Source organism: Rattus rattus, chromosome 4, assembly GCF_011064425.1.
Source record: "Rattus rattus isolate New Zealand chromosome 4, Rrattus_CSIRO_v1, whole genome shotgun sequence".
NCBI lineage: Eukaryota > Metazoa > Chordata > Mammalia > Rodentia > Muridae > Rattus > Rattus rattus.
This window is the reverse complement of record NC_046157.1, coordinates 11,015,154-11,087,242: the sequence shown is the minus strand read 5'-3', so window position 1 is coordinate 11,087,242 and position 72,089 is coordinate 11,015,154. Positions and strand designations below refer to the sequence as shown.

The 72,089-nt window shown below is 40.9% G+C and overlaps 1 pseudogene; it reads left to right on the top strand.

The window, feature by feature from the left end:
* Positions 1–46,841: 46,841 nt before the first annotated feature.
* LOC116897823 lies at positions 46,842–47,701 on the top strand (annotated as a pseudogene).
* Positions 47,702–72,089: the final 24,388 nt, after the last annotated feature.

Sequence of the window (72,089 nt, the reverse complement as noted above, 5' to 3'; positions counted from 1 at the left end):
TTCTGAAATGGGAATATCCCTTGTAGTTGGTGACATTTTGTTTTATTAAAGTATGATGATAATCTCACAGTGGATTGATGAAACAATATACTAAGTATATTATCTCTGTTCATGAGACAAATTAGAATTACATAAAACAACAAATGTAAATTGCAAAGAACAAACCATCCTGTTCATGAATTGTGGCTTTGTTGTCATTCAGTGTCTTTGAGATTTGTGAATGAGTATGAATGAATTACTGAACTACACTTACTTTGGAGATAACAAAAGGCACAATAGATAGGTTGACCTTACTCAGGTACAGTCCTGCCTCCCATATATGCTCAACCATTCAACATTCCACACCTCACTGGTCCCAGTGTCCTTCTCCAGAGATGAGTCAGTGGAGGAAGAGGAAGACTAAGGAAACTGAAGCCTGCCCAAGGTCAGCCGGCAAGGACAGAGAATGAGAGTAAGAAACACTCCCGCCCACAGTTGACTCCCCCATGTGGTCAAAAATAGTTTTAAGCTTCTCTAGATGGAACCTCCCCACCTTTCATGGTAGCCTATATGTATACCCGACAATCAATTGTTAAAATGGTCTATCAATTTGAACTTTCTGTCTTTCAAGTTTATCCAATTACTAAATAAACTAATGTGCCCTCTGGACACAAATAAACCAAGTCTATTTTCTTTAAGTATGACCGCCCTTCAAATATTTCTTGGCAGTAAAAGGAAGCCCATGAAGCCTACAGAAGTCTAAAACATTCATTGTTGGTGGACTTATTTGATGAGAAAAAAATATAAATAAGGTCTTTGTTGCCCTGGAATTTGGTTTGCTTTTGCTTAGTGACTTTTTTTTTTTTTTGTATTTAAGACAGTGCTTCATGTATAACCTAGTGGACCTCAAACTCACAATGATCCCCATATATCTGTCTCCTGAGTTCTTAAGTTCTTACATATTAAAAGAATTTCTCTCTGAACAGGACTAATGTGTGGAACTTGTATTTTGTGTATCACTCAATTCTGTAACCCTTAAATTATTCTTGCTGTTAGGCCCATTATCATTTCAAGATCTCATTTCCATTTTTTATGTTCCTTGTGAGATCTCCGTGTTGGCACCACTAGAATCCTTTGCAGAATCTTTGTAGTTTAGTGACCTGCTTTTTGAGTCATCTTTCTTGAAACTCTCTTCGTCATGAAATAATTACTAGTTTTGGAAAAGTTATTTGAGATCTTTTCATCTACTCAGCATGAGAACGTAAATACAATTATGCAGAAAGTAAATGGGATTTATAAAAGTACTGATCCTTTTAAGTTTCAGTTTTACATCACATGTGACACAAATACTGATTTCTTATAGATTTTTTTTTAAAGCCCTGAAGTCTCCTGCACTTATCTCTGCTGTAGTCAAGCAAGGCATTGGGTTTTAGGTTGAGAGATGACATATGGGACTTCTTGTGAAATGAGGAGCTGTCTTCATGAAGGCTGGAGAACAAGTCCTACCAGTTTGTCTACAGCCCTGGGCAGCAGGAGCAACCTCAAAGGACCACAGTGTTCGAGGGTATAATCAGGTCTTACCCACTCACTGAACACAAGAGCAAGACCTGGCATTGCCCAATGTGTGAGGGAAATCTCTGTTCCAACCGTGAGTTATTACTGCACCCACGTTTCAGGGTGAGCAAATCATTAGTATTACCAGAGCATGCAAACTCATACAAACAACTAAATCATAATCTACCAAACTAGATGCATAAAAGCCCAATAAGAGGAGCCGAAGATGATACAATAGACAAAGCAGGCAGAACACTTAAACGCTGTAGGGCAGACACAGATCGTGAGCTGTGGTTATTATATTGTACTTACCAGGGAAGAGTCCGGAAATGAATTATGGGAAATGACACCCGGGATTCAGAAGGGCAACACTGATAAAGGCTATTTCGGAATGGAAGTATTCTAGAAGCATGGATGCAAGGGCACATGTAGATGGATGAGGCAATACTGCAGATGTTCCACATCAGCATATGCTGGGAGGCGGCTGGGGATCTATCAGTGGACAGAAAAGCTCTGTGGGGAACAGAAAGCCATTCCTTATTGTCCTTTTTTCCCTGAACATCCACTTCTCTATTTGTTCTCATTTTTGGGGGAACTCCGAGTACAGCTTCTTGCTGAAGTTCATGCAGGTTTCTGACTGTACAGCACTTAGGACTTGTTTTTCTCTGTGCCACCATGAAGGGCCTGATGAAAGATAAGAAAGACTGTAGGGCAGGTGTCTCCACCTAGATCTCTGAGTGAGCTCACTTACGATGATTTCATGGACTTAAAGAAAGCCAGGAGGCAGCAGATACAGAAGTACTGTTTTCAGCATTGCCCGGACTTTTTAAAGCTGCTTTTTTTAATCTCACCATATACATATTTTACACATATATTTTTACCTACATGTATATTTTTACATATATGTATTTTACATACATGTATATTTTACATATATGTATTTTACATGTGTGTATTTTTACATATGTGTGTTTTACACATGTGCATATTTTACATATGTGTATTTTAGACATATAGTGGATCTCACAGAGGAGGCTCAATGTTGAGAACCCATTCCAGACGCAGCCTATTAATGCTGTCTCAAGCACCTTTTCTCTGACGAGCTTGGGAATAGTGAAGAGGAATGCTGGGGAACTTCTACCTACAGCTTTCAACCACTTCTAGTAAGCAAGTGATTCAGGCCCTCACTTGATGATGCATGCGGTCACCTGAGGCACCTTAGGGAAGGCCAGTCAGCCACCAAGGTTGGGCAATTTGAGGAGTGGCAGCCTATAATAGTAGCATTCTGGTGATGGGATCAGCCAGAAGTGAATTCCCAGAAGGCTGATGTCATTTAAAACGTCAACTGTCCACGTACAAAAGAAATGAAAAAGAAAGAAGAGAGCACTGCTTTGCTCTTCTTTTTGGCACAGAACCAGGGTCTGTATGTTCGACAAAAGGAAGTGGTGTTTCCTCAGCTCCTGAGAAGCTCCCCGTCTCAGGAGGCAGGGTTGTTGGAATAGGATGCCTTTGTCCCTGGCATTAAAGTTAACAAACGTCTTCCAGGTCTAGTTTCAATGTAGGTTCCCATATGTGATAGACAAGAGACCTGGATGGACCAGAAGAAGGCTCTCACACAGGAATTAGACAGCCTGCATCCAATCCCTCAGCCACTATTTCAGGCTGGCTTAATTTCTAACCTCTTTACATTTCTCTGGAGAAAGAGGTTTTGTAACTAAGATATGATAAGTGATACTGTTTACAATGAAACAGAATTTTTTTCTACGAATCAAATAGAATTATGTACCTGAAAATATCTCATAGACTAGTCTCCAGAACTCTCGTATAGCTAACAAGGAGCCTTGTCACAGTGCAGGTCCTGGCTTGGTTCACTTGAGGTAAAGCTTGGGACTCCACACTTCCATTAGGTCCCCCAGACATCGTCTATGAGACTGGCCAGTGGGACTCAGTCTGAAGAGTTAGGTGTTAGAGATTAAAGTGCCACATATTAACTATTTATTGCTTTTATGTAAGCTTCACCTTCTTTATAATTCTAATTCCAACTCTGCACATTAATTAACACATTTATTAATAGCACAAAGGTGCACCCAGCATAGTGAATCCCACTGATAACTATGCCAGCCATTCCATTGCATAAAAGCCGAAGGGGGGGAATTATTTCTTCATTATAGGTTTTGCATAAAATATTTACACAATTGTCTCTGGGTAAAGAACTAAAGGACTGCAATGAAACGAAAAGTACTTGAAACAGTAGCTTGCAAAACTGTAAGAGATGGTGGAGTAGTTTATAAAACCCGCACCTTAGAGGCTATCCTACATTATTTATATGCTTCTCATTTTATTACTTTACACATGTGCACACATATGTATAGTATTTCACATCTATGTTTATTTTTTCAAAGCCACTTTCACACATGAAAACGAATCTATTCTTTAGACAACTTCGGACTGAGTATTATTTGTCCTGTTACCTAAGTGACAGCATTGGGACCTGACTGCTTGAAGGAGCTGCTGAAGGTCACACTGATGCAGCACCAGGACGAAATGTTCTGAAGCCCGAACCAGTGATCTCTCCTCTCTCCCATCCACTGTGCTTACACCACAGAAGGTGCACTTAGCTCTGCTGAGCCCTAGTGGTGAATAAAGAGCCCCTGGGACAGAGTGGAAAAGGCTACCACAGACCCAGCTGCTGCCAGGGAAATGGAGAGACACGGCCCTTGGATGTCTGTTCTTCAAATCAGATTAAAAGCTACTCCAGCCGGGATGACTCATTGCTTGTTTCTCCTCCAGCCGAGAATACAATGTTCTAGTTCTTCTGGAATGTTTGTAGATGAGAGCACCTGGGGAGTGGAGGACAACTCGACTGCTAAATTCGTCCAACATGGGTGCCTGATTTTCTGCTTGCATCCCATTCCTACCTACTCTGTGCTGGTCATATGCACTCCCACTCAAGAGCACAATCTCGCTCCGCTCCGTGTTCCTACGCCACTCAACTGTGAGCACACTCTACGATGATTAAAATATGAGGTGCTTGCTTCCCTGTCAGTCAGTCTGCTTTGGTAGCTCTGCAAACGGAAAGCGTCTCTTTTTACATTCTAGGCAAGTTCCCTGCCACCACGCTACATGTCCAGCCCTGGGTTTTTTTGACCTCTTTACATAACTCAGGCTCGCTTTAAATCTACTGTAGATCCTTTCTCTAATTCTCACTGCTTGGTATTACTTAACTAGAACTGAAATGAGGGATTGCCTCTGGACAGACCCAAAACTGCTTCATTTGTTTGAAATGGCTAGGAAGAGGTACAATGAACATAGAATGAACACAATAATCAAATTGGTGTGCTGTGACCATCCAATCAAATTTCACTTTAGCCATGTGACCCTGAAACTTCACTAGACTTTTACTCTTTCACCTAAAAAAGCAAATATTTTGCCCAATTCATGAGAAGTGAATGAATTAGTACAGTAAAAATGCATTCAGGCTCATAAGAATGGTGCCAGTGTCTTTATCCTTGCTACGCAAATAAACTTTAAGCTGGAAACGGCTACTGGAAATCCAAGGCATTGCTTATGATTACTTTGCATTCACTGACTTACTAACATTAAATAGGGACTTGGCAACAGCATGATTAAAAAACCTTCATGGAAAAGTGGGAAAAATGAAAGATTTATGATGCCATCCAAGTTGACATAATCCAAATGAGAAAAGTATTCGCTAAAAGCTGTCAACGCCATAACTTCATGAATTCCAGACGCCAAGACCTAGGTTTCAGCATGGGAAATTCCCCTGTGCACGGTGAGTGTTTCTGCAGCAGTATTAAATGAAGTATCTCAACTATCCAAACCTCTAAGAGGAAGAAAATGATTCATTCTCTAGAATGAGGATCTGGACACAGACATCCCTACCAGGGCCCCTGGAAGCAAGTCTAAAACCCCAACCTGCCCTTCCCTTCCTGCTAATCGCATTCTGTTGGCCTGAGCACAGAGAATGCTTCCTGGTTCTTGCCTTGAGCCCATTCTGCAGTGTTCTGCTTTGTTACCCTAACTCCTGCCACATGGGCAACTGCAACAGCCTAGTGGTTAGGAATACCATGTGAGGATCCATGGTCAGCTCCATTATCTGCATTGTCTACTTATATCTTCTAAGAATGTGATGCTTATACCCATGTTCTAGAAGCAAAGGCTCCCCTATGTAAATATATTATTTAATTAAGGCTCCTTGGAGGATCAGAGAGGCCCAGACTCCAGATATTTCCGGTAGAGTACCCCAATCCCTATCAGACAATCTCATTTCTTTCTTGAAGTCTCACCCACATTTTTCATTATTATAGTTTAATTTAAAAATATCTTCAACCATTTAGATCTATCCTCATAGCTGGATAATAAAAATACTGTAGTCCAGAATTATAATGAAATGAAAAGATTGTACACGGGTAGCTGTGACTACATATGTATGTTTGTATGACTAAGTGCACATAATGAGATGACATGTTTTACGTGATTTTATGTTCACTTGTTTTTGAGGCAGGGTCTTGCTATGTACACCAAGCTGGATTGGACCTGATGGTGATCCTCCCGAGTGCTGGGATTAAAGACAAGTGCCATCACTGGGATTGAAGGCAAGTGCGTCAAGCTCGAATGATATCTAACAATATTTCTTCCACATTTTCTAATTTTCTTTTAACTAAGACAATCCATGAATTTACAATAATGGAAGACATTTTTTTCTAAAACTCACGAATCCTAATGGAGACAATTTAAAAATATTTATTCATGCACATTTAATGTGTATACTGTGATTAGACTCTGGGAAAGCCAATCACCATAAACTATTTAGACTCTACAAAGAAGTCACCTTCATAAGACAAAACAAAGAGGAAGAGTGAGAGAAATTCCTCAAGAAGGGAACCAACCATCTTAGCTGCTGTCATTTTTTTCCTTTGGTGCTCATGCCCTTCTCTGCCTTGCCTGTCTTTGAAGTGTTTCTACACTACACAGCCCTGGCTGTCTGAGCCTTGGTCCACAGAAAACTATATGTAGTCATGGTTGTTTCACTAAGTTGGTCCCTATTGGAAAACCAATGGACAACACAAACCAAATATCCAACTGTGTACTCACGGGTTATTGTAAAAGCAGTACAGAGTTTTCAATCTGTTCTAGGGACCCCTTTCCTCAGAGAAGAAAGAACTTTCATATCTCTATTACACTGTCATGTTCTGAAAACCAGAATAGCCCATTTCATCATCCTGCAGAAGTCATACTGGCTGAGGGTGACCCTGGGAAGGACAATATGAGCAAATTGTTTTTGTTTGTTTGTTTGTTAGTTTGTTTTTTAATTGCTCCGTCATTGGAAACGTAAATGAACTTGAGAATTAGACTAAACTGCAGTGTAGTCCTAGACCTGCCACTTATCATCCATGTACCAGGAATAAGGGAGTTAATAGTTCTCTGCTTCAAAGATGTGTGTAAGAGGGGAAGCCATGACTTCCTTCAGTAGTGCTCACGAGATAAGTGAAATAACAGAGGTGAGCTATACATTGTTCACTCTGGCAGAGACACTGCCAAGGCTTAGATGCATGGGAGTATCTGAAATGCAGTTATTAAGCAGTAGTTATTTCTGGGAGTATTATCTTATTTAGCTTAAATTAAACTGCATTCGTCTCTGTGTGCTAAGTGAAGGACTTCCTATCCTGTGTTTCCTGACGGGTTGGCTCCTTTGGCATAATACTTGAATAGGAAATTGAATCCCTATTCTGTTCCTTTTGCTTGTCTGTGAGGAGTCAGTGGTGTGAAAGCAGAACTAGACTCTGTTTAGTCTGCCATGACTAAAAAATACACCTTTCCAGTGACTGCTCTCCGGCACATGTGCAAGCCTACTTTACCACCAACAGACACTGGGACTTTTCAGCTCAGGGCATTAAAGTCCCTTCAAATTATGTGACAATGTTTTTCACAACATAAGTAACAGTGAAATGTAGATTCATTTGACCCTTTTTAATGATTTAAATTTAAATGTATCCACAGACAAATTTAAATTTTATTTTACATATTTTTAAAATAATCCCTCAACTATTGCAATACTGCAATGGTTTCTGCTAAGTTCCTTTACTATTTTCCTTTGGACTTTGTTTGGGTGGGTTTTTTTTTGTTTTGGACTACTTATATTGAAAATAGATTTTTTCTCATGTAATGAATATATCATGATTATGGATTCTTCTCCCTCTGAAGCTCCGGTTCTTCCCCATCTTCCTTCCCATTCAGATCCACCATCTCTGGGCTCTCATTAGAGAATAAACAGACTACTAAGAGACAATAATAAAATAAGATGAGATAGAACAACAGTTAACACATCAAAACAGGACAAAAAAAGAAGGAAACGGGGTCAAGAAAAGACACACACAGTGAAACACAACAATGACATATATCCCACTTGTTTGCACACTCAGAAATCCCATATAAAACAAAACAATAAAAAAAACAATAATATAAGCTATGATATATATGTGAAGGACTTATAAAGTAAAAAGAGAAAACATTGTATACATATTATAAAAGAGAGAATATACTATTTGTCATATATATGTATATATATATGAATTTCTTTTAAAAAGAGAGACTCATTACAAGATAAGGAACTTCCAGTTGACATTGAATTCATTTTCCATTGGCCAATTACTGCTGGGCCTACACCTTACCCTTATGAGTAGTTGGTTTCCCCAGTGAGACTCCCTTGAGTTAAAGTAACTTTTCATTTGCAGGTGGTTATCAATTGCCAGTTGTTTCTGAGTCAGAGATGGGGGCCGTTGCAAACAGGACAGCATTTTAGATCAAAGGTTTGATTGCTAGGTTGGCGTTCACTTTTTACTTTGGTAGCTTGCAAAGTACCATCCTGTACCTCAGATGCTAGCGTACAGAAATGAAGGTTCTATATAGGCAACCAGCTCAGCTTCTCTGTCCTTCAGTGAGTTGTGTAGGTGTTGGCTTCAGCAGTAAGGGTTTGCCATCAGTTTGTGGAGAGCAAGATACAGTCTTGGCAACAGCTGAGGTCATTTGGAGGTTCGCAGGGGACCACGTATCCAGCAATTCCTTCAGATGTAACTCATTCCCAGTACTGAAAGACAAGAGATGTGCAGCTGGGGCTCTTCCCCCATTTCTGTGATTTTTAGATCACATTCATCAATTTTAGGAAGCTTCTACTGTACTAAAACTACCTCTTAATTTTGGCTGCTTCTCCTTATATTTTCTCCCTCATCACCCACTTCCCTCCCCTCCCCATTTGTTCCTCTAATTCCAGTTCATTCTGTCCATCCACAGTTATCTATTCTCTTTCTCTTTCCTAAGGAGATTTATCTAACTCCCTTAGTTGCTTCCTTTATACATAACCTTGTGACTCCACAGATTGTAGCTTGATCATCATTGACTTAACAGCTAATACCCACAAATAAACATATACCATAACAAATTTGTCTGGTTCTGGGTTACCACACTAAAGAAATTTTTTTGCTAGTCCTGTTTATTTACCTGTGGATCTTATGATTTTATTTTTAACAGCTAAGTAACATTCCATTGTATAAATGTACCACATTTTCATTACCCATTAATTCACTGAGCAAAATCTAGATGGTTTCTAATTTCTAGCGACTATAGATAGAGCAGCAATGGACACAGTGAAGCAAGTTCTCTGTGGTTGGATGAAGCATCCTTTGTGTATATGCCCAAGAGTGGTATAGCTGGGTACTGAGGTAGATTGACTCCCCTCTTTCTGAGAAACCACCACATTGATTCTTATAATGGCTGTACAAGTTTGCACCAACAATGGAGGACAAATGGTCCCCTTGTTCCACCTCTTCACTAGCAGGAGCTGTCAGTTATCTTATTAATCTTAGCCATTCTGACAGGTATCAGATAAAAAAATCTCAAGTTTTGACTTCTGTTTCCATGATTGCTAAGGATATTGAACATTTCTCTAAGTTTATCCCAGCCATTTGAGATTTCGTTATTGCAAATTCTGTGTTTAGATATGTTCCCTGATTTTAACTGGATTATTTAGGGTGTTGATGTCCAGTTTCTTGAATTCTTTATTTCGGATATTAGTCCTTTATCAGACATGGGGTTGTTAAAAAGCCCTTTCCATTCTGTAGTCTGACACTTCCTCTGATCAATGGTGTCCTTTGTCTTAAAGAAACTTCTCAGTTTAATGAGGTCCCATTGTTGATCTGAGTGCCTGTGGTAACTGTATTCTGTTCAGAGTCTTTTCCAATGCCTAATGAGTTCAAGGTTACTCCCCACTTTCTCTTCCGTTAGGTTCTAGCTTTATATTGAGATATCTGGGATTGACTTTTATACAGATTAATAATTATAGATCTATTTGGATTCTCCTACATGCCACCATTCATTTTGACCTGAAGCATTTGTTGAACATACTCTCTTTTCACTGATGTTTATTTCTGGCTTCTTCATTAAAAATCATGTATGTGGATTTATGTCTGGGTCCTAAATTTGATTCCCTTGGCCAACATGTCTGTGTCTGTGCCAATAGCATGATGTGTTTATTACAATAACTCTGTAATATAACTTGAAATTAGAGACGGTGATAGCTTCTCCAGCAGCTCTTTGATGATTTATGATTGTCTTAGATATTCCGTGTTTTGTGTTTACATATGAAGCTGAATAGCGTCCTGCCGAGATCTGTGGGAATCTATGGTGGAATTTTGGTAGGAATTGCAATCATTCTGTAGATTGATTTTGTTAGGATGGCTATTTTTGTTATGTTAATCCTACTTATCCATGAGTATGGGAGACCTTTCCATTGTTTGATATATCAGTTCAAGACCTGGAACTGACTGTAAATATATATATATATATATATATATATATACATATATATATATCTTATGTATATTAGAGAGAGAGTATTTACTTTTACCTATTTATTTATAAGTTCTGTTCCTCTAGAGATCCCTAGCTAATACAATAAGAATACCATTCTTTAAGTTAGGGAACTCCTTTTTAAATGATTCTGTTGAAAATATTTTCTGTGCCTTTTCCTATGCTCCTTATTTTTCCTTATACCTATTCTCGCATTTGCTCTTTTCAAAGTGTTCCAGATTTTCTGGAGGTTTTGTGCCAAGATTATTTTAGATTTAACATTTTCTTTGACTGAGATATTTATTCCTTCTATTGTGTCTTCAATGCCTGAGATTCTCTTCCATCTGCTGTACTCTGTTAGTGAAGCTTACCTTCTGAGGTTCCTCTTTGAGTTCCAAAATTTTTCATTACCAGCTTTCCCCTGGTTTGGGTTTTCTATATTGATTTTATTTCTAATTCCACATCTTGATCTGACTCATTCATTTCCTTCCACCATTTGTGTTTTAATAGATTTTTAAAGGTTTATTTATTTTCTATTTAGTATTTTATCTACCATATAGTCACAAAAGCTATTTTAAGACCCTTGTGTTATGCTTTAGCTGTATTGCAATACTCAAGGTCTGCAGTGGTAGACTTGTTGGGCTCTAATGGAGCATATTGTCCTGGTTGTTATTGACTCTGTTTTTGCTAGTGTCTAGGCATCTGGGTTTTGGGATATCATAAGTCTAGGTACAGATATCTGTTCTTATCTTTTGTGGGTGGGTCTATTGTTCTTCATTTCTGTTGCCCTCTTAGTTCTCAGAAGGCTGTGGTAACTGTGTTTCTTTTCAGAATGTGATAGGTATGGCCACTGGAGCTTGCTGGAACCATATGATTCTACGTATAGAGTGTTGACATTTAGAAATGAAGATGGGCTGGGGTGGGGTGTTTTGAGGAGGGTCTATGAGAAGGAGGAGAGCTGGTTTATTCACCAGGTTCTGCATAGTCCCCTGAGAATGCAGGAGGAGAGTGAAGAGAAGCTACGAGAGGTGGTTTGCTGCAGAGCTGGGAATGAGCCTGGGGTGACTGGATTGGAGGAGAGGAAAGAGGTGAAAACCTTGTGTTCAGCTGCTGTGCAGTCCTTCTTGCTTGGCTGGAGGTTTCCTAGAAATGCCTGCTAGAGTTTAGAGATAGGATAACAACATTAGGAGGAAGAGTAAGGTTGAAGAGGGAATATTGGTGTGAATCACTGAAGATGGGGCCAGAGAAGGAGGGGAGGCCACATCAGACAATCTGCCACAGAGCTGAGGATGAGACTGTAAGCTTAGGTTTGGAGGAGAGGAGGGAGAGACGAAGACCTGTAATCAGCCTAACTGCTTCCTTCATTTACTATTTTCAAAGCATTTTATATCACTCTTTGCTAATACTTATTCTCTGTAAAGATAAAAAAAAATGGCTTTCCTAGAAAGTGACAAAGGAGATCTTGTTTCTTTGGAGACTCAGTTGTGTCATGTGATGTTTTTCTAGAAACTTTTTTATGAGAGGATGTTTGTTCTGATGAAGCAGACACCTGAGAGGATGTTTTGCTGATGCAGACAAGTGCGAGAATGTTTTGCTGAGAAGAGGAATGTGATGTTTTTCTAAAAGCTTCCTGGGAAAATGGCATGTAATATTTTGCTAGGCAGACTCTTGAGAGGACATAATATTTAGAAAGGGTATAAGTATAACCCAACAGTGGACAGACTCCTTTTGTTTGCTGCTCTGTGTTGGGCATTGCTGGTCTTCACTGATGATGCTGAAGCACTGCTTTGCTTTGCCTATTTTGCTGATTATCATTAGTCATTACTTTGTACAGAGAAGTGTACCAAAGAATTTCTCATGGTATTTTGGTAGTTTTGTGCCTCTTCCTCAGACTCTGGCCAATTGGCACAGGCTCAGGTTTCTTCTAAAATGAACTGCTATAGCTGACTCAAGAATGATGTTTGTAGGGGTTGGGGATTTTGCTCAGTGGTAGAGTGCTTGCCTAGCAAGCGCAAGGTCCTGGGTTCGGTTCCCAGCTCTGGAAAAAAAAAAAAAAAAAGGAATGATGTTTGTGAGTGGATCAAGCTACTGCTGGTGATGCTGTTGATTCGTATGAAGTGAACTGCTGATATTCTGATAACACAGATCAAAATTACCCAAGAGAATTATTTCTAAACTGCTCTACATCCCCCTTTGTCCTATTAACTTTTATTTTCCACTACCTTTGGTAGGCGGTTGTCTGGAAAGGAGGTTAAATCATTTAAGAACCCTTGCTAAAGTAGATTTTGAAAATTTTAAGCCTACAGGTATGTCTGTGGAGTTCAGATACAGTCCCATTACTTGGCATGGAGGAGAAGCTAAAAAGCCACAATGTTTTCTTTGCAAATTGTGGCATCTTTCCTATTGTAGAGTCATATTGCTCCTATATGTCACTAACTGCCATTTCTTCTGCAAAGACTGGTAATCAAGTCCTATGGGTTGAGTCCATGCCAGGGCAACCTCACTTGTGAACTGATGCATGTGTCTTACATTTCCAGTGACTACCTATGGTTCTCATGTCATTCAAATGGGCTTTGGTCCACCTTCATTTTAAAGTTCTCCAAGAAGAGAAAAAAAAAGATGCTTTTTTTGTTTCAATAATAATTTGGCACAAAAATCACACACAATGTGTTTTGCAATATGAGCTGCCACAAAGTAGATTCAGAGATGATTTTTCCTTATTCTTAAAGATCTAAAATGTACTGGCTTCTTGGCAAGGGCTAAAATAAAAAGGCCAATTTCTTGTTTTAAAACATTAGCTCCTTGAAATTATTTTTCATACATACATACAATGCATCTTGAACAGATTTACCTCACATCCAATTCCCCTAGGATTCTCTATCACATCTGCCTCCCGATTTTATTTCCTTTTATAATTATTTATTTACTTATTCTAACCAATTGAGTTCAGTTAACGTTGCTTATATGCACATATCTGTGGGGCCATCAACTTGATCATAAGGAACCTCCAAACGGCTAATAAAAAATGACTCTCTGTTAGCCACCACCAATTGTCAATGGCTCCTCAGTTGGCGCTGGTCACTTGGAATCCTCTACCCACTATCTGTTGGAATTTATAAGCATATTAATATTATGCAGACCTTGTGTAGGTAACCACAGCTGCTATGTGATCACATATGCAAAGGAGACATTATATCCAGACAACAACATTTCACAGCACTCCTCCCCTATTCTCTGGCTCCTACATTCTACCCTGATTCTCGTCTGGTAGGGTATTGATGTAGATGATACATGTAAGACTGAAAATTCAGAATTATTAATTCTTAAGACAATGATCAGCAGTGTTTCTCTGTATGAAACATTACTCACTTTAGTAAGAAGATTTTCTGGACAAAGTCGGGAATGCACAAATACATGGACGTAAACATAAGTTTTAGCAGGCATCTCGACAACATTACTATTTAGAAAAATGGTATCAATGAGTTCTCCCCTAGATCCTATGACTAGCCATGGGATGGGACCATGTTTCCAGTATAAGACATGCACTTCTTACTGTGGGACAGTTCCTACATTCAACCAAGATAGCATCGGGAATGCTCGTAGTCTTGCTTCTACTGCAACAGTGAACACATGTTGCCTGGCAGGTCAGTAATTGTCACATGCAGTGTGTAGTACAGGATAAGACCATTGATGTCTTTTCTCTCTCAGTGGCCAGAGTGGCAGCTTCCAGCAGGAAGAGTTTCCCAGCCAATTCACTATTGACTTCTTCGTGTTAACCTGTGGCATTTTAGGTGCCCCTGGGACCTCCTTGGCCAATAACTTGCAGGGGGAAATTTTGGTAAGGGCCTATTCCAACTTCCCCTCTCAGGCTTACTGTGGCCTTCATTTTGGCTATCATCTCATGCTGTAGGCACCCATTTTCTTTCCTTTTCCTCCCTTCTCCCTTTCTCCTTCCCTCCTTGTTTTGCTTTGTTGTTTGTTTTGTTTTGTTTACTGTTCTTTGCCATCCACTCTGGTGGTCTCAGCTCTCTACAATCCTGCAGGCTTTTTAGAAACTGCATGAATGAAAAGTTATCAGAGATAACCTCTTAACCACAGTTACTCATAACTGTGCTTAAGGTGCTAAAGAAATATTTATTGAGCCATCGATATCATCATCACATTCGGGCTAAATATGCTTATTTTTCCTTTTCAAGGAAAAGTGGTATCTTTGTAATTGGGCAGAGCTATGATATTTGGCATATGAGTCATCTGCTTCCATGGGTAGGAAGCAACAGACTTGTTTTGTAGAACAAAAGAGAGAAAGTTGCTCTCAAAGTTGTGGTACATATAGTTCGTCAGTTGGGAAAGAAACTTTCTGGTTTCTTTCTGACATTCTTACAGCTTTACTGCTAGGAACCCAGGCAGAAGAGACTAGGGCACCCAAATACTGTTGTGTTAATATAAGAATCTTATTTGGACAACCTGTTGTCTTTGAAGAAATGTATGTTTTTACAAATTTTCCTTTTAATAAAGAGAGGAGAATTCCACAAATGGAGAAAGAAACAAAGAACAAAGGAAAAAAGATATTCAAGAAAAGGAAGAAGAAAAGGAAGGAAGAGAAAGAAAGAAAGAAAGAAAGAAAGAAAGAAAGAAAGGAGAAGGGAAGAGAGGAGAAGAGAAGAGAGTATGAAGAAAGGAGAAAGGGAGGGAGAGAGGGAGAGAGGGAAGGAGGGAGGAACAAGGGAGGGAGAACATATTTTTCTGGGTTTAAGGTTGAAGAAAGAACGCGAGTGGCTTTAACTTGTGTACCCATGGCTCCACCTGCTGGAAGGAGATTTATGATTTCCAGTCACACGCACTTCACAACACAGCAATGCAGACGCAGGCTCAGAAAGGCCCTGACGTTACATTCTTCCAAACAGAGTTAGCTCACTGTGCTCTAAATGAGAGAATGAACTACCAAGTTTGAGGTGTGAGAATCTGTAAATTTCTGTTGTTTATATTAGTAATAGCTACATTAAAACACTTTGTATTGTTGACAAGTGGTCATTTCTTTTATTGATTAAGACAACATACACTAGAGACCATATAAATATAAATTTTATTATTCAATTGGAATCTATTACCACAAACATTTATAACCATATAATATCTTTATGGATTATAGATTGTATGGAGGCATTTTATTAGTTAATCATCTAAATATGCATTGCCATCTACTCACAAAGATAGATGTCAAATTCGAGACAAAAAATCATTTTCCTATTTTAAATATTAAATAATTTCTCAGGATAAAGTGTCATTTTGTTATTTGGCTGAAGAATTTATGATTCAAAATTCAGCATGCCAAGCATGGAGCAGTAGGATCATGAAGTCTATGCCATTCTAGGCTACAATGAGAGACCCTGTCAGAAACAGGTAAAGAGGAATGACAGATGGGAGAGAGAGGGAGGAGGATGGAGAGGGGAGGAGAGAGGAGAGGGGAGGAGAGGGAGGGGAGGAGGAGGGGAGGAGAGGGAGGAGAGGGGGAGGGGAGGGGGGGGGGAGAAGAAGAGAAGAGAGGAGGGGGGGAGAGGGGAGGGAGGAGAGAGGAGAGGAGAGGGGGAGGGGGGGAGAGGGTATAAGAGGGAGAGGGGAGGAGAAGAGAGAAGAGGGGGAGGGGAGGAGAGGAGAGGGAGGAGGAGGGGGGAGAGGGGGGAGAGGAGGGAGGGGGGAGAGGGGAGAGAGGAGAGGAGAGAGAGGAGTTTGTTTTTACTATGAAAGGATGACTGAAATGTCTTCCTCGTGGTTCCAGCTCTAAAAAGTAGAATTACACAGTAGGACTCATGTGTACCATCTCCTCCAGTGTGTTTCCATGATTTTACATTAGTATAATTATTATAATATATCTTACTTATACCTCTTAATAATCCTCTTACTATATACATTTGATAATTACCAGTTCATATCTAGACTAGAAATAGGCTAGCCCAATATGCTACACATTGACACCTTTATTTTCGCTCTTCTACACTTTTAATGGAACAAGGAATACAACTTACATACCAATTCTCTAGAAAAAATATATGCCAATTCCAAGAATACCCAAGTAATGAACATGGTGAAACCCAAATTATTATTTGGGAGCGAACAAATTCTATTGCATACTTGTTGATCAGTGAATAAGTAAACCAACAGAGAGAGTGATTTTGAAAAGTTCAAATACAGTGTAATGTTCCTAGAAATGAGCATCTGTCAATGCAGCATAAGCCATACTTTGAAAACAGAGTGGAATCCAGAACTGAGTGAACACAGTATGCATGGGACCAGATGTAAGCTGGGCCTTCATCACCGAACTTGAAACATGCAAAGCAGGAAGTGATGGATCTGGGATAGCCTGCCTGCGCCATTGCTCAAGCACTGTGTGGTGTGACTCTGGTTTACATGCACAGTTGTGCATGGTAATCAATGCTGCAGCAGCACATATCTAGTCCAGCAGATTATCACATAGGATACCTTTTATCTCAAAAGGTTTCTTGTATTTAGCAACCCACATACACCTCTCTTTAAACCTAGAATTTATTGGGATAGGAAATCAACTTCACAGATAAGATGGCACATGTTTGCAGCTTCTGTTGCACCAGGTATTAGAGAGAATGAAAACACAAGAAGAAACATTGCACTGAAAACAGTGCAACTAGCCAAGGACTATACTTTGGTATGTAAAAACTAGTGTTTTAAATTAGCATAATTTGCTGAAAATCACAGCAGCTTAGGGGACACAGCAGCAGATGATGATCAACTTTCTCAACACCCAACTCCACGGCTAAGGCAGGCTTGCCAAGGTTGTGGTCATGGTACCCCGTAAGTCACAAAAAATGTCACCTGACTGATGCTAGAATAGATAGGGTGCAACTGAAGAAAAAAAATGCTCATCCATGGGTTCACATGGGGACAGAACACATTCCTTGAATGAAAATTCAAAAGTACAGAAATTAAAGACAAGGTAAAAGAACCCCATAAACATCCATAACCAAAGAGAGCAAAAATAATTGCAATTAATGCTTTGCTGAGCATGCTTGGAGACAATTAAACCATAGACTTTAAAGCAAGAAATATCAGGACTTGAAAAAATCTATTTTGTTTTCTGTTTGTTTGATTTTTCATTTCCGAACTGCACAACATAGGCAAGTAAGTAAACTTTCTTTTTTTTTTTTTTTTTTTTTTTTTTTGGTTCTTTTTTTCGAGAGCAGGGACTGAACCAGGGCCTTGCTTCCCTAGGCAAGCGCTCCGCTGAGCTAATCCCCAACCCCGTAAGTAAACTTTCTAATCCTATGTCCTAATATATTAAATAGATTGGTAGTGTAACTTATGTAAAGTAAATTAATTAAAGCATACTAATAATTTAGGACATACTTGGCAAGGATTTGTGCTCATTAAATAGATCTTGGCTTTTTCTCAGTGTTTTTTTTTATTGCTTGTTTATTTACATGTTAGAGAATCTAATAGTTTACAGCATAGAAGTCAACAAATTAAGCAAGAATGATACTTACATTATAGTGTGGTTTGGGAAGATAGTCAGTACATAATAATGGTAAGGAATGACTTTGGCCTGAAATACATGCAGACACAGTATAGAAATCCATGGAGCATTCTAATGTGGCCAAAATAACCAGGAGCAGTTCTAGTAAGGGTGTAAAAGTAATTAGAGTCCTGAAAGACACAGAGAAAGAGAAAGCTAAATGATAGGAAGACATTGTAAGTATGCAAATGTGCCCAAACTGAGAAACCACTTGGCACCCTCACCAGCAGATATGTGGTTATTGAATGTGTAAGGAACTTGGGGTCAGTAGTTTTGGCATGGGCAGTAGGAAGAATCCAGATTCAGGCTCTGATTCAGTGAGTCGTCCTCTGGTTCAGCACATTCCAATTTTATAGTAACATCAGTCGGAAATATTTAGAGAGGAAATGGCAAGTATAGCTTATTTTTCAAGGAGTGGCTGATTTATTTAATCTCTAACAAATTTAGGCACAGCCTCCGGGTGAGGGATGGGGCTACACACTCAAAAATATTAACCCAGAATTGCTCCTGTCTAAGGGAAATACGGGGACAAAGAGTGGAATAGAGACTGAAAGAAAGACCATCCAGAGACTGCCCCACCTGGGAAACTATCCCGTACCCAGCTATGCAAGAAGTACTTGCTGACAGGAGCCAGATATAGCTGTCTCCTGAGAGTCTCTACCAGAGCCTGACAAGTACAGATATGGATGTGTAAAGCCAAACATCAGACTGAGCATGGGTACCCCAATGGAGGAGTTAAGGGGAAAGACTGAAGGAGCTGAAGGGGCTTACAACAAGTAAGAACTACAACAGTATCAACCAACTAAACACCCCAGAGCTCCCAAGGACTAAACCACCAACCAAAGAGTACACATGGAAGGACCCATGGTTCTAGCTACATTTGTAGCAGAGGATGGCCTTATCTATGGGAAGGGGTGCTCTTGGTCCTGTGAAGGCTTGATGCCCTAACATAGGCAAATGCTAGGGTGGTGAGTTGGGGGTGGGTAGGTGCATGAAGGAGCACCCTCATAAAAGCAGGGGGAGGGGGATCGGATGGAGGGTTTGTGGAGGGGAAATCAGGAAAGGGAATAAAATATGGGGTGTTTGGAGTAAGACGGTGTAGTAGACATGGAGCCAGATGGTCTTGAAGATCGAGGCTTATAAGTTGACTGCTAACCGAAAGATTAAAAGGAGGGAAGAGGCTAGGCTTGGAAGCTGTGGTGATGGGCACACTTCCCACTGTGACAGGAAAACACACCAGCTGGTTTGGGGGCATCAGAGCTACTAACTTTGATTTCAACCTAATAATTTGGAGTTACAGATGGTTTCTGATTTTTAAGGCTCTATCTTATGGTTTAACTTAATGTATTCTGGTTTTATAGTGGTCCATATTCAGTAAGAGTTTACATTTTGATGGTTTCTTTCCCTTAGGCAAGCTACACATTTTATGTCACTGTCTTGAGAGGCTGAGAATTCTCAGCTGAGGAATATCGAATGGCTGAGAAGCACCTAAAGAAATGCTCAATATCCTTAGTCATCAGGGAAATGCAAGTCAAAACAATCCTAAGATTTCATACCAGTCAGAATAGCTAAAATAAAAAACTCAGGTGACAACAGATGCTGGCAAGGATGTGGAGAAAGAGGAACACTCCTCCATTGTTGGTGGAATTGCAAACTGGTACAACCACTCTGGAAATCAGTCTGGAGATTCCTTCGAAAATTGGACATTGTACTACCTGAGGAGCCAGCTATACCTCTTGTGGGCTTTTACCCAAAAGATGCTCCAACATACAACAAAGACACATGCTCCATTATGTCTACAGAACCTTTATTTATAATAGCCAGAGGCTGGAAAGAACCCAGACATCCTTCAACAGAGGAATGGATACAGAAAATGTGGTACATCTACACAGTGGAGTACTACTCAGCTATTAAAAACAATGACATCATGAAATTCTTAGACAAATGGATGGAACTAGAAAATATCATCCTGAGTGAGGTAACCCAATCACAAAAGAACACATATAGTATGCATTTACTGATAAGTGGATATTAGCCCAAATGCTCAGAACACCCAAGATACAATTCACAGACCACATGAAGCTCAAGAAGAAAAAAGACCAAAGTGTGGATGTTTCAGCCCTTCTTAGAAGGGGGAACAAAATACTCACAGGAAGTACATGGTGGGAGGGACTTGAGAAGAAGAGAGGAGGGGAGGAGAAAAGAGGGACAGGATCAGGTGTGGCAGGAGACAGGATGATATATAGAATATCAGGAATTTGAACAGAGGTGTGTAGCAGTAGGTGATGGGGAACTGGGGTCATCACCATCAAGTCCCATATGCCAGGAAAGCAAGAGACTCCCAAGACCCAAGGAGAATGAGATTAGCTGAAATGACCACAAAGGGCAGGGAGAACCTGTAGACACCATAGCCAGAGGTTAGGCAAGGCCTCTGGTTGGGGGATGTGGCCACCCACTCATCTCCAAATTTTTAACCCAGGATCGCTCTTATCTAAAGGAAATACAGGGACAAAGTATGGAGCAGAGACTGAAGAAAAGGCCATCCAGAGATTGCCCCACCTGGGGATCCATCCCATATGCAGCCACCAAACCCAGACACTATTGCTGATGCCAAGAAGTGCTTGCTGACAGGAGCCTGATACAGCTGTCTCCTGAGAGGCTCTGCCAGAACCTTAGGAATACTGATGTGGATACTTGCAGTTCCATTGAACTGAGCATGGGGACCCCACTAGACGAGTTAGGTTAAGGACTGAGGAGCTGAAGGGACTTGCAACCCCATAGGAAGAACAACAATATCAACCACCCAGAGCCCCGAGAGCTACCAGGGACTAAACCACTAACCAAAAGTACACATGGAGGGACCCATGGCATCAAAGGCAGGAGAGGCCCTTAGTCCTGTGAAGTCTTGATGCCCCGCGTAGGAGAATGCCATGGGGGTGATATGGGAGTAGCAGGGTAGAGCAACATCCTCATAGAAGCAGGAGGAGGGGAAGGGGATAGAGGGTTTGTGGAGAGGAAACTGGGAAACAGGATAGCATTTGATATGTAAATAAATAAAATATATATATTTATATTTTAGAAAGGAAAAAAAAGAAAAAAGTAAAAGTCAGATAGCTGCTTAGTCAAAATGTTTCTGGGTAAGATGGTGACTTTGATGCCACTCTGTGTGATCTGTTGGAAAAAAGAAACAAAATAATAAACAATGCAGTCTATTCCCATTAGGAAAAAAATCTGATTAAAAGAAAAAAAAAGAAAAGAAAAGAAATAGATTGAGGTCAAGCTTTCATCTACATTCAGAAGGTCATCATCCGTGCCCAGTTGTACCATGCTGGTCAGTGGTGCCTATCGGGATGGTGTTCGCCTATCTTAGATAACAAGGAAACAGAAATATACTAGTCAGTCTGAGATGTGAGTAGGAGCTGGATGTACTGTGGTAGAGTGATAGCAGTAGCAGCACAGGCTGAGGAGACAGAGGCAGAATTCCAGCACAGAAGTCTAGGGTGGAGAGTCGTCATGTCCTGAGTGAACAACCAGAGTAGGTACCACCCACTGGAGGGTGTGTGGTACACTGGAGGGGAGAGTCACACTAGAATGGGAGGATTCTGCTGCTGGAAGCTGAGCAGGTTCTCAGTGTGATGGGAACATCAAGTGGTGAAGGTAAACAAGGGGCGGTGTGCCTTCCACACTCACTCACACCATTGGTCAGAGCAAGCCCGCAAATGATAGAAGGAACTGGAAGTCTCATGCTGGGACACTCCCAGCAAGCAACTTGTTTGAACTGCTGAGACCAGCAGTGACATTTTAGCTATCAGACTGATACAAAACACAGCCAGGGGAAAGATAAGGCATTCATTCCAACTAGGAGGAATGGCTGAGTTCATAATATCTTTCATTACTATGACTCTGAATTTATTAATGTTTATATTTGTATTTATTTTAGTACTTTGTATGTTTTTCTCATGTCTTGGCTGAATGGGTTTACCAGAACATCCTTTCTCTCCACCTACTCTGTCGTATTTTCCACATGACTCTCACCTACCTAACACACATTCTTCTGATTCCAACTTCATCCTCTTTTCCCTTTTTAATTTCTTCTTCATGCTATGACTTAATTATTAATACCTTAACATCTAAAAACCTAACAGACTTCATGCCCCGCCTCCCCAACTGTTACCCTAGTGAGCTATCCCTAAACCATGCTAGGAACATGGGTAAGCACATGGTTTTATGGAGATTAGCTCTGGCTCTACTGTCACTCAGTTTGATCGTCGCTGCAGTTGGCCTTCCTATTAAGTAGTGATAGGGAACATGAGTTAATGTGAAATCAAATAGGCAATATATGAAAGGGGGAAATAGAAGCTGTAAAAAACATCCTGTTTATAGATATAAAACCAACAAAAAAAATATTAGAAAACCATAAAAACAGGGGTTGGGGATTTAGCTATGGTTTAAAGCCCTAGGTTTCATCCCCAGCTCGGAAAAAAAGAAAAAAAAAAAAAAAAAAAGCCCATACAACACCTCAAGTAAAAGTTTAGAAGACACCAAAGATAGGAGGTAACTTAAATCCTAGGGAAAACAAGTCACTCCCACTTCTAAACAGATCAGTGAATACAAAGAAACATAAGCAAAGACAAGAAGTAAGGAAGTCAGTTCAGGAAAGTTTGAAAAGTTGAAGAAAGGGTCAGCAGTTTGGAAACTCGAAACCACAGAGGGCCAATTCCACAAAGAAATGGAAACCCCAACAAATATCCAAACAGCAAATAGTAAAAAGTAAACGAAACAGTAAGAAAATGTACTGAGACCCACACTAAGAGTCCATGGGGTAGACTAAGAAACTCAGAAAATTCTAAAGCCATAGACAACTTATTTGTTGAAATTGTGTCAGAAAAATCTTCAAACCTGGAGGCAGAAATAGGCATACAAACAAGAGGCATTTAAAACCTTTTACAAGATGTGAAAAACACGAAGCAAGTAAAATAATATCAAAAGACTTACGGGGAAATTCAAACTGACCTCACACGAATGCTCAAGAATAATGTCAAACCTCTCATCAGCAACTCTAAATCCCAGGGAAGCCTGGAGTGATATGTTTCAATCATAAAAGTAAATGACTGCCAACCAATATTCTATACCCAGCAAAGCTGTCTTTTAAAATGGTGACTAACTTAAGGACTAACTAAACAAGTTTGAATTAAAACAATCCACAACCAAGTCAATGTTGCAGAAAATAACTCAAGGAATGCTATACACAGAGGAAAAAGAAAATCTCATTTATTGAGACCACTGGAGGCCATAGAATTAAGACATGAGGTAGATGAACAAAGAAAAGCTTAGACATAATTCATCATATCCTATATAGGAAGCCAGAAAACTTTCAAAACTCACAGACAAGAGAGCAAATAAGCATACCTTTAACCAGAGAAATTACCAAAAAGTTACAGTCAAGCTTTAGCAAATTCCTTCAATCATTACCTTAAAAGCATTTACTTATATTCATCATTTAAATCACAAAACACAAGGATAGGCTGATTAGATAAAAAGAAGGTCCAACTATTTGTTGCCTCCAAAAACCCACATCTCACTGGCAAAGACACCAACAGACTGAGAATCAAAGAATGGATATCAACCTGGAAAGAAAAAGAAATAAGAACAAGTTGGGGTCACATTTCTAGTTTTCTTTCTCTAGTTGTGATAGAACATTCTGATAGGAAGCAACTTGGGTTAGGGGGAAAAAAAGGATTTATTTAGCTTACACTTCTTTTTTATTCTTCATCTTTATTAAATTGGGTATTTTTTATTTACATTTCAATTGTTATTACCTTTCCTGGTTTCCAGGCCAACATCCCCCTAGCCCCTTCCCCTCCCCTTCTATATAGGTGTTCCCCTCTGCATCCTCCCCCCATTACTGCCCTCCCCCCAACAATCACATTCACTGGGGGTTCAGTCTTGGCAGGACCAAGGGCTTCCCCTTCCACTGGTGCCCTTACTAGTCTATTCATTGCTACCTATGAGGTTGGAGCCCAGGGTCAGTCCATGTGTAGTCTTTGGGTAGTGGCCTAGTCCCTGCAAGCTCTGGTTGGTTGGCATTGTTGTTCATATGGGGGCTTGCGGTTAAGAGCACTGACTGCTCTTCCAGAGGTTCTGAGTTCAATTCCTAGCAACCCCTTGGTGGCTCACAACCATTTGTAATGGGATCTGACGCCCTCTTCTGGTGTGTCCGAAGACAGCTAGTGTGCTCACATACCTAAAATAGCTTATACTTCTAAATCATACTCTAAGTAGGGAACAAGAACTGAAGGCAGAAAAAAAGCAAGTGCCATACCATGGAGGAACACTTCTTGTAGGCTCACTCATAGACTCATGCTTTGGTAGTCTCGGCCAGGACCACTTAATCAGGAACAAGTACAGCCCACAGTATCAATTAACAGCAAGTACAATCCAACATAGATCGAACTGATAGAACAACTTCCCAAGTAAGGCTCTTTTTCCTGGTGATTCCAGGCTGTTGTGTTATTATTTAATGCTAAACAGAACCAATAACAATTCTGATATCTTATAAAGTAAACCCCAAACTAAAATAGGAAAGAAATAAGACTACTACATGGTAATAAATAACGATTCACTCAGAAGATTTAACAACTTTGATATTGTATACATCAGATGTGGAGATTATTCATAAAATAAATATTAAAAATGTGTAAAGGCTGTATATGATCTTCACATAATAGTGGGTGACTTGAGCATCCACTCTTGTCTTTAGATCATCTTCCACTCCCCCCCTCCAAAAGAAAAATCAACAAATGAATTTCAGAGTTAAAATATGGCACAGATTGACTGGACTTAACATACACCAAAGGCAACCTAAAAGCTGTTATATCTAATAAGCATAAAATCAACATACAAAATCGGAAAGTTTTCTCTATGTCATTCACTTGCTGAAAAAGAAATTAGAAGAAACATAACATTCAAAATCCTAATAATCTTAATGGTGGAGGTGAAAGGTCTCATAAACTTTATAATGCTGAAAACCTTTGGGCTTCTATACATCCATGAACATATAAGTGCATGTATCCACACATACATGATTGCCCAGACATAGACAGGACACATATGCAGAAAAAAAGAAAAAAGGAAAGAGAAGAAAAGAGCTCTCATTGGGAACTAATTCTCCTGGACCATTTTTTTTTGTTGTTTATGTTTTCCAAAAGTGCAAAGAAACACATTTGTGACTTAAGGCGACGTCTAATCCAGGGTCTAACAGAACCAACAGAAGTTCACACAATACAAGCAAAACATGTGAGGCCCAGGGTCTTATTTCATGGTAAATGAGTTGGTCAGTGAGCACCGAGCCTAGGTATCCATCAATCTTTCCATAAATTGCCCCACAGGGAAGCCTCGAGCCTGGCAGAATGATGGAATGCCCTATTAAGTGTCCATCTAGAACACTGGTTGTGAACTCACATCCTTCCAGATTAAAGCATTTTCTCCCGGGATGTTGTATATATTCTCCGGACCCAAAGATCAATGTGCAGAGTCATATTCCCAGGATGTAAACTGCATAGACCTAGAAAACAAAATAAAAATAAAAAGAAGCCTGTTTTAATTCGCATTCTATGATGGTTCCAGTCACCCAATGACAAGATTTGTGCTTTCACAACCCAATGTGGGACTCTGCCAAGTCTTAGCTGTTTGTGTGCAAAAACTGCTTCAGCCGTTGAAAGTTTGACTAGATGTGAAGGCCTGCCTCTCATTCTAGCTTAGGCTGCTTGTGCTGGTCTAACAGAACACCCTAGACGGGGTTATTTAGAAAGAAATTAAAGTTAGTTTTATGGTTCTAGGGCTGAAGATTCGAAGACCCAGGCACTGCGGTTTGATGTGGGGAGGGCCAACTTGCTGCCCACCACATGGCAGAAGGCAGAGTGAGGTAACTGCTGAACATTGCTATGCATAATGTAAAGGCCTCCTGCTAAGAGCAGATGAGCTCGTGCCCCCTTCGCTACCCAAAGACCTTGCTTATTAATACAGTCACATTGACAGCCCCATATTTGGAAAGGGAGAAAAATATATGTGGAGTTCTTGCGATATGTCTGTTATTCAGTAAACGATACACTGTTTTCCTCAGGCAAGGATGGCACTCAGGAGGGTGGTGATACTGCTGCTGGCTATTGTGAAGAAGGAGAGGGTGATTCAGAAAGTGAAGTTTTCAATGAACAATGCAGGGCATAATTATCACATGGATCAGGTATCCATGGTAGAACATTGGAGGATTTGGCATTTCTCAAGAAGAAAGGAGAGGTGGTTTTGAGGTGTCACTGAGAGACAAGAACAAACACTTGGCTTTGGCTAATCAAGGTTGCAAGAATCATATCCTGAGACAACCTGTTTGGGCCACGCTGAACAGGAGTGAGATGTGGGGGTTTGGATAAGAGTGCCTCCCATAGGTGCTTAGATTTGAATACTTGGTCACCAGGGAGTGGCACTGCTTTGAAAGTATTAGGAGGTGTGGCCACATTGAGAAAATTTCTCACCGGGGGTGGGCTTTGGAGTTTAAAAAGTCCAAAACAGTCCGTGTACCTCTTTCTACTGCCTGTGGATCAATTCATACTTAGAACTCTCAACTACGTCTCCAGTACCCTGTCTGCCCGCATGCCACCATGTTCCCTACCATGATGGCAATGGATCAAACCTTTGAAACTGTAAGCAAGCCCCAGTTAAAGGCTTTTCTCTGTAAGAGTTGTCATGGGCATAGTATCTTTTTACAATGATAGAACCCTAAGACAACGGATGAGGGGAACTTTGCTCTGATTCATTCAGAATGAGGGCTACTTAGTCAAAGTCCGTTTTTACAGGATGAGCATGAAGACTGGAATGTAACTGTTCCCTCCTGAAGCTTTCTGTGTAGCACCTTTACCCCCGCGTAGTCTGTGAAGTGAGTATTCACTAAACCTCTCTGGAATGTAAACCAGCTCCGCAGGCTCTGTTTGCATACAGATGTCACCAGAGTCCACATGTGCCCAACCAATCAGAAGTATTAGCAGTGTGAGCTCCTGGTTCTCCCTGGAGTTAGATATACCATGTTTCAAAGAATGCCCAGACTGCATACACGCTGAGCTTTTCAACCCATTCCTGTCTCCTAGACACTGTCTCACCCTCTCTGTTCTGCCCGTTAACTGCTGACTCTGCAGCCTTCTGAGCATGCGTGAGGATGAAAGCCTATCTGATTCGAATAAAACAGGAAATGGAAAATGTGTGTGTGTGTGTGTGTGTGTGTGTGTGTGTGTGTGTTTTGTGTGTGTTTTGTGTGTGTGAGACAGACCAGAGACAGTGAGAGAGACAGACAGAGACAGACAGAGACAGGACAGAGACAGATAGACAGAGACAGAGAGACAGAGAGAGAGAAAGAGAGAGAAGAGAGAGAGAGAAAGCCACATGAGCTCAAATGTCCGGTGAGAGTTCCTTCTTTGTTGCCGTTTATCATTTGTACTAAGCTGTTGGTTCCTGACACTCACTATATTTGAAAACAAAATTGGATAACATATCTTCTACTTAAATTGTGCTTTGTTCTTTCAACTAATTCTTAATAATTTTACCATACAAAAAAATTTCCCATTTATTACCTTATTAGTACACAATGTTGTCTTATGCCAATACTTCATGACTTTAAGCCACAAAGCACTTATTTTAAATATAAGTATTGAGCGACAAATTCATTTATAACCTTGACTATATCTAAAAGATCTTCAGTGATTTAGATTGTTTCCAATTTCTCAAATTAAAATTTAGGGGTTGGGATTTAGCTCAGTGGTAGAGCGCTTGCCTAGCAAGCGCAAGGCCCTGGGTTCGATCCTCAGCTCCGGAAAAAAAAAAAAAAGAATCAAATTAAAATTTATTTATTTACTGTATTATATATCTGTGATTTTTAATTTTTTAATAGTATGCCTTGTGCCCTGTGGGTTTGTTTGTTTGTTTGTTTATTTGTTTTTATATTTTAAGCTTCTCTTTGGATTTATTCCCACTAGTGTCTTAGGTTCCGTTTTGCTCTTTGTTTTGGTGTGGGCTTTTTCGTTTCTTCTGATTTCTTTTGCTTCTATTTTTTTCCCCCTCCGTCAATTCTTGTAGCTGCTTCCAGTACTGTTGCAGTCCTTCCACGAGCATCCTTGCCTCAGGCTGACTCTTGAGCTGTCTTTCCTAGCAATTTCAGAGTATCTGCTTTAAATGAGGGCCTTTGAGCCATTTTAAATTGCCTGTTATGGAGGAGAAGAGCGAGGCATGCCATTTTCTTCCTATTTGATCTGCTTTTGCCTAGGTTGGTTGGGCTTTTTCTCTATTTTTGCAAACTACTTTAGTCACAGTTATTTCACAATCTCATACCTGTATGCGATGCATTCTGGTGGTTCGGTCCTCACTATCTTCTCTTCTCTCTCCCCTCATTATCAATAACCCCACCTGCTGCCAGAGCTTTTCCCAGATCCATTGCTTGGGGCTTTATTGTGTGGCCCATTGAGTTTAAACAGAGTATGACCTTGGCCTCTGTGCCACATGAACTCCACCCCAGCCCAGCCTTTGGAAAAGTCTTGATCATGAATTTCTTCAAAATACTGCAGCCCACTCATTTGTCTTGTTCTTCCTTTGAAGCAAGTCTTAGTTGAACATTAGCATTCTGTTCTCAGTCCTGAGCTTGCTGTAGATTTCCCTTAATATTTTCGCTATTTTTGGAATGTGTTCTGGGAACTTTCTCAGCTTAGTTTTCAAGCACATTGTTTAATCCCTTTATTAAATTTTAAAAATTAAAGTACAGTTAAGAGTTTCTAAGATTGTAAACCCTGTTCTTTATTTCTACCACTCATCACTTAGCATAATTCCCATCTTTTGACTATTAGAAGAAATTATTTCCTCATGTTCTTTAATATTATTAAATATTGATTTCAAATATTTTTAAAATTCTCTTTAGGTTGGATTAATATCTTAGTTTTCTTGGCTACTAGATTTTTATTTTGATGGGTTACTGAGTTTCAGGTAAGCTTTATTTTATTTTTAATTACATACATTTATGTAATACAGTATGATGTGAAATAACTTGAAACTTTTCTACGTATGTTTTACTGTCTAGTGTTCTTGGGTTGTTGATAATAGAAAGTATTGGAAGATTTTGCTATTGCATTATTTCAATGCCTTTTTGTATATAAAATAAAGGGCTTCTTTAAGATAATTCCTTTCTTCGGCCTAAACAGTCTTCTTTTAATTCATACCCTCTGTTTGTTTTCTCTCTCTCTCTCTCTCTCTCTCTCTCTCTCTCTCTCTCTCTCTCTCTCTCTCTGTGTGTGTGTGTGTGTGTGTGTATGTGTCTGTCTGTCTGTCTAACTGACTGACTGACTGACTGACTGACTGACTGTGTGGTTGGGAAAATACATCTATCAGCCATCATTGACACAAACTTCAAGCCTTAAAAGAGGAAAGCTCAGCTAAGGAATTGCCTTCGTCAGATTGCCTTGGGGCCATGTCTGTGAGGCATTTTCTTAATTGCTATCTAGTATATGAGAGCCCGTAGTCTATCACTAAGCAAGTAAGCTTGGGTTGTATTAAAAAAGATGTCTATCTTTGCATAATGCCACATGCCAGGCAACTCTTCCAATGGAGAGATGGTGATACCAAACTAGTCCCAAAACCTCCAACCCACAGTTTTCCCCATCTGTAAGAGGTACATGGATAAAGAGGAAACAGAAAGTGAGGGAGTGACCAACCATTGACTGCCCATCCCTAACTGGATGGCCTTTTCTAGCCTCAATAGAAGAAAGCCCCATCCTACTTGAGTCCCATACCATGAGAGAGAGCCTACCCTGACCCTATTAATGATATTTTGTTATACTTGCAGACAGGAAGTTAGCATAACAGTCATCTTAGTGACTTCACCCAGCAACTGATGAAAACAGATGCAGAGACTCACAACCAAACATTGAAATGAGCTCAGGGAACCTTGTGGAAGACCAGGGAGAAAGATGGAAGGACTGAGAGAAATTAAGGACACTGCAAGAAAACATACAGTTTAACTATATTAAACTGGGATTATAGGGGCTCACAGAGACTGTATCACCAACTAGAGAGTATGAATGGAGGTGACATTGTCCCCATAAACATATGCATAGATATACAGTTTGGTCCATATGTGGGACTTCTAACAACAGGAGCAGGGGCTTGCTTGCCTTTGAATTCCTTCCCCTTAACTGGATGGCCTTGTCTAGCATCAAGAGAAGACAGCACAGTCCTCTAACAACTTGACATTCCAAGACGGGTTGATATCCACAGGAAGTCTCCCCTTCTCTAAGGAGAAAGAGAGAGGGGACAGCGGGAGGGGAAGGAAGAGTGAGGGACTGGGAGGAGAGGAGGGAGAAATTCTGATTGGGAAGTAAAGAATTAATGAATAAGAAAAGAAGCCATTCACAGTCTCAGTTTTAGTGTTAAACACATTCGAATTCTTCAGGATCATGTTAGGAGAACTATTCGAAGAGCTCATGGATGTGAAAGGACTGCAGGTTTGAAAAAGAAGAACAGGGGGTTTGTTTTCAAATTAGGACTGAGATATTATAGAAAAGCAGATATCAGGCAGTTCTGGAGGGGCTAAAGCAGGAAAGGAGGGGAGACGGTTCAGAAACCAACACATATTCATGACTGATAGAGCATGCAACATAGGGGAGACAGCTGGACTCCCAGAAGTGCAGACAATCCTGAGAGCCCAGGGGAGACCACTACTTCTGCTCATAGTCCTGGTCCAAGGGGAACCTGCCTAGTGCCATCTGGGCACAGGAAACTAGGAGTTGTCTGGGGCAAGACCCTTCTACTTTCTGCCAGCAACCAGAGCTGAAAGGCAGTCACCAGGAGTACTGACATACCTGAGAGCAAATGTAAGACCAACTGTTCTGCCCCAAGTGACCCACCTGGAGCCCTCAGAACACAAAAACCCAGAACCAGTATGGGACAGGATACTTCTGATTTTGGCCTGCGCCTGGAGCTTACACTGTCCCACAGGTCTCTGTACCCAGATCCAGCTGAAAGAAAACAGGAATGCTGACACACAGGCTTACAGGAGGGTCAAGTCACTGTCAGAGACAGCAAGACAGGCTAAGGCCACAGACAACTAAATGGCTGGAGGCAAAAGGAGGAACCTAAGCTACAGAAACCAAGACTATTTGGCATCATCAGAGCCCAGTTCTCCCACCAAAGCAAATGCTGGATAGAAGGCCATTATCCAAAATATACAATGAACTCAAGAAGTTAGACACCAGAGAGTCAAATAATCCCATTTAAAAAATGGGGTACAGAGCTAAGCAAAGAATTCTCAGCTGTGGAATATCAAATGTCTGAGAAGCACCTAAAGAAATGTTCAACATCCTTAGTCGTTAGGGAAATGCAAATCAAAACAACCCTGAGATTTCACCAAGTCTCTTGAAGAAAGAATTTGCCCAGTCAGAATGGCTAAGATCAAAAACAATAAAGTGATAAATTTTGGGCCAGAGACAAGCAGACAGATCAAATAGGGTTGAAACAACAGATGGTCAGGATGAAAAAAACTAAAACCTCAGTGGAAAAAAAGATAGCATTTTCAACAAATGGTGCTGGTTCAACTTCAGCACATGAAAGAATGCAAAATGATCCATTTTGTATTGCCCTGCACAAATTTAAAAATGGAGAAAGAGCAACTCTCCTCCATTGTTGGTGGGACTGCAACCTGGTACAATCACTCTTGAAATCAGTCTGGAGGTTCCTCAGAAAAGTGGACATAGTACTACCCGAGGACCCAGCTATACCACTCCTGGGCATATACACAAATGATGCTCCAACATAGAACAAGGACACATGCTCCACTCTGTTCATAGCAGCCTTATTTATAATAGCCAGAAGCTGGAAAGAACCCAGATGCCCTTCAACAGAGGAATGGATACAGAAAATATAATACATCTACATAATGGAATACTACTCAGCTATCAAAAACAATGACTTCATGAAATTCATAGGCAAATGAATGGAACTAGAAAATATCATCCTAAGTGTGGTATCCCAATCACAAAAGAAAAAGAAAACACACACGCACATGGTATGCACTCACTGATAAGTGGATATTAGCCCAAAAGCTTGGACGACCCAAGATACAATCCACAGACGACATAGAACTCAAGAAGGACGACTAAGGTGTGGATGCTTCAGTCCTTCTTAAAAGGGGGAACAAAAATATCCATAGGAGGGGATATGGAGATAAAGTTTGGATCAGAGACTGAAGGAATGGCCATTCAGAGCCTGCCCCACCTGGAGATCCAGCCCATTTATATACAGTCATCAAACCTATACAATATTGATGAAGCCAAGAAGTGCATACTGACAGGAACCTTATATAACTGTCTCCTGAGAGGCTCAGCCAGAGCATGACAAATATAGAGATGAATGCTAGCAGCAAACCATTGAACTGAGAATGGGGTCCCCTTGGAGGAATTAGAGAAAGGATTGAAGGAGCTGAAGGGGCTTGCAACCTCATTTGAACCTCAATACCAACCAACCAGAGTTCCCAAGGACTAAACCACTACCTAAAGACTACACATGGCTCCATCTGCATATGTAGCAGAAGATGGCCTTCTTGGGCACCAATGGGAGGAGAAGCCCTTGACCCTGCCAAGGCTGGACTCCCAGTGTAGGGGAATGTCAGGGCAAGGAGGTGGGAAGGTGTCGGTATTTGGGGAGGGGGAACACCCTCATAGAAGAAGGGGGATGGAGGATGGGATAGGGTGCTTATGGGCAGGAAACTAGGAAAGGGGATAACCTTTCAAATGTAAGTTTAAAAAATCCAATAAAAATATAAAAGGTGATAAACTTTATTGTCTGTTGCTTGGTTTTAGAGTCCACTCACAGAAGCATCTTGGAAGGTATCTGTTGAGCTGTTTCTAGAAAGGTTCCAAAGAAGTTGTTAAAGTGACCCCAATGCATGATCTGGGTTCTAGACTCAACACAGGGAAGGAAGAGTGAACCAAGTTCTAGGATTGATGTATTTCTGCTTAGAGACCATGAGCACACGTTACTAAGCACCTCATGTCCAGCTGCCACAACTAGGGCTACCCACCAACATGTCCCCTAAGACATGGCCGACTGTACCACAAAGTGTAAGCCAAAGAAAACCTGTCATTCCTTCTGCTTTTGTTTGTTTGTCTGTCTGTCTGTTTGTTTGTTTGTTTGTTTAAATCAGGTATTTCGTCACAATATTGAGAAAAGAAACTGGCAAAATACATTTGGCTGATGAGGAGGAGCCAAACACTGAGACAGTCTCCTTGAAGTCAGGAATCTAGAAAGCAAGGCAAGTGTGCTTTGTAAAAAGAGTTTAAATGTCCTACTAGAGAAGCTGTACATATGTTTGTGGGCATATGTGAGGATTTCCTTAGATAGACCACAAATGCCTGTAAACCCTGGGTAGCTTTACCTGAGAGCTTTGTGACCTTGCCAGCTTCAGAGCAGTCGTTTTCTGTAGAACAAACTCCCTACCAGTGACACTTTAAAAAGCAATTGAAAGTTCCCATGTTTATTTCCTAAGACTGGGTACCATTTTATTGGCTCCTTGAGCATCCATGTGTCTTTGGAAATCCCAGTCATTGACACTATCTATGTCCTAATAGTGTGTTTTCTTATTTGTGTGCATTTGTATTCTGAACATGAGTTCCAGTCTTTTTCATCACAGGGAAATTAAATGTGTTTATATTCAAGCCTGTTGGAACTTTTCCTTTCTTCCTTCCTCCTGCCACCCCTTTTTTTCTCTGTGTAGACTTTTTTGTCCTGGAACTAACTCTGTTTCCCAAGTGCAGGGATTAAAGGCATGTGCCGCCACCACCACCTAGCACGTCTATAGAATTTCATTTTAGTCCAACGAACAAACTGTAGGGTTATAAAAATCTTTTTGCGTTTTCTCCTAAGTACTTTCGATTTCATTGTAAATATTTGCCTCTATAAATACAAGAAAGTCATATTGCCAATGGCTGGAGGTGAGAAGAACCCCTTTTCCCCAAAAATTCATACTAAAATTTCACACCTCCATCCATTGACTATTTCCTCAGTTTCCCCGCCAATGTGAAGTGTTACTTATTCATTATGAATCTCTCTGTATGTGCACTCTCTGTACCTTCTTATGTTATGCTGCCAGCTTTGCACATTTCTTTTTATTTAAAAAGATTACTGTCAGTAAAGTAATAATAGTAGTAGTAGTAGTAGTAGTAGTAGTAGTAGTAGTAGTAGTAGAGTAGTAGTAACAGTGTTAGGTGTGTGTGTGTGCGTGTGTGTGTGTGTGTGTGTGTGTGTGACTTTTGCCCATCCTCGATTTCCTACCTCAAGTCTCCCAGAATTACATAGGCCTTGAGTCATTCCAAAGACAGTCGATCTGCCTCTTTGCAGTTGGCCCTAGCGTGGTTAGTCACTGTATGGCTGTTCGTGCTCTTCATCATCACTGCTCCCCTTGCCCTCACAGATCTATCAACCAACGCTCTGCTCCCTGATAGCAGGAAGAGCCACAGGGTACAAATGGCGCTCATGGGGCAACTTTGTAGAGTCAGTTGTCGTTGTCCATGTCCGGGTGGGTCTGCATATAGTTTGCATCCCTAGGCTTGCATCATCAAGCTGCAAACACCTTTATCCATTATGCCTCACTGGTCCTATGCTTCTGATATATTTTTATTTTAAAAATTTGCCAATTATCTCACACGTTCTTTTTCATTTGCACTCTGGAGAAAATTTGTGTTGGCTAATGAGATAAGGAAAATCTTCTAGAGGATTTTGCTGCCCCTGATTTGGGGACTTGAGAACAGTATACATATTTACAATACTGAGGCTTCTTTACAATCTTTTGCTTTGTCGTTCTGAGACACTGTAGTCCAGCCTGGCGTTGACCGCTCAGACTTCTCATCCCAACTTCCTCACTGCAGGAACTACAAGTGTAGGCACCTGGCTAACAGCAAGTTTGCATTTAAGCATCATGGGACATATTTTTATTCTACTGGGAGTTTTTAGATTTGTTTATTTTGTGCATATGGATGTTCTGCCTTTACACCTGCATGCCAGAAGACAGCATCAGGTCACAGATGGTTGTGAGACGCCATGTTATCCCTGGAAGAACAACCACTGCCCTTAACCACTTGAGCCATCTCTCCAGCCTTCCTACTGTGTTACTTGTAGAGTTGCATTATTTTCTTTATAAATATACTGCTTATTTCATGTTAGATCTATTCCTATTCAATTTGTGGGTTTTACTTAGAATTTTAGGAGTGGGAATAATTTGGGGGAAAAGGTGACATATCTGAACCTACAGAGGAGGATCAAAATAAGTTTTTGATTTTCCTAGCAGTATCAGATTGCTTCCAATACATTTAAAGGATACTGGATTTAAAGGATTACTGTTAAGTGTTCCTTTCTAATTTTTGTTTTCATCAGTTCCCCAGCTGTCTGTTAATTTACAATGGCTAATAACAAAACAGACCACTAGATGGCAGAATAAGATACCTTTCTTGGATTTTCACAAACCTTTTAAAATAAGAAACCCATTCACAAATTCATGTTGCTTTATAGCTTACGGCATTCAAAATCTACAGACAGTAGTGTTGATCTTAAGATCAGTAGAAGATAGGAAAAATATATGTCCAAAACAACCATCATGAACTATTACATTTCATTAACTTTCCTCATATAAGCATACTGTTGTTTGGTCTCCAGTTCTCTCCCTTACCTCATTCAAAGCTATAGAGTGGTACTTTGAATATTCTGGTTTATATTTTCCTCTATAAGGAAAGCATCTTCTCCAGATTCCCAAACTGTGTGTTCTACCTTAAGTGCATCTTCCTCCTTACATGTAGTAATTTTCATAACTGATTAACCAGGTGCCTCATGGCTGCCAGTGTTGTTCTCTTCAATCGAAGCAAAATGTGGAGCAACTTACCTCCAATAACATCTTTCAGCAGCGTTTCTCAAGCAGTATCTCATGTTTCTTTAGTGGCTATTAAATAAAGTTGGTCAAGTCCAGACGTTAGCCTGTCTGTCTGTCTGTCTATAATCTATCATCTATATCAAGTGATATAAAAATGTCAGAATGCAATTGTTAGAGAAAAATGAAAGTTTCTTTAGTAAATTTATTATATACATCTGTATGAGCATATGGATTGGGTTGTGATTATAAAATGTATTTCTTATTGTGTTTTATGTCCAAAAAAGTATATAAAAATCAGAAGAGACCTGCTATCCCCTCTCAGGCTTTGTGTTGCCTAGTGTCTTGTGGATATCAAACCTCTACTTTGTGAACCAGTTCATGAACTGCATATGTCATCTTAAGAGTCTTAGCAGTCTTTCCTGCTCTGACCTTCCCAAGGGCTGAGGCTCTGAACTGTACTGAGAGTTCCTCAGAAATCTGTGAAGCCGCCACCACTCCAGAGAGGCTAGGTTGTCTCAAGTCCTTCCACTTATCCTGGAATAGCGAGTGCCCCCAAATCTCATCTCCTAGAACCCATGCCTGGTGTTCTGAAGGGATGAGGGTGACATCATGCTCTGTGATGTGAGAGATTCACAGATGACTCACTCTCCCTGAAGAGTGAGCCCCCTTAACCTGAACTCACCTTCTTTGCCCCACATCAATCCATACCTTAAATTTTATTTTAGCAGCACCCTCATCATTCTGTTCATTGTAGTGGAATTCTCTGGATGAGTATTTAGATATGAAGATATTGTGTTTGCATTGAGAAGTGTCTGATCTCAAATGTCACTATTACCATGTTTCTCCTGCAGATCTTTGTGGGCTTCTAATCCTCAGACTTCTTGTTTGTAAAGTGGACATTATTGTAGTGCAGGCTCATAAATCCATGCTCTACATCAAAGATGAAAACACAGCAAAGGCAATTGATTCTAGTAGTAGCAACCTTAAAGACAAAAGGCTCTGCATAGCAGTCACAGCCTCTCTAATCCCAATGCTCTCTAATTATGTATTTCAGCTGCCTTATCCTTCATCCATTATTCTTGAGTATAAATAGTTGACTTTTGTGTGAAATTCTTTCTTTTTGCTTAACATGGTGTTTCTACCACAGCTTCCTGTGGCGTGGGCTGTAAGGGGGTGTTAGCTGACCATTGTTTGCTTTAAAAAATAAAGAATAGCTTAGTTAAGTCCAATTCTATCATGTATTTCATGACTCTATTGAAAAAGGGCAGACACAAAGTTTAAATTTTTGAAAACAAAAAGGGAACTTAGAACATATTTTACAATATTTGATATATTTTGAAAAACGTAAGTGCCCTGCTTCCTTTCCTGTTCTGGCAAGTAAGTAGAAAGGCGGGAAGACTTTGAATATTCTGTCCCCACTGCAGAACTGCACCTGGGTAAGTATCCTGTGTGGCTTGAACAACATTGATTGAAAACACGGGACAAAATAGAAAGATCAAGTCTAAAATTTTTCAATTAACGTTCATACCTTAGTCAAGTTGATTGACTCTGGGACTAAACTTTAGTGTTCTCTAAACTGTGTGTAGATACTTGATATGTCTACCATGGTGTAAAATATGAACTACATAAAAACAAAGAATAGGTAGGAATCATGTTCTTGGTTTGTTTCTCCAAATGGCTAATGGTCTAGCAAGATGCCAATAGAGGGCCTTGATTAGTCCTGTCAAAAGATGCATCAGGGTTTGCTGTGCAGTTGATTGTGATTATTTTATATTTAGTCCTTCATACCTTAAAGTTACTAAAGGAGGATATTTTAAAGCATGGCGTTATGCTGCTTCATTTTATGGATGCTTAAACACAGAGAGTCATGAGATGCCCAAGTTCCCATAGAAAGTTAGTAGTACTGTAGAAATAAATGCCAAATTTCCCAATTCTCAGAGTGAAATAATTCCTCATCCTCTCCCTTTCTTCCCAACTTCTTTCTTCCTCCCACTTTCTCTCTCTTGTGTTCCCTCTTCCCTCCCCCGTTATTCTTCCAGGCAGCTTTCCAAAGTTAGAGTCAAATGATCGCTGGCCAAGAGAGACCCCAGAGAGGACAGTAGGACAGCAGTCAGTGAAAACAGAGCATCTGTTAACGTTTTACTCTCATGTTAAACATCAACAAGAGACTTAGGATAAACTCTCTGGGGTGGCCTACGTTCTGCTGCACACAGGCAACATGTGCTGTCCGCTGTGTCTTTCCCAACTCCAGAGATTCCTGAGTAGCCAGGCAGAAAACAATGCCCGGTAGATAATCACAAGGCAAAACTAGAGTCCATTAGAAATTAAGGATTTCTTCAGAGCTCTCACCCGTTTGTCCTAGGTTTTCCAGATCTCACCATTCCTGAGTTTAAGCAGTGTTTAGCCCTTGCATTCATTGTGTACTTGAAAAATTCAGTAGCTTTTTATTTATTTGGGCTTAGTTCTGTTTTTAATTCATGCATTCTTAGTATGTTAAAGGTATGAAGTTGATGAATAAAATAGATGAAGAAGACTGTAATCGTTTCTATTATTTTAAAATTTTGGTTTCCTTTTGGTAACTATATTTTAATTGAAATAAGGTTTGTTCATTTAAACAAATCTCTTTTAAATTATTTTAGAATACCTTTGGAATCGTTGTAAAAAATATTTGCTGGGCAGTGGTGGTGCATGACTTTAATCCCAAGAGGCAGAAGTTGGCAGATCTCTGTAAATTTGAGGCCAGCCATATCTTCAGAGTGAATTCCAAGACAGTCAGGAGTAAACAGAGAAGCCCTACCTCAAAAAAACTAATAATAATAATGATAATAATAATAATAATTTAATAAAAATGTTTATCTCTCTTTTCAATTTGTTAGTCTGCAGGGTTTCTTAGGCTACTCCAAAACAAAAACATATATGTATGATAGTTCTAATGAGATGCTACCATAGTCTCCAGCATTTAAATGCTCTGTTTCCAGTTGGTGGTGCTGTTTGATGAGGCCTGGAGAGTGTGAGTTTATTTGGATGAGTTTGTTACTGAAGGCAGGCTTTGAGAGTTTAAAGACCCATGCCATTCTCAGCAGTCTCTCTGCTCCCTCCTTGTGGTTTAAGATGTGAGCTCTCAGCTCTCTGCTCCACCATCATGACTGCCTGCTAGCATATCTCTTCACTGTGGGGGTGACTAACTCCTACCCATCGAGAAGTGTAAACTCAGACAAATCTTTCCTTCTTTAAATTGTCATGACCTTGCTATTTTGTCACAGCAATAGAAAAGTAATTAATACCCTAGGTTATGGTCCCGGCTCTTGATTATTCTTCAGAACATAATGGTAAGACCCTATGGCTGAAGACATCACATACTTGAGCCATAGGCCACGGAGAAATGAAAGTGGTACCTACCTGGAAGACTCATCCAAGTTGTCTGGGTTTCACAGTGCTAAAGGATGCTATACATGTTACTGAAGGAGAAAGTCAGCAAAAGTCTTACCCAGCAATGAACCCTGAAAGCTTCAATATTGACTAAGCTGATGCAATACAGGCCTGAACATTATGGGAGTAACCAAATACTTTGTGACTGGATTTAAAAATTTTAAAGTTTTAGAAAGATTTTTGAGTTTTATAGACTTTGAAATTTTAGAAAGACTGGATGTGCAAAGAGGCTTAAACTTTGAAAGGGATTTTGGTTGCTTTAGAGATACTGGATGTTTTAAGGTGTTCAAATTTTTGAAGACTGTGGAACTTTAAAGTTTGGAATATGTTTATATATTTAAGATTGATCTTAATATTACATCCTGGGATGATAAGAAAGGAAAGACTAGGACTTAACAGTATGGATTTGTGTGTAAGGTTGATGGGGCATCAGTTGTGTTGGCTAGTTTTATATCAACATGATACAAGCTTGAGTCTTTAAAAGGGAAAGCCTAAGAATAGGACCCCCTTGGGGGGAATTAGAGGAAAGATTGAAAGAGTTGAAGGAGCTTACAATCCCATAAAACAACAAGACCAACCAACCAGAGTTTCCAGGGACTAAACCACTACTGAAAGACTATACATGGACTGACCCAGGGCTCCAACTGCATATGTAGCAGAGAATAGCCTTGTTGGGACACCAGTAGAAGGGGAAGACCTTGGTCCTGCCAAGTTGGACCCCCAGAGCAGGGGAATATGTGGGAGGGCAATAAGGGGGTTGAACAGGGGGAATACCCATATGAGGGAGAGGGAGGAAAGGGAATGGGGGCTTATGGACAGGAAACCGGGAAGGGGAACAACCTTTGAAATGTAAGTAAAGAAATATATAATAAAAACTTTTTTTTTTTAAAAAAGGAGAGCCTCAGTTGGAAAACGACCTACCAGATCAGCCTATGCATAAGACCATGGTGATTCTAAATATTAGAAGCTACCGCTAACAATGGGCAGTGCCACTACTAAGTCATAGGTCCTATAAGAAAGCAGGTTGAAGAAGCCATAAGGAGAGAGCCAGTAAGCAGCAGTCTTCTGTGGGTTCTGCTTCAGTTCCTGGAGTTATGGACTTCCCTAGATGACGGGTTATAGCTCTATGTTGAAATAAACACTTTCTTCTCCAAGTTGCTTTTGGTTGTGTTTTCTTTTTATCCAGAAATACTAACACAATAAAATAATGAGACAAAAAAAGGAACCAAAAGATACAAAGGTAGGAAAAGAAGTCAATGTAATGTACCCCTGTTTGCAAGTAAAATGATTTTATACATGAGGAACTAAAACGTCCAACTCAAAACTCTTAGAATGGATAAATAGATTAAGCAAAAGTGAGAGAATACAAATCCTAAAAATCAGTACTCTTCCTGTTTATCAACTACAAACATGATGAAAAATAATCAGGAACCCATTCCCACAAACATAGTAATGCCAAAACATGAAAGCTTGGAATAGCCTCACAGAGGAAATAGAAGAGATCTACAACAAAACCTTAAGCCACTTACAAAAAGACATTGATGATGAAAGTAGACAGAAAGGCCTCCCATGCTCATGGATCAGGTCAGCACTGTGAAAAATGCCCATTCTGCCGAAATTAACCTATAATTCAAGTGCAATCTCAAAATAGATCTCAGCAATTTTCTTCATAGAAACATACACAAATGTTATCATTTATATGAATGCACAAAAGTCCACATATAGCCAGATAACCTGAGTTATAAGATAGAACTAGAGTATTAAAAGCAGCATGGTACTGGCCCAAGAAACTGACACATAGATAAATAGAATAGGATGGAAGTCCTACGTAGATGTTCATTCAAACACAGCTTCCTGAATTTTTATGAAAGAAATCAAAAGTGGGAACTAAGAAAAGCTCAGTGTCTTCAACAAATGGTGCTTAGAAACCTGGAGAGTGACATGTAGAAGAGTACATCTAGATTCATATCATATATCTCATTTTATGATACTACACTCCAAGTGGATTAAAGATCTTTGTGTAAAACCTGATACCCCGAAACTACTATGCAGGAGGCATAGTTTAGCATATATATATATATATATATATATATATATATATATATATATGTGTGTGTGTGTGTGTGTGTGTGTGTGTGTGTGTGTGTGTGTGTGTGTATATATATATATATGCTCTGTAGTTCAGATGATATGACCACCAATCAACAGAGAGTATCTTATGGAACTTATAGCTTTAGTCTAGCAAGAATACTTGTCAGCTTAGTGAAATGACAGCCCAGAGAATGCAGAGACTCTGCTAAATATCATCCAATGGAAAATTAATAGTTACACTATATAAAGAACTCAAAAAGTAAACTTCAACAAAATAAACAACCCAATTTTAAAAGTGAACAATGTCACTAGACAGAGTTCTGAAAAGCAGAAATACAAATGAGTGAATAACTCTTAAAACGTCTTCAAAATCTTTAGCTGTCATTGAAACGCTGACACTGAAACTGCTTAAGATTCTATTTCTACCCAGCCAGTAAGGCCACTAACAATTTCAAGCTAGCCGCCATCAAGGATATATATGACAACAAATGCTGGCGTATGTGTGGTGAAAGGAGCACATTTCTACAGAGCTGGTGGGAAATAAACTGATGCAGGAACTTTGGAAACCAATCTAATAGTCTCTTGAGAAAACCAAAACCAACCTAGAAATAGAGACAAGCCACCAGACAAAGCACCCATACACCTCATAGGCCCATACTCAAAGAAATATGTATGCTACTACGGACATATGTGCATGCCCATGTTCACTGCAGTTCCATTTGCAGTAACTAAGAAATATAATCAGTCTAGATCTTAAACTACTGATGAATGAATGAAGAACATGTTCTCTGTATACAAAAAAGGAATATACCTCAACTTCACAGGAAAATGAAATCATCATATGGCCAGGTAAATGAATGGATCTGAAAAAGGAATAGGGAATGAGATATCTAAGTCTCAGGAAGACAAATGGCACATTTTTTCTCAAACTTGACCATCCTAGACCAACTTTTTAAACCAGAATGGCAATGGTAGGGATGGAATTTCCTTAAAGGATGGAAAACGCTAGAGCAAGGTAAAGAGAAGGTGAGGAGAGAGACAGCTGAAGATGGAGACCCCAATGGGATGAGGGAAAGATGAGGGAAAAGAGAGGACAGGAGGGGAGTGTTAATCATAATAAAGGGAGTGTGAAAAACGCCACATGGAAAGTTATGAGCTGGTAACGCAATTTAAAAATAAAAGAGTATGGAGGCAGATACCTGACAAGGCTCAAATTATTCTGGTCCTAAAACAATGAGTCATTAAGCAAAGAGCCAGGGCCAGCTGTGAGATATCTCCCTAAGAGCGAAGGGACCTAGAATAAGCCTAGAAGCTCTACAAGCAAATTAGCATCTTTCTCTTCCCCTTATTTGCTCACCAAGAGTGGTTGACACTATTGCTGAACCAACACACACACACCTTGAGTATAAAATAGGGAAGTCAAGTCAAAGCCAAGCTAGAAGCTTTCTCTCTGCTGACTAGCTTTTGCTATACCTGATGGTGCTAAGCGAGTTGTTAGAAGAAACAAAAATAATAACAGTGCTGGTCATCTGTGAGCTCTGCAAACTCACCTGCCAGACAGGATTGCCCATTGGTGTGATAATGGTACAACTGTTACGGGAATAACCAGCCATTCTCTGGTTGGATTTGTGGCCTATTCCACAATTTCAAGGCTATTAATTAATAATATGGGAACAAAATTCACATTCACCTGAGCCAGGTAAAATGTCTTTTCTGTTTACTAATCTTAATTCAATTTTTACCTATAACTATGAGTAATTACCAAATAAATAGTAATACTAAAAGACAAGAAGCCTTTAAGGAAATAAGATGAAAAACCCACTTTTCTCCAATCAGTTAAAACGTGAACTTAATCTCCAACAAGAAGGAATTACTGGTAATGAACTCAGAGATATGAACATCAATTATAAACATAGCCGTTAGATGCTTTAAAAGTTGCAACAGAGGAGATTAGACAGAAGAGGGACTTATTGCCATTTCCCAAGCAACCCATCAGGAACAAAGCCGTGGCCGAAAGAGTCACTTCTGCAGAGAAGCTGCTAGAGCTCTCCAGGAAGAAGAAATCACCTTACAACAGTCCAAGTCTAAGCGAGAGATCCTGTCAGGAGCCACTTTGCACGAAACACTAAGTTATGAAACTCAAGGTGCATTTGGAGCGGTCCAAAGAGAAGCTGAGGACCATTGGGCTGCAAAATGCGTGTGTGAGCAAAGGTCAGAGCCAACCTACCCGGCAGGCGAAGCAGGACACAACCAATGATGGGCAGCTTTCTGTCTTCCTTTCTTCTCTTCCTGCCTTCTTTCCCTCCCTCCCTATCTTCCTCTTCTCCCCTCCCCCTTTTCCTTCCTTTCTTTTCTTTGCTTTGTTTTTGACTTTACGTTTTTGAAACAGGATCTCTTTCTGTATGTAGTCCAGGGCGGCCTGAAAAATCACCATGTATTCCAGGTTAACTCAAAACTCATGGCAGTAGCCCTACCTCCTAGTCCCAATGGCTGGGGACAGAATCCACGGTGCTGGGCTTCATGGCCATGTCTGCTGGAGCTTGGGGGTGGGAGTGGGGGTTGTGGGGGGAGGTGGGACTGTGGCTTGTACCTACCTTTCTCCTCTGAGGACAAGTGTGCTGACCACTCTTCACAACTCCCTGACTGTAAGGACTAATTTGAGTTTCACAGTTAAGTAAAGGATGGCCGGTTTCTTGGAGAGTCAGCTGTGACAGCTGGGGTTGACTGAGATGCCCCAGGTCCCAGCCAGCAGAGCCTCTCAGTGTGGGGTCCTAATCTCTGGAATTTCAACCATATGCTTTGAGAAAGACCGTTTGTTTCCTTTAGAAACCCGGTTCTGGTTCTCACTGTATCTAGAGATAAAGACTGATCTCCTGTGCCACTGGGCCCCACAGCTGGGCACAGACATGGAAATCAGAGGTTCCACTGGTCCTAGGGGACGCAGAAGGAGAGTCTGAATATGCTGCTGTTTCACAGCTTTGCTTTGTTCCAGCAGTGACTGCAGATCTGCCCTGCTCCAGGAAGGACATGTGACTTCTGCGAAACGCAAATGATGTTAATAGGGAGCAAATTTAGCTCAGTTATAGTCACTGGACCCTTTTTGTGTCAAGCACCATGTTAAACATTTTAGGAACATGAGCTCATGCTTTCCTCAAAGCAATCCCTTGAGGTAAAAATTGTTTTTTTCTAGTTTACAGCTTAGAAAGCTCTGGTAGCCAGACCGAGGGGCTTCTCAGGCTCCACCCATAGTCCACCTCTTGGGGAGCCAAGTTTTGCATCTGGATCTGACTAGCACGAAAGCCAATGGTCTAAAAAAGGGGGATGTTTTTACACAAGACAGAGCACTTTATAAGGAGTCATGCAGAACCTAACTCCTCCTTACAAGTTACATGCTGTGAAGTCTGTGTTGCCAGTGTCACTTGGTTCCCATAACCCAAAGCTGATAATTTATAATAGCATTTTATACCAATATTTTTTGTGGACATCAGTTAATTAATTCATGTATACGAGAGTCATTGATGTTAGATTCTGTGTACAAGTTGATTACTATTTGGATCTCTTTTGAAGCTCATGTTTTCACACCAAGATATGACACCTTTCTATCAGAAGTCCCAAACAATCTTGGGAGAGGTAACTCGATCTAGGAAGGCACTTTATAAACTGCAAAGTATTGTACAAATGAGGTAATGTTTAAGCAATCCCCTTATAATTCTAATACACTGTGAGGGACTGTAGTAGCTTGGGCCAGTTCCTGTGAGACTAATAACATGTATCACTATTTAATATTGTTTAACTTTTATTAGCTTCCTTTGACAGCTATGGCATATATTTTCCAAGTAACTTGGCACAGACTTTCTCCTAGGCAGCACTCCCCCTCAGACCCCAGTGCCACTACAGAGAGAGATGACTTCACTCTGAAGGCGGCGGCAGCGGCATGCTCTTGGAATGACCTGCCGAAGCCAGAGCCTAGTGCATAGCCTCAGATCTGCACATGCATTAAAGCTATGAAAGCCGTTCTGTGAAGGAGACAAATACAAACACATGAGGTCACTTCTTCCAGAGGGTAACAGGATGTAGACTCTTGGAAGAAAATAGCCCAAATGTCTTCTTGGAAAATTTTCTCTCTGAGCACAGAACACATTATAAAAATTTTCCACATCTCTCCTACATACAGTAGATCGAACAGTGTGCCTTTTTACTCCACTTTCTCTCTCCTCCTCGCTTCTCAAGTTGGGGTAAAGAAGGAAGAGCGGTGAACAGTTTGGGGACAGGAATGATGCCTTCTCTACAGAAAGAGGAGAATAATAGAGCTTGAAAGCCTACTTCCTTGACCGGGTCAATAGTTCAGTTTGTATCCACCATCATCTGACAAGAGGGGAGTATTATAGTCAATTAAAACACACCAAAACCAGGGAGACCTGGCTCAGCTCAATAATTCTACAAATGATTGTTACATCACAATAGAACTACATCCACAAATGTCCCCCACACTGACTATATGTATGAATGTGTGTATGTATGTATGCATATATATGCATATGATGTATGTGCATATGATGTATCTGCATGTGTATATACACTTTCTCCTGTAGCTCTGGCCTGCATTGCAGCACATAACAACTGAAGAACCCTATATTGGGAAAGAATTTTTAACTCTCAAAGCAAAATCCGCGTTCTAGAAACTAATATCACAACACACACACACACACACACACACACACACACACACACACAGAGACCCTCCTTACCCTGCCCCCCACACACAAAATATAATTTTTTTTCTTATAGACAGTATTACACTATTTCTTGTAATATTTCATTATAGGATTTGGCTATTTGGTTACTGAGCCTATATTAAATTAATCCATTAAATGTTCTCAGAGAATCAGTTGTGACAGATAGGGTTGACTTGGATGACCCAGATCTCCCCAGAAGATCTGGGAAGCCATTTATTCTCATCATGTTCTCTTGGTAATTTATTATGGCCTTTAGGCTATAATTATTTATTTTACATCTTTTCTTTGAACCATGTCCATGCCTGACTGCATATAAATATCATCTGTGCATAAAAATGTCCAGAATCCATTCTCTGAAATCCTAACTTAATTGGAAGGCAGTCTGGGCAGTTTTTTAAAGTTATTCAGAACCTGCCTTGGCGTAGTTGGACTGAAATCGTAGTTACTCCTGAGGCTGAAGCAGGAGGATCAGAAGCTCGAGGCCTGCTGCGGCGACCCCGTCTCAAAGTGGACAATAAAAAGAAAACTGGGATGTAGCAAAATAGAAAAGCAATTACCCAGCATGCATTATGTCCTGGGTCTAATCTCCAGTTCTTCAAACAGCTACAAAAATATATTTAGGTGATTCTGCTGAACGCACAGTGTTGGGAAGTCCTCTAGGACAGAGCTTAAAACTGTCTGGATCGCGTTCCCCGTATTTGCCATGGTGAAAGCAGGAGAGTTGGTGGAGGAACAAAAGGCAGCGACAGAGGAAGAGGAAGAGCTGAGTGCAGAGGCGGAGGAGGAGCAGGGGGAACCGGTGGAAGCAGCCTGCCACAGCCGCAGCAGCAGCAAGAAGGTAGCCCCGGATATTGTGTACTTGAGCCATGTCCCTCTGTGAGTCCAGCCCCGGCATGTTTGCAACCTGCTCAGCGCCAGGTGAGGTGGGACACGCTTTGTTCCAGGCCGAGGACCTTTTTGTGAGATGCAAAAAGAAGACAGCCAAGGCCGCAGGAGAAAAGAAGGAGCTAAGTACATCAAGGGCTGCACGGAAGGCTGGGTGGAGCTCCGAGACAAGGGCATAGCCAAGCGAGTGGCAGCCAGTCTACATAACACGCCCATGGGTGCCCGCAAGTGCGGTCCCTTCCGTTAGGACCGGTGGAACCTCAAGTATTTGCATCATTTTACTTGATCTCACCTCAGTGAACACCTTGCCTTTGAGTGCCAGGTATGAAGGCAACACCTGAGAGCAGAGGCTGCCCAAGCAAAGCAGGAGACTGACTTCTATCTTCAAAATGTAGAACAGCGACAACGCTCCTTGCAGCTGATGGGGTTGCTACTAGATCAAATAGCTCCTGGACATGTACTCAATGTCCCACTGAGCAGGAGCTGAGGGCCTGGAAAGAAGCATGGCCAGGAGGGCAGGAACGAGCTCGGCAGGCTACAGTCCAGGACCAGGCCCGATCCAACAGAGGGTTCCTTGCCAGGATCTTCTTAGTCCCTCTACCAGCAGAGCAAGAAAGAACCATAGCCTGTAAGGGACGACTGATGGAAGAAAGACCTGCCAGCCCTGCCCCCCTCTGATCTGCGTCCTGCAGGGTGTAACCATCTAGGCAGATGTTTGCCCTATTGCATAGACCAAGAGTCCGGTAAAGGACCTTTTTTGTTGGGGTCTTTTACCCACTTTGACCAAATCCTGTAAGAGTCAGGCTGAGAACTTTATCCAGGATGAAGACCACTGTAGGGGCCAGTTGCATTTTCTTTGATATCTGATAGCTTGCCTCTTTCTCAGTGAGCACCTAACAGTATCTTGCTGGAAGAGTAGCCTTCCCTTCTACTAGGGTAGTAGTCCATGGTGTTTGTTCACCATAGTGGGGGGCTGAATTAACAGGAATTGGATTGGTGGTCCAACTTGAGGATTGACCACAGTAGATCTTGTTAGCAGAGGTCCAGACACAGTATAGCATGGGGAAAGAGAGTCGCTGCAGTAGATCTCACAGTGTGAGTGACCAGATCTCCAGAGTTCATCACAATGCCACCCGTGTGATCATAGGCAGAGAGCAGCGGTACCTCCTGAAAAGCTACACAACACAGCTAGCGTATTCAAGGTCTCAAGGTCTCTGGCATGGTCAGCTTACATAAGGCCCAGTGGGCTGCCCTGGGGACTTCATAAGAACCATGCACAAATCACAGATCTTCTCCATGTTGTCTCAGTTGGACAGGCCCATGCTTGATGAGGTATTTCAGGGGCAGGATGTCCCTATGCTCTGAACTTCACTGTCAACATCCGCCATGCAGGAGTCCTTTTGGCTCATGCCCACCACCATACCAGGGTGTCCCAGGGGTGGCTCACTTTGGAGGAAAAAATAGCCCAGGAACATCACTACCTCAGAGGCTGACTTCGCACGTGTCAAAGTTTCTTTGACAAGGAGTGTATTGATATAGCCATCTAGGTGCTGGTAGAAGGGTATGGATGGCCACCAAGGAGACCTGTGCAAACGAGTGGGCACAGACTGGATCGTTTTGAGCAACGTTTTAAATATTAATATCATCTGGAAATTTTCTCATGGTCCAACCAAGAACAATATTGGGCCAAATGTCTCCATCATGAGCACATCATGTTGACAAACTGAATCATGGCCCTAACAGAAACTAGCTCACTATGATGCAGTATGCAAATGGGTCTATATAATCATTAATGTCTGGGAAGCACGGAGCTATGATCACAATTCTTGAACTTTCTTAATTCCTTTACATTTTTAAAATCACTGAAAGCCCAAAGTGTTCTTTTATATGTGGGTTGCATCTGTTTTGCATATTATAAATGAATTAATTTATCCATTTTCTATTTATTTAGCAAAAATATACCATGGTGACATAGTTATACATTTTAATGTATTTATTCTATGTATGGTTTAATAACAAAACTTAGGTGCTCATAATCACCACTGAACTTAATCCTTCACACTGTCAAACATCACATCCACTCTGAAACTCTGAAAACTCTGCTCTCATAAAATAACAGAAGTAAAAAAAAAAAAAAAAAAAAAAAACAGGTTATACCATTAATGTGAAAACCCTTCAACCCTCTGTGCTCAGGGAGGTGGATGGTCTTGATCTTCACAGTGCTGGGAGGCAGAGCAGTGGCCTTCTCCATCCTGTCTGAGACTCCTGGGTACTGGTGGTGCCACCAGCCAGCACTGTGTTGGCCAAGGGGTATTTGCATATGATTATATCTATGAGCTACGGGTCTCTGTAGTACACTGTTATGATTTTATGTTAGACAGAAGTAGGGAATCAAAATAATTTTCTACCAAAAAAGGGACAACATCAGCTCTCCCCTGAAAACATTTTTTACTTCATTGAGCAAAGAGTAGGAGGGAATTGAATCAGCTCCTGATTGGTGATGCCTGTTTCCTGCCAGCACACTCCCACATTCATATACATACATCCCAGGGGTCCTAAAGACCAGTGCCGAGAAGAATAACATTGTAAAAGTTTGCTCATCTCTCAATAGAAAACAGCTTTCTCAGCCTCGGTACTCCAGATGTTTCGGCTATAAAAATTCTTTGCTGTAGGGAGATTCCCTATGCATTATGGACCATTAAATGATTCATAAATCCCACTCACAGGATGCCAATCCTCTTCCGCAGTGGGAACAAACAAATGAAAACAAACAAACAGAGTAAAACATATAAAACCATACAAGGGTCACGCCCTGTCTCCTGTACTTTGCTGAGAATTGTGTAATAGACTACAGGGGAAATGAGTGTGGTTCGATAGCAAGACTATTTATTACTGTTGCAAAGCTCCAAATGGCATTAATGCTAAGACTGTAATGATGGATAGGATGTAGCGAAAGAGCGTGAGTGGGGAGGGGCTGTGCTGTAGTCTGTTGCCTGGTTTATGCACCTCTTGGGCTGTTATAGAGATGTGGTTCCTTTGGTTGAAACAGGAAAGAAAAGCGAAGAAAGATGATTCTGAAAAGAGACAGTGAACGCATGTCAGTGGGGATCAGTTGTGAAGCATTCGAGAAGCAGCTGAACGGTAGGAACACAGTAAGCAGGCGAAGTGCCACCCCAGACTGTAAGCCTGCGTCTTTGTTATGTAAAACTGAAAAAGAGCCGTAAAACCATATCTCCAAAAGATGTAATGACAATTTTCATTGATTCACTGTGTTCCACGTACTCCTAAAATATCAAATAATAGTGTGTGTGTGTGTGTGTGTGTGTGTGTGTGTGTGTGCGTGTGTTGGCACATGTGTGTAATATTACCCTTTTAGTACTGAAAGCTAGTCTGAGAAAAGTGGAGTAAGTGTCCAAGTAATATACTACCATCATAATTAATTTTTTAAGGCAGGCATATTGACTTAGCAGATAAATATGTTTGCCATCCAAGTCTGACAACGTGACTTTGATCTGATGCTAGGAATCCACAGTAGGACAGGACCAGCTCCTGAATGTTGTCATCTGCCTTCTTCAAGGGACCGGAAAACTCAGAAACACAGCTATCTGTAACAAACACACACACACACACACAATCCTCCAAATAACAAAATTTGGGCTGATACCAGAGTTCTCTCTTCCTCTCCTCTACTTCTCCTTTCAATAATTCATTTATACAACTGACTGTCATATACCCAAAACTGTATACACACACACACACACACACACGCACACACGCACGCACGCACGCACGCACGCACGCACGCACGCACACTCACACACACACGCACACGCACACGCATGTAGAGGGCCGCAATAACATTCGCCACCACTAGATGGCGCTGGCTTCCACTGCGCCCCACGTGGAAGGCCAGGTCAGTCAAGATGGCGCTTAGCCTTTACCTCGCATAAAGCCGCTCCCTATGGGGAGGTTAACTGTGTGCGATGTGCTAGAGTGCCTTCCTGCAGGTCTTTGCCCATTTCGGGGCGTACCTGATGAGGTCATGAGTAAGCAACCAATCAGGTGTGGGTGCGTGCAAGGGGATAAAAAGCGCGCCTGGCGGCAAAGCGGGCTTCCACCATGAGAGAGGAATAGACAGAATAAAAGTCACTCATAGTAAGAATTTCTATGTCTCGCGTGCTTCTTGCCGGCGGAAAGTCGTGCGTGGGACATCTGGTGCCAAGAAACCCTGGATAAAAACATCGCCGGTGCCACGGGAAGCCTCCATTTCGTGGGAGAAATTCAGAAGCTATGAGTGGGGTAAGACCCTGAGAGACCATGGCTAGCCTTGATCTGCTCCAACTTTTACCACTGCCGGACGCGGCAGGTGCCGCTGGGGTTGCTCTGGCAACCCTCGGGCTTTTTCTATTGACCTTTGAGTTTCTAGCTACCACCAAACGGCTTCAGAGGTCGCGTGGGAACTGCTCAGTTAAAACAACAAAGCGGAGAGCGTTGGGGGAAAAAAAGATGGTCAGAAACAGGGGTAGTGAAAAGTTGCAACGAGAAAAGGAAGCTGATCGATCTGGTAACAGTCCCCTCAATTGAGGTGAAATATTGGGGAAAGAATGCCCGGTAGAGAAGGGAGGAGGTAAAAGGAACACAGTATGTTGGCAGAAAAACTTTGTCTTGGTGCTTATAAAAAGGTGTATTTAAGCTCGGCGCCTGCTCTCGGGAAGCAAGCGCTGATTCGACAGCTTTACAGAGTCATGCTGATCAGATTTGATCGAGGCAGACCGCCTGAAAATTTATTCAGGAGAATCAAACAAAAGGACATCTCAGTGCCCGTCCACAGCCTGATAGAGTTAATGTAATTGGGTTGTGAATAAAATTATTCAGGGCTGTGTTTCACTTCCATACCATTGGCAAATGTCGGTTGTGCCGCTCAGATAATATATCTTAGTATCTTACAGGAATTGGGTTTCAACACGTTGGTGGACTAGTCCAGGAATTGAGACAATCCATCGCCCATATCAACTCCACCCGAGTGGATAGTCACCGTGAACACCATCTGGTTTTTTCCCTCTTTGTCTATTGTTTGTCTCTGGTGCACCAGGATGTCTCCGTGTCTGTCAGTTTATGTCTGTGATTTTTGTTTCTCGTTGTTTAAATGTTTCGTTTTCATGTTCAAAAGAAAAATGGTAAAAACCTTATCTGCGGGTTTTGCACACCTTGACTTGGTTTTAATTCGTTTCAAAAAGGAACAAATGAATAAAAACAGTTTCAATCAGTTCTTTAAAGCCCCTGTGCCTAGAGCCAGGTGTCTAGATTAGCTGGAGGAGCTGCTTAGAAGCTGGCTAGCGTCTACGGGCTGATCTTAAAGGTGCTAACAGCTTCTCAGCTTCTTTGGTACGAGGTTGATAGCTGTTTCTCTTAGAAAAATCCCTGACTGGTTAATTGACTCAACAGGTGACAAGGTGCATCTCTTAAAATCATAGCTAAAAAAGGTAAAAATGGTGTTTGATATGTGTAGCCACTTCAATTTTGTTTCTCATTGGTTTTAAATGTATAAATATGCTCTGCTTGCCTTGGTTGTGGACTATTGGCTTTCAAGTTATTGGATATGGTTAAAAGGTATAATATTGGTAACAGAAAGTTGGCTTAAAACTGTAATTTAGATGAAGTAATTCTAGATACACGTGACATTGGGCCACCCTAGTGAGACAGGTCTAAATTGAGGTAATGTTTTATGGAATTCTTATGCTAGAAACCAGGCCTAAAAAGAATTTAGGACATTGTCTCGAGAGGTATTGGAGACCGCGCCATTGTGCGTTCAAATGTAGAATTGATAGTCAAACTTTACAACATAATAGATAGACTTGTGGTGCCTTGGTGACTAGATTGTTGTTGGGGGTTGAGTTTTGCTTTCCATAGGTGTGGCTTGCCCTGTAGTTATCTGTATTCTAATGCTAATTTCCACTGCCCGGAGAACAGCTGCCTAGTCACGTATTCAAAACTCAGGTGACCTTGTGGTGGTGGTCTGCTGTTACAAGGAGAAATTAAAGGTTGTGATTAAGGATTGCTAACATTACACTAACTCAAATTTATTTATAATTAAGGAAAAATCAAACAGGTAGAGATTGTATTGGATAGAGATTGTTACAGGATTTACGGAGGATTGATGAGGGTTTGGAACTTGTGAGAACATTATATAGCCTGTTTGTTTACTCCAACTGCCATTTCAAGATTTAGAGGATTGTTTTTGTACAATTTGTTTAAGTCACAGCAATTGTGAGTTTTCATTTTGTGAGCTTGGTTATAATTTTAGAGAGCCCATAGAGTGATATCATTAAAAGTGGCTAACAGCCTTATATTATATAATTTTGTTGCTTCTTCAATGTAAGAAGTTAGAACATTAAATCTTTCAGTATATATAGAAATTTTTACTACAAACATTTGCTCTCAGAATGAGCTTTAATATTTGGGGAGTAGCTGTTACACTACTCCAAAAAAGAATATTTGAAGCTAATGTTAAGCTTCTAAGGATGTTAATTGGCTAAGTACCTCACCTTACCAGAGGACTTAGGTCTTTGTTATGCACATTGGAGATAAAGCTTCAGCTGTTTTAGTACAGAGTTGTGGACTGGAGTCATAGAAGTATTTTAATAAGAAACCTAGTAAAACATATCTTGTTTCCAAACAACAGTTAATTGGTTATTACAAAATACTGATATTTGGCCTATCACTTATACAAATTTTTCAGGCAAAATTGATAATTTTACTCTTTACATGCTTTTTTGTACTTCCTACATATTTGTGCGTACTACCCATAGAAAATGCGCTTTAGAGTATTTTTTTCATCTAATGAAAAAGGCTACAGGTATGATTAGATCACTTGCTTATTCTCTTGAGTTTCTGCTGCTTCAGCACAGATTATTAATTTCCATGCTTTAATTTTTTTAAAATGTTAAAAATCAAGCTTTCACTTCATATACTGATAGCCAATGTGTGACTTGTGGTTTACAATTGATTAAAAGGTTTTATCTTTTTAGATACTACTAGCCCTCAAATTTTACAATTACTTAACGCTTTATTGGAGACAGGTTTTCTACTTGAAATCAGTGAGTGATTCCAGTGTAAATTGTCTGACAACTCACTGTCCTTTCAGTGCTCTGGCTCAGAGAACTAAACAAAACCATAGACCCAGCTCTTTGAAAATGATAATGGAGTTGATAACACACCCTCACGAAAAGAGGAAGACTCCATTTGCTTACTTTCAACGCCCAGCCTCACCCTGCCAACTCAGATTTCTAAATAAGGCTAAATCTGGACCTTGTTTACAGGATTTGACATTTCTAATTAATGCTTATGTTTAGGTAAATAAAGTTTGTGAGGTGCTGGAGAGATGGCTTAGTGGTTAAGAGCACTAAATACTGTTCCTTTATAGGACATTTAAGAACTCAAACTGGATTGCCTAGACTCCTTAACTAGGGAGGACAGATATCAGACAGATTAGGCCTTACATAAGAAAAATTAGTGAAAAAATCTCATTCTTTATATATCCAAAACAATAATGCTAGAAACAATAATTTGGTATACAAGTCAAATTATAAATACAAGTGCTCAGTGTCCTCAATTTAATCCTCGAGGACTTATCTTAATAAACAATATTTTAACAATTTTAATAAATAAATAGGGGGAGATATCCCTGAATGCTAATAATACTCCTTTTATTTCAATTTTAAAAAATTTGGATGCCAAAGTTTATTTACAACTAGGCATACTTCTGCCTAGGTGAAATAGAGAGATCACATATTGACATGATCCTGTCCAGATATTTTATATGGGGAAGAGGGAATGTGTGTGTTTTTTCTACAGGATGCTACAAGAGTGTGCCAGCTGCCTGGGTGGTTGCTGAGACTTGCTGATCCTGGTTACATGAAGATTCAGCTCTCGTGGTTCGGGTCCCTAGAGTCATTCCTCTGCCCTGAAAGGAAGGCGGAAGATCCCCCCTTCACCTTTTGTCATCACAGAAATCTTGCCGTTGCTGCAGTCAGTGTTACCGCTGCGTGTGTTCCCGTCCCACTGTGGCCTACGCTCAGACTCTGTACACTGCTGCTTGCTGATTCCAGCTGTTACCCCTGTCCCTTCATTTCCCTGGTGACTCTTGCTGCCTTAACTGGTAACTGGTGTTGCCATTTTACAGACTGTAGCTTCACAGAAAGCCACCTGTGTAAAGCTACAGTGACTGGAGAACTCTGTCCTGGTCATACAGATCTCAGAATTTGGTTCCATTGTTTGCTGGTTGTTCCAGAGAAAAATGACTGATCCTGAACTGTCCTGGAAAAGACCTTGACACTTTCGCTGCTATTGTAGCAGCCATTACAGCTGCAGACATTGTGTCTGCAGTGTCTGGAGTTATCCTCCACCAATCTATTGTTAGACAAGTACAGTGGGTGAACTTTCTGAGTATTACTACAATTGGGAATTCTAAATTTCATTATAGGAGTGGCTTGACCATGGCCCTTAGTGGCAACAGCTGAGGAGGACCAAAATGAGGTGCCCACTACTTATCGGGAGTGGCTCTGTTTGATGCAGCCCTATGCTGTGGATCAGTATTCATACCATGGTTGGTTTGCAAACTCAGACCTCAACAATAATGTGACAAGGCCGTTATTCACTCAAGCACTTGTGGCCATTGTACAAAGGGCCTCCACTGAATTTGGTTATCTTGCTCAGGACTTACTCTGTATCTGAGTTCCCTGCTCCTGCACCCCAAGGACCTGTGGGTCCATTTGCACTGGGAGGAGAGGGTCTCTCTCTGTATTCTGAGTTCTCTGCTCTTGCACCCCATAGATCTGTGGATCATTGCACTGGGATTGAGAGAGACTCAGTGATTTCCTTTGATCAGCCCCTGCACATCGCTGAGGTTTCCTCATTGCACGCGATATGGGTGATCATGACTGCCATAAAATTTATAAATAATAAGGGTGAGATGTAGAGGGCAGCAATAACATTAGCCACCACTAGATGGCGCTGGCTTCCACTGCCCCACGTGGAAGGCCAGGTCAGTCAAGATGGCTAGCCTTTACCCGCATAAAGCCGGCTCCCTATGGGGAGGTTAACAAAAAAGATGTGCTAGAGTGCCTTCCTGCCAGGTCTTTGCCCATTTCCGGGCGTACCTGATGAGGTCATGAGTAAGCAACCAATCAGGTGTGGGTGCGTGCACAGGGGATAAAAAGCGCGCCTGGCATGGCAAGCGGGCTTCCACCATGAGAGGAATAGACAGGAATAAAAGTCACTCATAGTAAGAATTTCTATGTCTCGCGTGCTTCTTGCCGGCGGAAAGTCGTGCGTGGGACACACGCACACGCACACGTATACCATAAAGCTCTAAAGCACCAAACCCATCAAATTTAACTGGAGATAGGAAATACAGTGTGTCCCCGGCTATGACACAAGTTGATGTTCCCCAGGATCCAAGGCAAGATCATGCATTCTAGCTCTGTTCATTTGTATGATGTAGCTTTTGAGCTTTGGTTTTAGTGATAAACAAGAATTAGAGAATGAAGAGAGGAAGGGATGCTGTAGGCTGAGAGCTAACTGCATGCTAGAGTGGTATCCCACTGTCCTGCTTTGCTGTCTATTGCTGGGTTAAATACCGCAACCCAAAGCAGCTTGAGGAAGAAGAGGTTCCTTTGGCTTATGCATCCAATCCATCATCAGCCAAGGCAGAAACCTGGAGACAGGACATAAAGCAGAAGCTGAGGAGGAGTGCCACTTCCTGTCTGGCTTTACATGGCTTGCTCGCTTTGGCTTCCCTATGCACCCAAGGACCACCTACCCACGGAAACACTACCTACAGTGTTCTGGGTCCTTCCACATCAATCATCAATTAGAAAAATTGATGCCCATCAACTTGCCTACCTGCCAATCTGATGTAATTATCTTCTCAGTTGAGGTTTCCTTTCCCAAGATGATCCTAGGTAAAGTTGAAAAATAAAGCAATATGAAAACCCATCATGAACAACAACAACAACAACAAAAACAAAACAGAAACTAACCAGCACAATTCCTCTTCTTAACTATGGAGGGGTTTTTGGGGGGGGTTGGTTTTTGGGGTGTTTTGTTTTGTTTTGTTTGTTTTGGTTTGGTTTGGTTTTTGGTTTTATTTTACTTTTCAGATGTTCTATCCCAATAATATTCAAATCCATTTTTAATATTTAAGTTTGTGAAATCACATAACATGCGATAATGTTTATCAGATATGATTTCTCTGAATTTCAGGTCTCACTTGAGAAGGTAATAAAGCACAATGAAATTTTAAGCATATATTTAAGTCTCTGATCTTTCCAACTAATGTAGCATTTCTCCCATGACTTTCTTTTTTTAATGCATTTTTATTTTAATTTTAAATGTTATTCCATTTCCCAGTTCCCCCTCCAAAAACCCGCTATCCCACTCCCCTGCTTCTATGGGGGTGCTCCTTCACCCACCCACCCCGCCCTCCCACTTCCCTGCACTGACATTCCCCTACACTGGGGCATCGGCCTTGACAGCACCAAGGGCTTCTACTCCCACTGATGCCCAACAAGGCCATCCTCTACTACATATGGAGATGGAGCCACCGGTCTGTCCATGTGTTCTTTTAGGGGCCTGGCTAGCTCAGTCTGTGGAGCATGAGACTCTTAATCTCAGGGTCGTGGGCTTGAGCCCCACATTGGGCGCTTCCATGACTTTCTGTTTAGATGTCATTTATGAGGTGGGAATAGGTTACAATAAAGAATGGGCAGATGCTTGTGTGAATTCCATTTCTCATTAATAGCCATTTACTATCCTACCAAGGCAAAGGTTCAGCAGGCGTAAAGATCAAAATATGTGAACACACAAGGCATGTTTGGAAGGAATCTAATAATGAGCATTAGCCACAGCATTGGAAACTGGGGGAGAAATGAGCTAATGAGAGGGTGAGCTGCATGCTCTGGGGTCTTCTATATCACAAGAGGGAGTTTGTACTTAATTTATCAACTCAACGGGCAGTCCATCTTATTGTATATTATTGCTCTTTGATACTTTATACCAAAGTCATATATCTGTGGAATTCAATAGCATCGGGCAGCACTGGTGCAGTCTTTATAAACACAAACATTTTATATGCTGCCATATTTACATCCACCTCATAGGTCGACGGCATGCTACTGGTATTTCCAAGTACACACAGTTTTAAGTTGGGTATCAGAAATCTGTCTAGCACATGCAACATTTGAAAGGCATGAAAAAGAAGAGTGGATATTAGACTCCACATAGAAATGTCTTAAGACTATGGAACGTGAAATGCATTTTTTCCAATAGTTTGTGTATGCCTGGGGAAGAGGAAGAGTGGTCACCAGAAAGATGACGGAGGGAGAAAAAGAAAATGAAGGAACGTTAATATCCATCTTGAAAATGTAACTGTGAATCAAAAATCTCCAGAGAGAGACCTTCCAGATGCTTGACATATTAGACAATCATTTGATACCTCTTAAGAAAAAGATACTTGCCAGAAGGGGCCATGGAAAATCTGGGCATTAGTTCCCAGGAGACCAAAGAGGTCTCTAATATCATCAAAATTCCAGGATGTGGAAACAAAAAGACACAATTCCTAAGTCCAGCATAGAGTTTAGCCAAAATTTTCAGGTCATTTCATCTCATTATCATTCAGTTTCATTTTCTGAGAACAGAATTAAAGTAGATTTATTCTTATAGTTGCTAAGGGAAATAAATAATATTGTTTCTTAATAGATGCTAATGTATAGCACAAGACAAATGCATAAATGCATATTAAATATGCATAATTTATAAAATGTATATTAAGATCAGAGAATCCAAATAAAATATTATTGAAGGTGGGGTTTTTTTGTTTCTTATTTAAGGGATATTTTATTCCAAAGCCTTGGCTAGTTTGAACCTCAGTATGTAGCCAAGGCTAGCCTTGAACTCTTGATCTTCCTGCTTTACTTCCCAAGGCTATAAAACCAGCCTCTACATTAGTTTACCTTTTGTAACAGGAGCTGCTGTGTGGCACTTTGAACTTCTGGTTGTACCATGTTGGACTCTTAGACTCCAAGCTACTTAATTTTTGTCTTAAAATTTCTAGTTTCTCTTGATAAAAATGTTTAAAATTCCATGTGATAAATATAAATTCTCAAAACTTAGACGATAATAAAAGAGAAGCATGAATTTATGACTTCATAAAAACCCATTGCCCAACTTTAGCTTTCACAAAAAGCATGATGTGGAATTTGGAACTGTAATGCAAACAGTTAGTGTTTTTAGATACCAAAAATAAAATTTAAAAACTCCAAAAATAGGAATAGAGATAAATGTCTATTTTTATATGTTTATTTTTTATGTTTAGGTATTCAAACATAAATAAACTAATACCCAGACATATCCTGAGTGAAAAAGAATGCCGGGGGCATTATACCTGACCTCAAAACTTACATAAAAGTGACCAAAAAGCTGTGTCAACACATCCACCTAGCCAGAGCCACAAACTCTTCCATATGCACTCAGCATTGTAGCTGTAATAGTGTGTGTTAATTTTCAACTGAACAGAATCTGAAATCAGGAGACAGGTCCTGGTGTATGTGCGAGGGACTGTTTAACCTCTAAAAATGCCTGTGAGGGATTATGTTGATTAGATTCATTCAAGTAGAAAATCCACACTAAAGTAGACAGTACAATTCCCAGGGCTTGGGCCCCTGGCTGTATAAAAACGAGAAAGTAAGCCAGGCAGTAGCATTAATTGCTCTCTTTTTACTGATTACAGATATGACTGTGGTTAACTATTTCAAGCCTCTGCTGCCTTAAATTTCTACGCATCATAGGCTGCATTCCAAACTGTGAGCCTAAATAGACTTTCTTTTTTAAGTCACTTTCACCAAAGTGTTTTGTTGCAACAACAGGAAAATGAACAAAGGTGTAGGGGGTAACTATTCTCCACCACAGCATCAAGTATGCATTGAAAAAACAAAAAGTTCTTATATAAATGGTACCTAGAATAATGAGAGTATATTTGCAGAATAAAAAATATTGACACATAATAGTTACAATAACAAGGATACGCATCAACTCAGATATATAAATTTTATAAAATTTATAATTTTTCTTCTTTATCAGCTATTTAAAAATAGTTATTGTTTGTTGTCATGATTATTTTATGTACTACATAAAATCAGAAAGTATATATAGCAACTCCGAAAAGGTAAGAGACTCAATATCAAAACTCAAAATTATAAATCTACTGGGAGGAAATGTAGGTGAAATACTTAAAGATATTGTCTGGGCAAAGATATAGAGATGTCAGATAGATATGTAGATAGATAGATAGATAGATAGATAGATAGATAGATAGATAGATAGATAGATAGATAGATAGATGAAAATAGATGGATAGATAGATAGACAGACAGACAGATGGACAGACAGACAGATAGATAGATAGATGTCAGGACTCCCAAATAAAAATAAACAGGTCATGCAGGATTGCATCTATATGTACAGCAATAGAAACAAAAAAGTTAAAACAAAACCCTACAGAAGCAGAAATCCAACAAAGAAAACCACTCTCTGAATATATAAAGGGCTCAAGCAACTAAACATTGAAACTAAATCATACAAAACCCTGTGGTGAAACAAAATAAAACAAAAGAAAGAAACCAGCGTGGTTCACAGAAAACCTAAGGGATGGGCAAAAGCCTGAGCCCATTAGTACACATTTCTCAAAAATAAAAGAGTCAGCTAGCCAGAAAGTTTATGAAAAAAGAAGGCTCAAAGAAAGTAGTTATCACAGAAATACACATTTCAAGCACAGCAATTTAAGGTCATTTAGAATAGCTACTAGAATAAAGGAAAAAACTAAGAATTTCTAGTAAGTGTGAGCAAAGAGAGCTGTTATTCAGATTGTGGAGAACAGGGCAAATTTTCCTTTTAAAAATTAGAAATACAACTACGTGTGATCCAACGCTTCCACTTTGAATATCTACACGGAGACACCGAAGACAGTGGGATTTTTTTTTTCAGCCATTAATGTGAATTGAGATGCTATCGTTTACAGCAAGACAAGTAAGTTTGGGTGGTGCAATCCTAAGGGAGAAAAGTAGCCACTGAAGAGAGATCACACATCTAGAGGAAGTAGAAGAGTATCAGAACCTGGAAAAGATGTGGCCAAGGAATCCATGAAAAGATGCTATGCTGTTTAACACCACAGAGTGAAGGTAGATAGGAAGAATAACTTCTAATGTTCTATAGTGTTAGTATACTTATAACTAAGAAGAGAGTCACAGCTCCACATAGCTCATAAAGGATGCTAAATGGTCCCGATCTAAAGAGATCCATCTGAGGTGACAGATATGCTTGATACATGGATCAGATGATATATTGAACACCTATTGAAAGTCTTACTGCATCTTATAAACATTGCTATATGATAAATAAAAGTAAATGCATTTTTGCAAAAAATAACACCAAATGTTGGCAAGGGAGGACGGGAAGGGAAGAAGGAAAGAAGGAAAGAAGGAAAGAAGGAAAGAAGGAAGAAAGGAAGGAAGAAAGGAAGGAAGAAAAGAAGAAAGGAAGAAGAAAAGAGAGGAAAGGAAGAGAGGGGAGGAGATTAGTTCAGTATTCCAGTACCAGATTTCAGGACCTTGTCTGTTAATCTAATGCTGACACCTTGCACCTAGCACTTTTCCCTTGATTTCATTGCCATGATGTGGGCTTCTTTCTTCTGAAATGCATATTTAGATGCCTTAGCTTTAAATATTGTTAATGAATGGTAAAGACTTGGCATACATCTTTAACTTATAACTTGTTCACCATTCCAATCCATTGCTTTGGCTCCCTTAGGTAATAAATACCCTTGGTGCCATAAACTTGTCTTTATTTCAGGCTACAGAGTTGTTGTGCTGTAACTCACACTGTGTTATTTATTGTACAAAGAAGTGGGGAAAGCTTGGGTAGAAGATCCAGTGAAGAGCAATGGGATATGGCTCCCTACGATCAAATAGTCACTGAGTCTTGAGTCTTTCCAGTCGGTGGTATTCAAATATACCCTTAAGTTATAATGACTCTAAATATTAACAATTGCATTTATAATCTCTAAGCACACCTCTGTTTGATTATTGTATGTGATTATTTTGAGTGTATACAAAGCTTTTCCACCATTTGGTTCTCACCCTGACCCTTCAGTGCATAGTTGGCCTGTTATCTACTATGAAGGCTTTCTGGATCCAGCCAGGTAGTCAGTTCTGTTCTTTGTCCTCCTGTCATTTTCTGAAGAAATTAGTAGCAACGTCAGACTTTCTAAGGTTTGCAATAACACATGCCAGTCCATGGCCGAACTGTGCATTCTCTGTGCTTCCCCACTTCTAGCTAACTGTCAAACCCACAGGAAGCACGAAGGGCATCTTAATACATAAATGTTTCATGGGAAAGCAGAGCATCTATCTCCTATAGATGTACAATGAAGTCACTAAAGTAGGAAAGACCGACTGGCCTGTTCAAGGGTCTTCAGCCTGATGATCAGAATGAATTATCTGAGCCTCACTGTGCAATTCTTTCCCTCCAATGCATCTTCAAATTAAGACGGATGCTGTACCATTTAATCAGAGTAGTTATAGACAATAAGTATATCAAAGCTTGGACATGCAGTAGGAATGCACGGAGTTTTCTGTGTCCCTAACCTCAGAGAACGGTTCTGTGTGGTTACCATACGGCTTGCTTTCCATCTTGGTAAGAGGATATGGTCTCACAGGGACAACCACTTTACCAAAGTTAGGACTTGTGTCATCAATGAAGTTCCACACTAGTGAGAAGTTTCCTAGGAGTTTTCTGAGTTTTGCAGTTCTCTGCTATATATTCATGGTCATGTTCACACTCTTTAAAAAAAAGAAAGTGTTTTAAATTAAATTTCACAGGAATTTCTCATATTTCACTGAAAATGTAAAAAAACAAAATGGTTTTAGAAAAACTCGAGTGTGGAGTCATGGGTCTCCAGTGTTTTACCTTAACTAACTTAATGGTGGGACCAAAGCTGATCTCATTCTATGGCCTCACCCACTATCTGGAATGTAATGTTTTCTTTTTAGATACTAGGTCGCATTTACACAGAACTATCACAGGACACTCAGGGCTGGCTTGTCCATTCACCATACCCTTGAAGAACAATCAACACTGGCTTTTAAGGTTACTCCCCAGGTTGGTCTATCATAGTCCTTTGAACCAATACCTCAGCTTCAACTTCACCCCACACTGCAGCCTCCCAGTTCACGATCTCTGCAACCTATACTCACTTTCGTTCCAAGGCTGTACTTTGGGTAGCACCCTTGCCTCATTTACCTCAGCTAACATCTGACATCATCGAAAGACAACAGATTTTGATTCTGATTGCACTTCTCTATCTTCCCCTTCCTCCGTGGCTCCAATCTTACCTCACTCCAAGTATCACACATGCTGGAGCCTTGACTAATCTTTCCAAATAGAAGTGAAATTGATGGTTTCATTGTGTTAAAGCCCTCCCCTTCTTCTTTGGCTGACTTATCTGTCCTGAAAACAATCTAATCTCTTTAGGACACAGTTCAAACACCCGAAGGTAGCTTAGTAGTAGCCTTTCAAAAATCTTGACCTTGGGCTGGAGAGATGGCCCAGTGGTTAAGAGCAATGACTGCTCTTCCTGAAGTCCTGAGTTCAAATCCCAGCAACCACATGGTGACTCACAGCCATCTGTAATGGGATCTGATGCCCTCTTCTGGTGTGTCTGAAGACAGATACAGTGTACTGTCTTCTACTTATTTATGTCTTTTTATTTATAATAAATAAATCAATCCTAAAAAAATATCATGACCTTGTGCCCAATGTCTGCCATTTTCCTTCTTCCAAGTTTGAACTCCATGTTTCATGCAGGCAAATACATTCCCGCCAATGACAGAACTCTTGCTGCCCCTTCATATTCCCAACTTAGGTCTAAGCCCGTGGAAGTACAGTACTTAGAACTTGTCTGTTTACACTATTTCCAGACCAGGTCTTTTTGCACCTTTACCCTGGTGAACTGTCCTCTGCCAACACAGCAATGCCTCCAGGAAGCCTCTCGAAGCCCTGAAAAAGTAGGTTAGAGTCTGTTTGGCTTGCCAACAGCTGCTGTTTACTCCTGACAGTACAAACAGCAATGTTAGGAAACTGGATGTGCATCCTGTGCTTCCCCGTGACACCGTTAAGATTTGACTGGAAAGACTGTGAATAGTTAGTGCCCCACAGTAGTTAACAATAGTATCCCACAAGGCAGAGCTATGATAAACACTAGTTAAAAGACCCAAGTATCTAAATAATGATAAAGTATCTTAACTAGTGATACCATGATGTTATTGTGAACTAGAGAGCATTGTCTATCAGGATACACTTACGCGTTCATAGCCTTGCCCATACTGCAGCGTAGAGAACCGAATCATTGCTTGTAGGATCAACAAGCGTTGGGTTATGGTGCTTGTCACTGGCGGTGGAGTAGTGATTACAAATGAAGCTGTGATAAGCGGGGCGACTTTAATCCTTGGCATTTGCCTCAAGTTTGTCTCCACACTGGTTTGCTTTTATGATTTTATCAAGTAGTGGAGCACCCAGCCCGAGTGTCTTGGCATTGATTAGACAACCACATTTTTATTAGTTATTGATTAGATAACCACATTTTTATTAAATGCACAATGAGTCACTCTCTCCTCAGAGTTTATAAAGTAGCATCTAGTAATGGTTTGGACATGCTGCTTTAGCATGTGTAAGAATTCCGAAGAAGCCAGATCTCCCTCTCGTCTCCATCCTCAAAGGTACCCCGGAGCTTTAAGAATCTGCCTATCTAATGAGTTTTGTTACATAGACAATTAACCTGCTTTTATGCCCTGGGGATTTGCTGTGCGCTGTACTGAGATTTCCAACAGTGAAGGAAGGATCTGTGCAACCTGTGTCCAGCTGCTTCTGCTCACCACTCACCAGGTCCTGGCCCACACAGGAGAGCTAAGGAATAGGAGCAGTCACCTTTGCTCTGAGAGTCCCATACTGCTGCTGCTGACTTGGGCTATGATATGGATGCTAGCAGTCGAGACGAACAACTGGACTCCTCTGGTGCAAAGCTGCCAGTGCTACTTCACTGCCGGAAAGGGGAAGGATACAGACAGCTCTCTGGAAGGCTGAAACAGTTTTTAATTTAAAATTTTTCTCATGCAATATATTTTAACCATCTTTTTCTCCTCCCTAACTCTTCCCAGATGCTCCCCACCTCCCCTACCCTCCAACTTCAACGTCATAGTCTCTCTCATGCTCTCACTCAATACTAACAAAGCAATGTGAACAAAACAAGGCAAACAAAAACAGTAAGACTAAACGATGCCAAGATAAAACAAACAAAAAGAAAAAAATAGAGTTCATTTTGGATTGGGCAATAACTCCTAGGCGTGGGGCCTGCCTTGGACTGTGATTGACTGATATACTCAGTAAGATGTTGTTTTAAAGATGTATTTATTTTATGTATGTATGTACACTGTCACTGTCTTCAGACACACCAGAAAAGGGCACCAGATCTCATTACAGATGGTTGTGAGCTGCCATGTGGTTGCTGGGAAGTGAACTCAGGACCTCTGGAAGAGCAGTCAGTGCTTTAAACACTGAGCCCTCTCCCCACCCCAGTAAGACTTTTATGGTGATACAAATGGCCTCAGAAAGGAGATCAGGGGAGTGGTCAAGATGTGATTGTGGTCACTCCAGCAAGATATAATTAACAGCATATGGTGGGAAGGGCAGTGAACTTATGATTTTAACTCAAATATCCAGTCCTCCTCCGGTACAGCTGGACAGTGCTTGGGGGCATTCTGACTTCTTGGGAAGGTATGTGAGGCTCTTTGACTTCCCATGGGTAGGCTACTTCTTGGATGTTTCTCTTTGTGTTGAAATAAAGAGAGCAATCAAGTCAGCTTTATTTGCTGGGATGTGTTTGTTCCTAGCACATAATAAAGTTCCTGGCACTTCATAGGTGTTAAGTAAATATACATTGCTTGCCTGCCAATCTGGAAAAGGCTATAGGATTCATATAAAATTACCTCTTATTTATATGTTCATAAACACAGAATTTGGGGCCAAGGGAAGAAAGGAGAGAAACTGTACATCTGCCTGGCTGTAAGATGCGAATCGGACCCCACATGTCTGGACTTGCAGTCAGTTCTTTTTGATATCACACCAGCGCCTGTTGTCAGGCTTCCATTTTGGAGATCTGGATAATGAGGTACTTCTGTGTGACCTCATTGTTTCTATTTGTCTGCCACAGGCTGTGGTCTGCCAGACAGCTCATTTCAGTTATCTTCTTGCAGCCAGTGGCGTTGCTAACTAGAACAGTCAAGTGTGTTTTCTCTGGCCTGTGTCCTACTTCAAGTGGTTTGTTTTTGCCTAATTTGTACTTCACTGCATGTGCATCACCACTTAATTCCATGTAGAGAGGAATTGCCTGACTAATAGTGACTGTTGAGCAAAGATAAGTGCCTCCTGCTCCAGCCCCCACTGAAAAATATATCATATAGAAAATATACCAAGGTCTCCTGGCCAAGCTTTGTGAAGTCCCTGTCTACTGTAAGTGTTCCTGACTGTGGCTCAGGTGAACTTTGTCAGTCTGTGAATTATCTATCTGTCAGGATATGTACTCTGAGTAAAATAGAGGGGAATAGAGTGGACATACCAGGACTGGTAATGGGAAGTTGGCAAGGCACTTCTGATCACATCTGTGTCTCTACAAAACACCTTGCTTCTCTGCTTGTGTGTGTGTGTGTTATAGTGATGTGGAGTGAATTGTTTCTAGCCAAGGGAGAGCATCTGGTTATAAATCCCAAGGTCCTACATGTGGGTCACTATACACAGGGTGGTCTAGTTACTACGTCCTTCCCATAGGCAAGCACTTTGAACACGTGGGCCCTAGATGGTAGTGATTTTGGGGGAGTTCTGGGAACCTTTAGAGATGGGTTATAGTTGGAGAAAGTAGGTCAATGAGGGTCTGCCATCAAAATTGTCTTGTCACTGGTGCTGTGTGTCCCTCTCTACTTCTCCGTCTATGAAGAGGCAAAGCTAAGCCTCAGCCACACATTCCTGCCATAACCAAACATATTCTTCACAACAGATAGAGCTAAGTGAACGTGGGTGTCACCTTCTAAAGCTGAGCCAAAGGAAACCCTTCTGCTTTATTGTGGTTTTTATTGTCAGTCATCTAGCCACAGTGCAAAAAGGCTAAGTAATAGAACGTACAGACTCAAAAGTTACTGACTTAATGACTGGGTCAATTTCTCCAAATATAAAAGGAAACAATACTTAATATCATTTAGTTAGAAAACACGCACAGTACCGCTTAGGAATTCTGAGACCGGTCATAGTTCTTTCTTTTATCAGTAAAGAAGTAACGGAAACAGGGACCTTGGGGTTGTTCCAGCCAACAAGTCCTAGGGAAGCTTTCACTTAGCAGTTGTGAGTTGGTTTACAAAGCCATGGCTTCTATGACTGCCATTCCCTTTATCTAGGGATTGGCCCCTTGGAACTCTGTTTTCTTCATTGCAAAGGGGAATTCTTGTCAACATTTCATAACAGTTCTGTAACACTCATACAATATACATCCTTCACATACTTTTGGTAAACGAAGTTTTCAAAGGTAGAAATACAAGCATTTAACCTGCTGGACGTGTTCTAATGAAACATGTTGACTGTTTACCTTTGCAGTGTGGTTATAAAACTTGACAGAACTATTTGGGTGGGCACTGATGCCTCTCTTTCTCTCTTGTCTCTCTGTCTCTCTCTGTGTCTCTGTCTCTGCCACCCCCCTTTATTTCTCTCTTCCCATGTGTTCCTGGCCAGCCTCTCTTTCTCTCCTTCCTGTCCTCCTCTACCCTCCGCTTCTCTGTCCCCATGGTTCTGCTCCTGACTGTCTGCCTCTACCCATTTTCCAGGCCCTCACTCCCCTCCTGTCCCCAAATAAACCTACCTTATATGAGGTCTGTCACATGATGTCATTTCTCAGGGGGACACTTGGACATGGACCCACTAGGCACCTTTTTACCCTGGTCTCCAGATCATTATATTTCATATATACAATCTATGGAACCTATAAGTTTATAATAATGATCTCTGCAGTTTTTCTGTGCATGCCTGTCAACTTTCTGCCTTCTTGTCTTATGCCACATGAATCCTGAAAGCCTTGCCTTCAATTTGGAAACAAAAAGCCTTTCTCACTTTTCTGCATTTCTTTTCTCTTCCTTTCTTCTTCAGGGACATACTTTACATGCAAACTCATCTCCCCGGCATTCCCCTGCTGACAAGCCAGATGTTTTTCATCACAGATATTATTTTCATCCTTAGAATATCAATTTGAGTCATTTAAAATGTCTGCCATGTCTTTAACTTAATACGATCAGTGTTGACCTTAGCCTTTGAACATTTCAAATGCATTTATCATAACCATGGAAATTCTTTGTTTCATGAATTTAAAGTATGTATCAGTTCAGGGTTTGAGTTGGTAATCTGCTTTTCCATTTATTAGAGACTGCACATTCCTGTTGGTTTTCATGCAAGATAAATTTTTGTTGGATGCCAGACATTTGCAAAATTTGCATTGTTCGATTTGTAGAATGATGTGAATTGTGCTCCCTAGAGGTAAAACTTTAAAATAATTCTAAAAGTCAACAGTTCAAGGTGATCCTAGGGGGTGCCACTAACCAAGATACCAAGATGATCAATTCTTTTAGATGGGGAGTTTGGAAAGTGCTAGAAAGACATAGGAAAGACCTTCTGAGCATACACACAGAGAACATGGAGGAAATACCACGTAAAAAGAGAGGCTTGAAGCAATATTACTTGTGAAGCCAGCAAGCACCTGAGGTGCTGAAGCAAGGCCACAAGCCCCTTTCCTCATGGGGCGAGATCATAAACAACCCCCATCCTCTGAGAGAGCATGGAGTTTGGTCTTCTGGTACCCAAAAGTGAACAAAATCAAATTCTCTTATTTGAATCCATCAAGTTTGGGGAGTTTGATACATAGGTTTGGGAGCCCAACACACTGGATGGAGTGTTTGCATTCTCCTTAATACCAGAGCTCTGCCTTAGGGTGCAGTTAAGTTACTCAGAACCAGTGTGAGCTTTGGAGCTTTGCTGCTAAGCTTGTCTTTTTTTTTTTTTTTTCTTTATTAGCTGTTATTCCTTTCCCGGTTTCCAGGCCTTTAGGGTTCCTCCCCATCCTCCCCCCCCATTGCAATTATTTCACTGGGGTTAGTCTTCAGGAAGGGCCCCCTTCCACTGGTGCTCTTACTAGGATATTCATTGCCTATGAGTTTGGAGCCCTCTAGTCTTTGGGTAGTGGCTTAAAGCTCTGGTTGCTTGGCATTTTGATGGGGTAGCTTTTCCCAGATTCCTTCAACGGGGTCCTTCTCAGTTCAGTGGTTTGCTGGCAGCTATGTATTTGCTATATTCTCTGTGGATCTACATCCGGCTCCTGTTGGCCTGCACTTCTTTGCTTCATCATCTTGTCTAATTGGATGGCTGTATATGTATGGGCCACATGTGGGGCAGGAGGTAGAGGAACAGCATTTGCTCTGGGATTGATTTTACTCCCTTCTTGGAGATGAACCCTCCTCTTGAGGAGTGCCCTGCTTCTTCCCAGTCTGGCTCTGAGGGAAAGAGGCACTTTTTCTGGTCACACATCAACTCCAAATACCAGTACTAGAAATTCTGTCTCTGGCCTCAACTGATTTTCCCTTACCCATCCTTCAGTGGAAGAGTGAGGAAGCCTCTGTAGATCCTGCAGCTTTTCTGTGCCTGGCTGTCAACTCTGTGTCATCTGCCACATGAGTCCTGTGAACTTCTCTTTTGATTCTCTTCAGTTCTCAGTCCAGGTTTTGGTGTTAAATCCTCTTCCTGTGGAGTCTGGAAACTTTTCTTTTTCTTTTCTTTTTTCTTTATTTACATTTCAAATGTTATCCCCTTTCCTGGTTTCCCCTCTGGAAAACCCCTATCCCATTCCCCCTTCCCCTGCTTCTAAAACGGTGCTTCCCCACCCACCCACCCACTCCCTCCTGCCTCCCAACTCTGGCGTTCTCCTACCCTGGGGCATTGAGCCTTCACAGGACCAAGGGCCTCATAAGGCAGCAACCTAGACCAGAGTCATTTTCTACAGAGCCCTGCTTCTGTGTGCACATTCTCTATCTATAGAGCCATGCTTCTGGGTTCATATTCTCAGCAGGTCCCTGCCCTAGTTGCTTGATATCAATTTTGTTGAACAGTATGGTTTCAGGTGTATACAGTTGTATGTTTTATCTGCTCTGCCACAGGGCTCAACCGCTTGGGGAGGCAGGACACAGGAAGTTGACCACGCTTAAACCATGCTGTCACCAGGCAGGTATTGGGCTACAGGGAGGACATTGCTCCAGGGATGGGAAAGCGCAGTCTGAGGCATGGTATCCCTGAGACTGCAAGGACACTGGGCCTTCTGGTTCTCAGGATCTCGAACACCCAGTTACCTCTGGATGCCTTGAAAAGCTGAGAACAGAAGGCTGGCCAAGGGGAAAAGAGGAGGATTTCCGGCTGGTCCCGTGTGGGTCCTTGGCTTGACACGGGCAAGCTGGAGGTTTGGTTGCTGGGAACGCCGGGAGAGAGGCCTTTTACAGGAGATTAGATGCCAGCTCTATAGGTGAAGGCCTTCTCTGTGGCTTCCCATGACGAATCCGGACTAAAAGAGACAGTCTGTGGTTTTAAGGCGTTTATTGTGATGACGAAAGGTGGATGAGTAAAACTGTACCTCACTTCTCAGGGTGGGTCTGAGATTAAATACCTTTTGCAGAGAGGAGTGTCTAGGAAGGAAAGTTTATTGGCTAAGCCTTCAGGTACCTCATTACAATGGAGATCTTTCTTGAGCCTACATGGCCTGTGGTAATGTCTGCTACCTGAGGAGGGGCTTAGGGTGTTGCCCTTACATGACTGATGGCCACAAATCTATAGAGGGCTGTGGCTAGTGACAGGGGCCTGGTGTCCAGGTATCAGGCAAAACACCTACTATCCCTTCATGGTCACTGGAGTTTCTAGCCTTATCTCAACCAGGAACCAGGCTGTCTTTCACAGTTCCACATAAAGAGCAAAACGTAAATCCTGCTTCATGAACTCCACTGACCATAAGTAGAATCAATCTCTCTATCCATCTATCCATCTATCCATCTATCCATCTATCCATCTATCTCATCCTTCCATCCATCTTCTCTTCATCTCTCTCTCTCTCTCTCTCTCTCTCTCTCTCTGTGTCTCTCTCCCCCCTGTGTGTGTGTGTGTGTGTGTGTGTTCATATAGTTGTTCTTGTTGAAAAGTCTGCAAAATACTGATGTGAAAGCCAGTGCCAATGTGACTCTTCTAGCATCCAGACCATAATCTTTTCATGACACCAAAAGCTTCTGATTCCAGAACTGGAGTGGAAACATACCCAATGCCACATAAGACACCTCTGAGCATCCAGCCTTACACAATAACAACACGGTTGAAAGGGTATTAGGCTTAGGACTCAGGAGGGTTCTGGATGGATCCAGTTAACCAAAAGGGGTAACTCTGACAGTCAGTGAAATATTCACTCATGCCACAAGAGTGCTTCAACTGTGCGTTAATAATTATTATCATCGGAGTTGGGGATTTAGCTCAGTGGTAGAGCGCTTGCCTAGCAAGTGCAAGGCCCTGGGTTCGGTCCCCAGCTCTGAAAAAAAAGAAAAGAAAAAAAATAATTATTATCATCATGAATGTATCAGCCACCTTGTGGAAAGCTGTACAAATCCACTTGTTATTTAGAAACTCGAAAGGAAATGTAAAGGATACACTTCTTTATTTTGGCTTGCATAATATGGTGATAGCTAAAAGGGAAAAATTCCTTTAAAACTATTTTACTGATATATGATGCTGTGAAGAATTAAAAGATCCCACATATTCAGTTAATAGGTGGATGGATCTAAGCTTGGGCCATGGGCTATTCCTGACATTCTCAACATATAGAATGAAATACTATGCGTCTGTC